Raw genomic sequence first — 71,034 nt, 5'->3', positions numbered from 1 at the left:
TGAGTATATTACACCCCCCTCCCCCACCAAAATCATGGTTCTTTTCTAATCAGCTCTCCCAGACATGTTTCTGGATATTTGTATTCCATCACCTGCGATCAGTATAAAATTTGCCTGTCAAAAAACTACAGGAAATATTCAGCTTTATAGATGAGAAAAAAATGTTTGTCACTTGTGTGATCTAACCTGAAAGAAAGGATTTTGCCCTGAAGAAATTTTGCTTAAAATTCTGTCAAAATATTTTAATGGTATTAGTGGGGACCTTATCCCAGGGCTGCCTCAGCCTTTACAGTGGGAGAAACAGGTTGCTCCTTGAATACCCCTGGACAGAGAGCTCTGGATTGAGGAATGGAGGCTTTGTGCTTTCCTCATTTTAGTTGTGCTCACAATTCACCTCTCTGCTAGGAGTTGTTCAATGCACCAAGGTGCAGGAGGGCTCTGAGGTTTTGAAGGTTCAGGCAATTCCCTGTGGTTCATCAGCCAAGAAAATGGGGATGGGGAGAAGCTCTCCCCAGCCACAGGGAGCAGCAGCTCCTCTGATCTCAGCTGAAAAGTGACACCCAACTCGCCCTCCATGGCCACTCATATGTTCAGCTTACAGAATCACAGAACCTTAAAGGTTGGAAAAGCCCTCTAATATCATGAGTCCAACCATTAACCAGCACTGCCAAGGCCACCCCTAAACCATGTCCCCAAGTGCCATTTTTACATAGTTTCTGAACATTTCCATGGACAGTGATTCTACCACTTCCCTGGTCAGCGTTTTCCAATGCTTGACCACTCTCTCCAAGGAGAAATTTTCCCTAATACTCAATCTAAATGTCCCCTGGTGCAACTTAAATCCATTTTATCTTGTCCTATCTCTCATTACATGGGAGAAGAACCCAATCCCCACCTGGCTACAACCTCCTGTCAAGGAGTTGTAGAGACCAGAAAGGTCCCCCCTGAGCCTCCTTTTGTCCAGGGTTGAACCCCCCCAGTTCCCTCAGCTGCTCCTCATCAGACTTGTGCTCCAGCCCCTTTCCCATTGCCCAGCTCTGGACACACTCCCATTCCTATTGCTACGTGTGGCTTCTTCATATGGAAAGCCTGGAATTTAACCCCACAGCCTGGACAAGACAGTCATTAATCTGCAGGCACATTTGGGCTTTCCTTCTTGCCTCATGTTTTCCTTTGATGATTGTTTTAAATGCGTCTGTGTTTGCTTTAGGACTCAGACCAGAGCAATGCACTCTTCAGCAGACACTGGGGCTTATCCTGAGGTCTTCCATGTGTTGTTTTCATTAGAATCCTGGTTGCATCCTGGTTGCAGAAAAAAAATTCAGTATTGGAAATACCATTTGGCCAACAGGATCCCACATTTGTATTATACAACCCAGCAGTGGGATTCCCTTTTTCTGGGAATTCTTTGTTCTGGAGAAGGAGTGCCAAGGCAGTGAGGTTGATTTATGTCACCAATAGAAACCAACACTCATCACAACATTTTACAAACAGCAAACAGCTCCAAGGGCCTTGGTATGGAGGTGACTAATGCTGCTGTCCCTGAGCCCCACAGCTCCCTTCCTCTGCAGCCAAACACAGGGAACAAAGCCTGGGCAGGCCGTGCTGCCCTGCAGGGGGGTAGGTGCCAGCTGGGCAGCTCATCCCACCTGCAAATCTTCCCTTTGAGTGTGCTGGTGAATGAAATTGCCCAAGATATTTTTAGGTAGCAGAAGAACACAACGGTTTAAAGGATGTAGGGTTTTAAAATAAATCAGTTTTAAAAAACCCTGCCTATAACTTGGGAAAGTAAACTGAGGGCACACACTCACCTTGTTCCTGCAGTCAGGTCTGTGGTTCTTAGCCATGGTGTTGGCTGCAGGTGACCACAGGCTCCCAGGTAAACACTCAGTGCTGCACCGTAGCCTTTCTTACATTTTTACATTATTCCATCTGTTTTACTGCCAGGATGAAATACATTTTCCCCATTCTGATTTTCCTTATCATGGCTGTTCCACCCTCAGACCGTTTTAATCCCCCTCTTAGTGCCTATGTTCCTTATCTATATGATGGGACTCATGCAAGGCTTTTAGTGTTATTGCCTCCTACCATCTATCCCAATCCTCCAGCCTGGGACAAGCCCTCTGCAAGTGCAGTGTGTCTGGACATGCATTGCAGCACCAGAGAGGATCAGATCAAAGTGCACATCCCAGGCTCCCTCCCAGCGTGTGGGAGTGAATTCACTGTGAATCCACACACCATGTACAGACACTGAGCTCTACCCAACTTGCTCAAGATGTGGTGGCTGCATCCTGCACCTCTGAGAGCACCACATGTGTTCCTTGTATTTAATACAGTCACATCTTAACTTGTAATATTAGGGGTCAGGATATTTTAGGTGGCCCCGGAGCAGCACGAGGAAGCTGTTTACTCCTGGGTTTCCTTTCCCTCTGTTGCAGTGTCTGTAGTGGGGCCAGGCCTGACAGAGCCCTGCATCCACAGATGGAGGGGGCGGGCATCGGCCGGATCAAAGCACATCTGCTGGGGGCCAGCACATCCCTCCTCCTCCAGCCACTGGGGCTGCCTGCCCTCAGCCACCACGGAAGGCAACCACAGCCCAGCTGCACATCTCAGGAGCCAGGAAGCTGTTCTTGGGATGGACAGCATAAGGATTTAAGTAACAGGTGTTGACTGGGGAAGCATTTTACAGGCAAAGTTTCGGAGCACAGAGAAGCACCTTTCCTCTGTTGGTCCTTATCTTTTGAGATCTGAGATTGCTGCAAGGTTTTCTACTTGAAACACAAAAAGGTAGAACAGCACCTAAACAATCATTTTGTTTGCTTTGCTTGTGCAGATGCAGAGGTCAAGGAAGTGCCATGACGTGACCGAATTCACTGGCTGGCGTGCCTTCCACAGCTATAATAAATACCACAGAATGCCAGAAGTGGATGTAAGCTATTAACCACACTGAGGTAGGAAATCCAGGGATCAGGAGTTAAGAGACTATATTAAACATTTTATTTGAGATTCAGATGTCTCATGGAAGAACACAGCCTTGAAATGAGATCCAGACCAGCTGATGGCTTGGATGGGGCCATGTTGGATGGAGCTGTGGGCAATCTGATCTAGTGGGAAGGAGGTTTGATCTCTGAGGTCCCTTCCAACCCAAACTGCTCTGTGGTTCTGTGAAGACACCAGTTTTCTCATCACTGGAACCACTCTGATTGCTCCAACAGGGAATGTAGCACTTACAGGTGTGGTTGCAGGAAAGGAAAGTAAGTGTTTCAAGAGATGCATATCCAGCATTTTTGATCAGAACAGAGTGAAAACAACAGATCTCCTCTAACACACCAGCCTGAAGGGAGCTAAGTGTCTTTTGCACAATGTTCACCACAAAGTCTGTGGAGAGAAATCCAGCTCAAGAGAAATTCCACAGAAGACAATGATGTCCTAGTAAAGGCAAAAGGATAGTTAAAGGAAGGTGTGTTTGAGCACTGTTGATACATAATGGGACTGACAGTGTTGCACACTCATGTGCCAGAGGCTTTTCCTCCCTACTGAGGCAGCAAAAGTATAGTTTTAGCATATTCTGACATTAATTGAAAATGCATTAGTGGCTGAGAGCAAACATTAGCTCTTGGTCTTGAGAAATTTCCTTTGTCCCAAGCATAATTGTAATAAAAACTGAAACACCAAAATAAATGTTAGAACATTTAAAAATCATAAAGCCTTCCCTATTTCCACTTTTCTGCTGCAATAAATTAAAAGCATGAGAAACTTCCCCTGCAGACACAAACATTAAGAAATCATTCGGCAAATGACTTTTTTCAAGCCTGGCATCTCTACCCTGGGGAGAGCTTTGGAAAGGTCACGAGAATTTGTCCCAGGAACAGCCTCTCTTCAAGCCTGGGGGCTGAATCTGTGGATCTGGGGCACTGTGATGTTGGTCTGGCAAGGACAAGAGGGCAGATTGTGGGAATGCTGCCTGTTCTTTGCCAGGTGACTTGTGCCACCTCCTTGCTTTATCATGTGCATAGATAGCTTTGCTCCAGGAGGCCCCTGAGCCTGTTTGAATCTCTTTTCAGAGGGATGTAAGCCCTTTCCTAGAGATCTTTCCTGAACAGCAGCCAGGAGCGATGACATAAGTTGTTGTGCTGCCTTGGGCAGAGACAGGAGCACCCTGTGAGTGCCAGGATGCCTGACACTGCCAGCAAGTCTGGAGCCACAGGCACCTGTGCCCTGAGGATGGACAGACTCTGCCCAGCAGGTCAGGAGGAGGCAGCAGGTTTCACAAGCTGCCCTCTCAGCACACAACCCACAGGTCATAGCATCAGCCTTGGCACATTCCCCTTCACCAGGAAAAAATGGGAAATGCAGGACCAACAACAAGGAAGACATTCAAATTATCTGCAGGCACGCTACCTGCAGATCATGGCTCTCATCTTCAGGTGCCTGAGTTTAAAAACCCAGTCTCTCTGTGTGTTCAGTAATTTCTTCTGACAATAGAATCCCCTCTGTCTCAGTCTATGTGCTCTGTGTCAGAGGGACCAATAAATATGGGGATGTGCAGGCACATTTTTATCTTTAGTTCTTATGGGTGCTAAGCTAAGGACCCAACAGTGCTGTTTCATGCAAGATCAAGTGTTGCAGTGTGAGAAACAAAATACCCAGCCCTAAGACACTGCTCATTGCACCCTTCTTGTGGTTGGCTCTTTGTTATTGCTTCCAGACTATAAAATCCTGCTGTGTTTCTACACTTTTCAGGATTGGCATCCCTCAGAGTCCTAAAGGCAAGTGGAGTTCCCTCTGCAAAGTGAATTTTTTATGGGGAAAGTGTTAAGAAGAATTATTATGTGTATAGTCACCAGAAAGAATATTCTATGTCCAGAATGAAAAAGAAGGGCAGTTTCAAAGGGATAATTACCAAACTTTATATCATCCATAAACCCACACATTCTCCATGGCATGTGGGTAGAACTGTAATCCCCCTGAGAGCGACAAGTGTGGCTTTCCCTTAGCCAGCAAACATGGGTCCAGGTTCCCTAAAAGTCATCTGGTTTACCATTTATGATGTAGTGTGAGCTAGAAAAACTGTTGCAACAAGCTCTTTTCATTCCTGGGGACAATGCCCTGTGGTTAGGGAGGGTGGCCCCTGTCAGGCTGAGAGCTGGGGGGTGGCATCACAGCTTCCAGACATGGTCACCAAGCAAATTTCTTCCCATAACCCTCAAGTTTTGGGATTCTTTCCCATTTACCTGCCAGGCAGCAGCTGTAATTTCAGCATCTCACTCTGGGGTAACATATGGAACTCTCCTCCCCAGCCAGTGAGCTCCAGGGTGATTCAGTCCAGGTGTGATGTGGACTTTGAAGACTCCTGGCTTAGGAGCACATCCCTTCTTGCCTAGACAGAAGAACAAAATGAAGCAAAACTAAAAAAAATCACCAATCTACACAGCAGGAAGAAGGGAAGTGTCACAGACCCATAAGACATTGCAAAAAATGGGTAAATAAATAAAAGGTCCAAAGGTGTCTTTTATTTTATGGTGGAGCATGACAGAATCAAATGTCTCTGTAACCAGAGTGAAATGGCCTTTGAGCAAAAGCTAGTTTTATATCCACTGATGCTAAAGAAAGGATTTAAGTTCAGCCAAGGTCTTCTTCTGGCTCTCTTAACAGTGCTGACTTTCACTCAGGGAGAACAAATACGTCTTTGCTCATGTAACAATAAGAATATCTTGGTCTTTTCCTGAGTGACTTCGCTGCAAATTTGCCAGGAGAGAGCTAAAGCTTATGATAGAAATAACTCTCATCAGGAACAAGTGCCCAAGGGGCTTAGAAATGTGATTTTATTAACTTTCTGTCAGTTTTCAGTGCAGGATAAACATCCACTTAAGAACATTAGCATTGCATTCCCTCAGAAGAGACATTTGCAGGACCTTGTTCTTCCCAAGCTACTCAGCTTGCTTTGAAAGGGTGAAAGAACAAGCAGCTGGAAGGGCTGGAAGGATGGAAGTGGAGGCAACCTGCACCAGACCTGTCCAAGGCTGCATTTCAGTTCTGTTGGCACCAAGTCCTCAGCTGCTGATGCTTGGAGCAGTAGTTAGGGAAAGGAGGGGCTGTGAGAAGTCCCAGTGATAACCAGGTACTCACTTGGCAGTTCCAGCTGTTTGTCTGAGAAGGAAGCAGGAGCCTTGTTTGCACATGGGGGATGCAGCATCTCACAAACAGGAGTGCAGGCTTTGGCACTGCAAAGACAGAGGGGGCTCCCACCTGCAGCAGCAAGAGGCAGGTGTGATGAAGGAAAGTTTTAACAGGCTAAGCTTAACACTGCTGAGTTAGAGCATGTGACAGAGCTCACTGAGAGCCTGAACAATGGCAAAGAGTCTGTTCATTTATTATGCACTTAATTGATTTGTTTCCTGGCTGAAGATAGAAGGAAATGGGACCTGAACCTCACTTGGGGCTTCTGTGTGCAGGGACTGACCTCAACATTCAGGACTATCAGATCGTAAATTGAGGCATCTGTCTGTAAAATTTACATTTAATTAAGCTTAACTCTCCCCAGTTTGGCCAGCCAAAATGATTGGTTGATGCCCCAGGAGCAAGGGTAAAACATTTCCTCACAGCATCTTTGGAAACAGGATCTGGGAGAAAATGTCAATGCACCTGATGCCTCCTGTCCCACAGTCAGGAGATCTTCTGTGGCACTGGCTCCATCCAGTCTCAACAGCAGGGGTTTGTATTCTCCAATTCCCATCTAGGAAACCTATCTTTAAGTTTTCAGAGTATCCATCAGACAACAAGGAATATCTCTGGTTCCTAATGCCAGAGCACAGAGAAATATGGGACAGTGCTGTGCCAAGCCATGAAATCTGTTAAGTGCCCTCCAGAGATTTCAAAATATAGCAGAAGTGAACGTCCATGAGCTCACTGTGATGGGAGCACCAGGGCTCTGGGGAGTGCATAATCCCTGACACAGAGATCACTGAGGGGAGGGAGAGCTGAAACATCCCAAATTCCCTTCTCCCCAGTAAAACATCATGGTTTTGAAATACTCTTCTGACATTCAAACCCCTTCATCTGTTTGTTTTTAACAGCTAACATTTTCTGAACTTAAATGTCATCTCAGCTGTATTCCCAGAGCTTAAATCATTCTGGTCCTATAACCATTCTTTTATGCTTATAGCATATATTTTGAATTAGTTAAATTAGATTTCAGTCTGTTGTCAGTGACTTTCAGTTGTGATGCTTTTGACTTTCAGTTGCAAAATGCGTGGAAGTTCAAGAGGCAGCAGAGTAAGCAGATATACAAAGCATGAATTAGACTTTTAATAGACAAAAAAAAAAAGCTAGGAAGATGGAACTCATAAATTACTTTAGATATGCAGCCATAATTATTACATACATTTGATTTCTGTATACATATATAGGGATTTTTAGGAGGCCTAGTTGCTATGGTAACTTCCTTACTGCATGGTCCATATGTTGCTTCTGAAATTCTTTTTCCTCAGTGGAAAATTACACCCATGGACATGGATGGCATTTGTAAATCTCCTAAAAAAGTGGTAATTTTCCTTTTCTTCCTAAATGTCATCGACTGTGTAATGGAAGTCTTTGAAGTTCAATTCTCCTCGTTGTCAGTTCACCAAGCAAGAGACGTGAACTGCATCCAAACCTTCCCTCTCTGCCTCCAAACTTTTGCATTACCTTGCTGGAAGATTGATAGCAAATGCCCTGACTTTGTCATGGGTGAGTGTGAACTCACTTCTGTGGATATGAATGGTTTTGTCTGCTCTGGAGACAGGCAGGGAAAGCTCAGTCTGGAGCAGAGAAGGCTCCAGGGAGACCTGAGAGCCCCTTCCAGTGCCTAAAGGGGCCCCAAGAGTGCTGGAGAGGGACTTTGGACAAGGGCCTGGAGAGAGAGGACAAGGGGGAATGGCTTCAAACAGACAGCAGGCAGGGTTAGATGGGGTATCAGGAAGAACTTCTTCCATGTGAGAGTGGTGAAGCACTGGGATGGGGCTGTCCAGAGAAGCTGTGGTGTCCCATCCCTGCAAGTGTTCCAGGCCAGGTTGGATGGGCCTCTGAGAAACCTGGGATAGCGGAAGGTGCCCCTGCTCATGGTGGGGAGGCTGGAACAAGATGATTTTTAAGGTTATACCCAAACCATTCTGTGAGTCTATGGAGGAAATGAGTATTTCTGGCTGCAAAATGAAAACTGGTTCTAGAACTTGTTGTAGAGCAGAATTATTGTCTCCCATGAGGCTCAGGATGTCACTGTTGCACAAAGCCAAAGAGCTGGAGATCAGGATCAGCTCAGCTCCAGGTGTGTGCACAGCTGGGAACACCAAATGGCTTTGGAAGATGCACTGTGCTCTGCTCTCAGAGTGGACAGAGCAGCAAATCAGAGCCATCCATAGGCATACCAGCACTTTTTGGTGTGTTTTTTGTTGGCTCTTAACCTTCAAACTGTTCTTCTAAGGTTGTGGAATTTCTCTATTCATCTGCTGGGATTAAGGGAAAAAAAACCCACAAACCCAAATACCTGTACTGTTGCAATCATTGCTTTGTCTGCTCTATTTTTTTAATTTAAATCAAGGGATTAGGAATCCACAATAGGAAAGTCCAGTAATAAGGCTGATGGAGCAATTCCCTGAGCCAAGAGCCAGATTGGTTTGTCTGATGTGTCCACACTCAGGCTGTGCCTCAGCATGTCATTGCTGCCATCAGCCAGGAACACAAGCACATCTGTAAAATATGGATTTCAGTGAGATTGGATTAGGCATGGATTTAACTTTGTGTATCTGAAGTTTACCAAAAACCCAGAGATGTTTAAATGTATTTTTAACCTTATTTTTTGCAGCAATTCTGATTAACGACTTTGGTTTGGAAGCCACCACCCTTGTACACCTAAAGAGTCTGTGAATGTTGGCTTTGCAGAAACCTTTCTTGGTGCCTTTCACAGCTGCACTTCTGTTTTACATTGGAAAGGTTTGACACCTCAGCAGTATAAAGTTATAGGTTTTATCCCTAAAACTTCCCAAATGCAATTTCCATTATTAACACAATTGTGACAGCTATAGTTTGTTTATATTGCTTCACCTGGGGCACATAAACTTAAAGGACTGAAAATACCTCCATGCAATAAAAGAATTTTATATAATTGCTACCTCTTGCTGTAAGGGACAGCTGGCCTTTGAAAGTTGGGAACTCATTTACGTCATTGAAGTAAAATGTAAGCCTGGGGTTTAAATGACTGTAATTTATGTTTCTGAAGCTCAAAACAAAAATTTAACTGTCTAAAGGGCAAATACCTTTCCAAACAAACTAATACTCATAATTCATCTTGGAGAGTGTATGTCTACAATCTCCTTCTAGAAGGCTTTCGATGGCAGTTGTTTTCTTTTGATACTTATTCTCTATTACCTCTGCTTTGCTATCCTGAATGTTAAAATGTCTCTTGACACTTTCCTAATTCAGCTGTTTTTAATGTTTCCTAATGTGCTGTGCAAGGCTGTACAGTCACCAGGGACACATCCCAAAGCTGTCACAGGGGGCTCTGACCAATGCAGCCCAAGGTAGGTGTGGAAGAGGCTGGGTCACCAAAGCCTCTTGAAAGCACTGAAAATTATTTATTTCATATGGCTGGACAAAAAAAAAAAAAAGTGCCCTGTGAGCAAAGTAGTTATAAATGTCCCTGCAGTTCTTGTGCTGAGAATTTTCTTGTCACTGTCTCTCAGCTTGTGTCTGAACATCATTTACATATTTTGGGTTTAGGGCCCCATTCCAAACAGCTGTTGCTTGTTTAGCTTTTTAAATTTTTTTCCCCCCTTGTTTTTAATTTATAATACTGAAAATCTCTCTGGCATGGGTTGACACCAAAAATGTTTGTTCTAGTCCTTGGATGAAAGCACCCACCCATGGCCCCTGCTTTTATGATTTACAAACTCACCAACATTTATTACGGCATTGCAAAACAACAGCGACAATAAGGAATTCAACCACAGCTCCCTCACAGCAAATTCCAGGCCCAGAGCTCCTCTGCAATCTTGGCCATCAGCAATGGGGATCCTGCATCCATTTAGATGGTTTATTTCCAAATCTCATTTGGGGTGTGATCATGCTCTGCCTTGGCTCTGTCCCACATTTGTCATTTGCTTTTAATATATGTTCAGATATAACCATGACTTAAAAAGGATTAATCTCATTTTCATACTTCTAAAGAGTTTGGTTGGGCTGCCCAGTATAGCTCAGCAGAGAAGAGCAAATGGCAGATTCAGTCAGTCTTGGGTTGTATTAGTGTGAATTGAAATTGGATTTCTAGAGCAAGAAGACCATGACAGGTGAATCCAAATTTCACCTGAGCATTGTGTGGGTGATCTTGATGCCTTCCTTAAAAACACCTTTTTGGGGAAAAGTGAATATGACTGCAGGCAAAGTATATCCTGCTGAAAGGAGGCTGGATATCCAGGTCCTGCTCTACCTGCCCTGATGACATGAGGGGTGTGACCATGAACCTGCTGAGAAGGAGAGGGCACAGCCAGTGATGTCCAGCTGATCCACCATTTACACCTGGTGTGGGCTGTGACCATGGCCAGGCTGCTCCTGGCAGCATCCTCCTTGCTCGTCCTGGAGCTTTATTTAGTGTGCTAGCCAGGTGTTTGGGAATGCTGTGGCTCACTGGGGACCCTCTGTTAGCTGCTGGGGGACAAAATTCCCATTTTCCACGGAGGTTTTCCCCTGGCATGGGGAGATGTGGGTGCACACACACAAGTGAGACAGCTGGGATCCTGGCCGTGACACAGGCGCTCAGCAGCTTGCAGGCTGACCCTTGATGATGGATTATTTTCCCTTCAGAATCACAGTACAAGTATTGAGGTGGGAGTTTGGAAAAACACAGAAGTAGCTTTAGAAACTGTGCTCAAACCCTGCTCCCAAGTGAGAAGGGGAGCCTGAATGCAAGCCCAGTCCTTCCCTCCCAGCACAAGTGCAGCCCCTGGGCCCCTGGGATGTGCTGTCATGTCCCGGGAATGTGTTTCCTGGACAGGCTGTGTCCATCTCCCTCAGCTCCCTGTCCTGGTTCTGCCAGGACCATCCTTCCTCGCTCTGCTGGCTGAGCCTGCTCTGAAGGGACACCTTGTGCTGGGGACGGGGGAATTGCAGAAGGACCAGGACTCAGTTTTTGGAGAAGCACAGCTGCCTGCAGCTGCTGTGGTAAATAGTGAGTGGTAAATAGTGAGTGTGGATAGGCCACCCGAGTCAAAACCCAGAGCCTGACTGGCCTGAGACTGCCCCAAGGGCAGGAGTGGACCCAATTCCCATCTGCACCATCCAAACTTTGCCAGAGGAAAAGAAGTGAAGCTGGACTCAACCTGAATTGCTGCTGTACCCATGGGTTGTTGACTGAGAGGAAACAGTCCTAGATGCCAAATCACAGAATCCCAGAAGGGTTTGGGTTGGACGGAAGTTTAAAGCTCACCTTGTTCCAACCCTCCTGCCATGGCCATGGACCCCTTCCACTGGGCCAGCTTGCTCAGTGAAGAATATATTCCTAAAAGAAATTTAATAATTTTAATAATTTTAAGTCAACAGAACCATCAAGTCTGAGCCACTGGTCACCACCACATGTGCACGGAGGTGGTGATGGAGCTGGCAACCCAAAGAGCAATTTCCTTTCTTACTCCCCTTCTAGGGCTGGATGTCACAGGATGCAGAGGAAGGTCAATGCTTCTAAGAGGACACCACAATGAGGAGGTTTGCTGCCAAGCAGGAGTTTGTCCCTTTGCAGGAACTCACTGATGGAGGTGATTGCCATGATCAGGGACTGCTGTTCGGGTCCACACAACTTTTTCCAGTCCTCCCTCTGTGTCACTGGTACCTTTTCTTTACCTGCTCAGAAACAGCTGCAGATGCTGAGAATTTAAAGCACAGCCCTTAAGATCTAATGTAGTTGAAATGTCTATAAACACCTTGAGTCTCTTTAGAGAGCTCTGTGCCTGCCAAACTGTGCAGCTTAGTAGGATGTCTCATTATTCACAGTGCTTCCCCCTCCTGCAGTCCATGATTATGTGAGAACTGAAGGAAAAGTACCTTTAAAGACTTCAGTACATCCTCAATGCCTGAACTGAAAAAGTAGTCAAGGAAACTAACTTAATTAAAAAGTTGAAAACTTTTAATATTATTTAAGATGACCTCAAGACTTGGAGCATGTCTGCAGCTTTTTTTCCCAGCATTGGCAGGTAACAATAGTGAAATATTATCAGACTATTTTTTTCCTTATTTCTTTGTATTAATAACCCAAGAGCACAGATGAGATCTGTTGAACATTGATCACCAGGTTCTGTTTTATGGCTGAAATAAATCTGACTAGAGAACAGAAAAAAACATCCAGTAAAACCAGTGGCATGATTCATCATGATGGACATTCACTGATGGGAGCAGGTTGCTTATAGAAGTAAAATTTTGGTTTTGAGTAGAGATATGTATTGCACAGCTGACCAGGGATCAACTAAAATGGGTCCATGCTATTAATCAGCAGTTATCTTCCCTGCATATGTGTATGTTGGGAGAATGACAAGATAATTGATCTAGAAGAGCTCCAAGGATATACAAGAGGTAATATTTTCTTGGACATTGATTAAGACAGAAATTTCATTTTCTCTTCCTTCTCAGGGCTGGGTTTCCCACAGTATGGTTTGGAGGCTGCAGAGCTGTGGAGCATCATCCATCACAGGAATGTCCCTCTAACAGGCAGGTGCTGACCCAGGTATATTGATGTAAGGTTTGGCATTAGGATCAGAATCTGGAAGCAAATCTCCCAGCCATCTCCACTCTGGGCAATTTGGTTTGTGCCATGGTGTGAAGCTGCAGCACATGAACTGGATGGGTCACTAAAACCCCTCAGCACTGGGACCAACCCCCTGAAACGCCCAGCAGGGGCACTGGGGAGAGCAATGCTGCTGTAACCACCAGCCCCCCTGTGCCACAAAGGTGTCAGGCAGCACAGCCATCCCCCAGCTCCTGAGTGAGCTTATTGCTGTCAATTCCAAATGAGATTGTAGGGACTTTCCACCATTTATTTGCTCATTGCCTCTCTCCTCCCCACAGGTGCAAAGAGTCACTTTTCTCCAGGGGAAGAACCTGTTTTCCTGCTGGACAGGAATGATGACCCGCTTGCCTTCTGCTTCACGCATCCATCAAACCCAGCCTCTGTGTCCCCTGGAGTCTTAATTTTCCTCTTGACAGCAAAGACAAATTACTCCCCCAGGGCTGTTTGCTCATGTCTGCTCAAGGTTTCTGTGACATTTCTTGAAGATGACCTGTTTTTTAAACACACAATGAGTTTTCTTTCCACTTCCACCTACCACTGTGAAGGTAGAGATAGATTAGCTTTAAAAAAACTTAATGGTGTCAATCTCTGACACATCCTCCCTCTCTGCTTTCTGCTTTAGGCTTCTTCTGGTTCCCAGATGTTGCCAGATGTAATTTTTTTCCCGTATTTGCGGTTGTCCTGCACAGATAAAGCAATATTTCATCATTGAGGTGCACCAACCAAAAGAAAATATATTTTAATTCTTTTTTTCAATCCAAGTTTTCCCAAACTCACCCTGAAATCTGCCTTTTGTGTCCCCCACCATACCCCCAGCTCCTAAATGGTGGGAAGTATTCCTGGGGGGAATATTGTCCTGTCTCTAGGATTATCCCACTCTCTCTGACCTCTTCTGGGTACACAGCACCAGAAGCTGGGAGCTGTTGTTCAAGCCATCAAACCAAAGGAAAGGGGTATTTGGTGTTCAGGACAATGGTTCACCTGGGGTGTTCCAGGAGATGCAAGCAAACATTACACCAGGAACATTTGCTGTTAGACAGCACATAGGAATCACCAACTTTGTCAAAAGACAGTTGGATGGTTAATCTCCCTCATATGTATTACTTTAAGGCTTTTAATAGATTTTAAGACTTTTTTTTTGGTTCCTTATTTATCAGATATTTCTGGAAATGACAGCCATATTTGTAAGTGTCCCAAAGGCAATTTCTTTCCCAGTAATATCCCCTGGGACCAGAGTAAAGGAGTGGCCAGCCACCTGCCAGCCCCTCACCTGCTCACAGGTAACCTGTTCTCTGCAAAGCTGAACACAGCTCTTCTCTCCAGCCACACGGAAGGAACCTGACCTCTGCATGCCACCTGGGGGAGGCAAGCAGGCAGTACAAGGAGTCAGGATCTGGTTTTGTTACTGATATTTTCATGATGAGGCATGCGGAGAAATAGGGGATAAAGCACCTTCAATTACTCCATTTTCTCATTTTGGAGAGCTTGTCCTTGCAATATAGCTCTTTAATGTCATCCTCAGTAAAAAAGTCTTTAACTTCTCTCTTCCCAGAAAAATTGCCCTGCAGTATCATACATGGGATAGCCAGGTCTTGCACTGGAAATACCAAACACCCGGGTTGCAAGGAACACTGCCAGCCCTGGCTATGATTAAACCACATAAAAATGAAGGGACCCTTTGGCCAGATCCATCCAGTTGTTGAAAGAGAGAGGAATGTGACTGCCACTTCCCAGTTTCCCTTGGCACAAGGATTTTCCAGCCACCCAGCACATCTGAGGATGGGAAATGCTGCCGGACCACCTGCATGCTGGCTGTGCTCAGCAGCCAGCACATCCCTCCAAGTGTCAGCATTTCCAAACACAGCCTGAGCTTACATAAAGTCTTTCTGGTCCCACCTCAGTGACCCCGAGCCTACAAATGCTGCTGTGGGACTTTCCTCACGTTGGAAGGAGCTCCTTGTTCCCATAAATTATAGAATCATAGAATAGTTTGGGTTGGAAGGGACCTTTAGAGGTCATCTAATCCAACCCCCAAATGGAAATATTGCAATTTGGGCACTCTACCATGCAAACTCTCCTTGGCTGTTGAATGCAATAATCACACTCTGGATAGCTCTGAGTTACTGTGCAAAGGGAAAAGGCCTCTCTCAAACCTCCTGCTTTGTCCTTTTACCATTTGTCTATGTGGCTGCTTAATATATACTGAATAATTTAAACAATCCACATGCCATAACATGCTCCCAAATGTTTAGTTGAGTGTCCCCAGATTTGTTTTGCATGTTTATCCTTCCATTCGTTAGGAACGTAAATGTTCTTTGACTTCACCCTGTGCCTTTCAGCATTATTTTATGGAAATTCCGATTTCCTGCACTGAAAGAAACGCTGATGATAATGAGAGGCTTGAAGCGTTTCAAACAAAGAAAAAGCAGATTGAGTCAATTCTTCATTTTGTTCTTAATCAAAACTAGTTGTGTGCATTTGCATTGACAATGAGCTCAGCACACAATGCTCCATATGGGATTGGCTGCTGGCACCCAGTGAATGGCAGGAGCCACCGAAAAACTCCCTGCTTTTCAAAGATTTAGGGATGACCTTGCTAAAGTGTCATTTGTCACTGCCTTCCTTGTCCAGAATCACTAGGAAAATCCCTGGGAACAGGCTATGGAATTGCAGAGCCCAGTTCACACAGGCCAAAGCAGCACAGCAGCACTTGCCTGCCGGGAAACAGTGGGAAATGAGAAACTGGAAGCTTTTAATGGAGGCCCCAAATATTCCTTTTTATGATTCTTTATCTGGATATTGGTCTTCTACTTCAAATGTTACTCATATTTCAACTACACTACTATACCAAGTCTACAATAAATATGAATGCAAACAAGCTATGGTTCATTAATTTGGACACTTATTTGCAATTCCAACGTGTCTAAAACACTTGGAAACAAACCACAAACTTTTACTGTTCCCCAGTTCAGACCTGATCTCCCAGAACTGCCTTCATCCTAATTCCAGTCCAGTCACACCCAGGAGGTATCCACATTTTAGGATCATGTCCTCCTTTTTGAGCACATTAACAGCCCCCAGCAGGGCTGTGGTGCACAGACTTCACAAGTCTGTTCTGCAGAGCATGAACAATTAGAGGAGGGAGGGATGGAGAGTCACACAGGCATCCCTGTTTTTGCTGTAGTGAGTGGCTGGACAAGTTCTCCTCAGGAAGGATTTATTTAGACTCATTTTGGTTTGTGGCTGTGAGAGGCTTGCAAAACTTTTCACCTTCTTTCCCTGGAGTCATGTATATTTTATGAGAAATTTAAGAATTACCTCTTATTAAAATGGGGATAGTGTAATTACCAATAAAAAGCAGATGTTATGGCATGACTAATGCTTGAAAATGTGTATGTAGCAAGTACAACATACGAGCACATCCAGACTTTTCACCGAGATAATAAAAATTGTCTTCATTGAAACAAACTGGCCAAGTCACAGAGGTCTGAAGTCACAGGGAAATCATTACAGAAAACACTGAAAGGTTCCACGAAAGAGCAGCTTTGTTCCCACTGATCTCAGCAGCAAAATGTAAAGCAGGAGGTTGAGAACTCCCATCACTGTTCAGCTTGGCCGTGTCAGGAGGTGTTTGGAAAGGTGTCCCGTTAAAGCACCAAAACTCACCGTGCTGGGAACATCCTTCCCCTCCAAGCTATAATGAGCCCTAATTAGTGAGCTCCCTGCCACCTCCAGCACCTCTCAAGGGTCCACAACCCACCTGCAACAGTCAAGATCATTCCCTTGGATCGTTCCCAAGTATTTTGGCAAGGCGTATCAGGAGCAATCCGCGTAGGCTGACTTTTGAAACAGGAATGTGCAAATAGCATGTAAATGGAGTTGTTCAACAAATCTGTTCAGGCAGTCCCAGGGTCCAGGAATTTCGGCTGAGCTCAAAACTTCCTCTCCCTTCCTTTCCTGAGAATTGCATTTATTGCTCTCTACAGATACCTGAAGGGAGGTTGTGGCAAGATGAGGGTTGCCTCTTCTTCCAGGGAACTAGAGATAAGACAAGGGGAAATGCCCTCAAGTTGCACCAGGGGAGGTTCACATTGGATAGCATGAAAAATTCATTCACTGAAAGAGCAGTTAAACATCAGAAGAGGCTACCCAGGGAAAGGGAGGAGTCATCATCCCTGGAAGTGTTAAAAAATGAGTAAACACGGCACTCACAGCACGGTTTTGTGGTTATTCAGTCAGAGGTTGGACTTTATGATCTTGAAGGTCCTTTCCAATATTAATGATTCAATAATTCTATTACTTTTTGCCATGATGCACTCATTTTGTGAAATAGCCTTTGCAGCTCAGGCCATGTGTGGATGTCAGCCTGTGGGTATAAATCTGGGGGCAGGAAGATCTGTGCCTTGGCCAGGGAAGGCTGCAAGGGCTGTGGGAGCTGGAGGTGGGAGCTCAGCACCAGCCTGAAATCACCACAGCAGCATGGGCTGGTGCTCACCCCTGACCACTCATCTCCAGATCCCAAGCCTGAGTCTTTGAGCTGTTCTCTGTCCCACAGCACAGTGATTCGGGGTACACTGGAGGCAGCAGAGATCTCCCCACTTTCCCCCTAAGTCCCTCCCATATTCAGTCATTATTTCCTTTGCACACAAATTCCATACTTCAGTTTCAGGGGAAAAAAGCACATCCAAATCTTCAGAGTATTCTTGGTCCTGCCAGAATGTTAACTCAGTGGAGGAGCCTCCAGCACTGTGCTGGGGTGTGCTGCAGGCTGGAGGGGCTTGTTCCTGTTTGTTTGTACCAGCACTGGCTCTGTCATTCTGTGAAATGAAGCTAAGACATGTATAAGCAGCCTTGACAGCAATTAGTTCTGGCAGAACCTTTGTGGTAATGAATTTCAATGACTGTGGAGTTTTGGGTAGCTGAACACTTCATTAGCTGCCGGTATATCAGACTGCTGCAGCTGAGAAATCACATTATAATAAACCACTTTTTACTGCAGGCAGCAACCAGGATAATATATGGGATGAATAATAATAGTCCATTCAAAATTGTTCCTGTGCTTTAGAGCTTTGGATTTACAGTAAATAGATCAAATACTATGCAGAAATGAATATTATTCAGAATTTCTCCATTATCCAGCTATTTATGAGCATTTTTTTGTATTGTCAGAAAAGTTGCTCCACTCTATTACACTTGCCAGCTAAACTCTGAAACACATATATGTTGATGCAGTAATAAGAAAATAATCTCTAATGTAGCAAAATGTATTTTAAGTTTAAATGGAGGAAAATACATGATAATTATTTCAGTGTGAAATATCATCAAGACTGTCTCTTTTTATTTACAACATAATTTATTTTTTAAAGTATGGAAATACATGACTTATTGAGGCAATTCTCATGCTTTCTTCTATGTTTATAAACTGAAAATGCATTATTATAAGGACAGATATTGGGAGAGCAGCTTTGTGCAAGGGCCAATAGTGATAGGACAAGGTGGAAAGATTTTAACTAAAAAAGGAGTGATTTAGGTTAGAAGTTAGGAAAAAGTTCTGTACTCAGAGGGTGGTGAGGCCCCAGCAGAGACTGCCCAGAGAATCTGTGACTGCCTTATCCCTGGGAGTGTTCCGAGCCAGTTTGGATGGGGCTTGGAGCAACCTGGGATAGTGGAAGGTGTCTCTGCCCATGGCAGGGGGTTGGAACGAGATGAGATTTAAGGTTCCTGAAAACCAAAACCACTCTGTGATTCTGTGATTATGTTGCAATAAAATGGAATGTTACTTATCACTGTCTTTGCAATAATTAGCATGAAAATGAAAAACCCCACGTTAGTCTGAAGCTATTTCTATGAGAATTTGTCCTTTTAATGTGTCACTTTGGCTGCTGGTCACATGGTTGGAAGCCCATCAAACATTCTCTCCTACACTGGAGAAGGAGGAGGTGAAGGAAGGTGATGTCTGGTTTATCAGGGCATGTCTCAGCAGCTCATTACCTCACTGGCAGAGATAAAAGCAACTGATGCTTCTTTAGAAAGTAGTTAGCCCATCTGCCAGCATCCCAGAAAAGCCAGGATGTCCACAAGACTGTACTGGGGAGGAGGAAAGGGACAGCTCTGCCAGCAGGGCACTGGGGTGGGTGGGGTGTTCCCCCTCTGTGATGCTCCCCTGGAACCCCATCACCATGGCAGCCAGCGATGCAGGATGGTGATTCTTTCCCCTTCCAGGATTCTTCTTGAGTACATGGTAACTATAAAAACATCCTTTGTCTCACCCTGGTGAGACAACCAGGTGATTGGCAGTACATTACCCAATAGGTAGGTTCAGGCCCATTTGAATAAGATATTTGTAAGGTATCCTTAAAGTGCAAAAACCCCTGGAGACAGTCAATGTGGATGGGGAAATAACACCAGAGTAGCAAATAGCCAAGAAGCAGATAAACTTTGTAGTGCAAAATTATTTGTGTGTGCTTACCTGTAACAGCAAGATGACCTTTTTTCCCCAGTAAAATATTGTCTTATATAGCAATGATCTGTTAAATTAGCTTTCCAAATAAAGACAGAGATAGAATAATTGATTTGGAACTTCAAATTCTTTTAAAGATATGAATTGCATATGCCCATTTTGGTTGTACAGAAAACTCCAAAAGAATATCTCTGGAGGAGAGAAGGATTCTACAATATTTTTTTTCAGGCTTTACACAAATTTCAATGTTTTTCCATTTTCAGAATGCTCAAAATCACTGCTGATCTGCAAAGATTTTCAGGAGACCATAAATCACCCTAAATAGCCCAAGGCTGTGGGAGTTCTTTTCTTTGGCTTGGAATCTTCCAAGGCAGCTCATGAAATCTGATGTAAGTTTAACCTCAAACGAGGTAAAAACACTCTCTGCCATACAGTGCTGAACAGTAACCTGTGAAAAATCAGGCAGTGAGACTGGAGGATGCTTTTTGTTATTGCTGTTCTTAATCAATAAGGAGAAAACACCTAATCATGTATTTTTCCTGTGTTTACTAAAGACTGCTTGAGAGTATAGGAACTTGGTATTTAAATGTAATTGAAAACCCTACATAAGGAAATATTTCAAGCCTCAAGAAGAAAGAGCTGAAAGACAATGTGAAATCCTTATGATCCTCATTCTTTAACTGGCCTGATTCTCTCTCAGCAGTGGCTGAGGTGCCATGGCCAGGGAGTAGAGCAGGACAGATCAACACTGGGGACTGACTTTGCTTGTGGCCCTTGCCCATAATTTTATCATGATTGATCAAATACAAATTTATTTCAGGATGTGGAGACAGAACAACACCACAGCCCCATCATTCTGCCCAGGAGGCTTGGGAAACATCCCGCTGACCAGAGACAGTCTTGAAGAGCTGAATCCCAACCTCCTGCTTTGCAATGAGCAGCCTGGCCCAGATTCCCATCTGCTGGACCTCGAGTACCTGCCCTACTACAGAACATCCCATATCTGCCCAGCATCTCACATCTTCACTGAAAGAGAAAAAAGCTCCAGTGAAGGCAAGGCTAACACTAAGCAGGATGAGAAAGTGAGTTATTCAGCCACTCCACAGGATATATTCCACACTGTGGGACATCTGAAGAGCTTCTTGGCCAACCACTTGCTTACAGATTATATATATGGTTAAATTGGGTTAAATACGTGCAAATCAGATTCAGGTGAACTCACCTTGAATGTTTCTAAAAGGGCTAAGGGCTGGGAAGGGAAGAAGAGAGGCAGGCCCATCTCACATCAAACTGTTACTCAGAATTAGGCCCTTGAAATGCTGACTTGTGCTCTGAAAACACAATGCAGGAGCAGAGCTATCTGCAAGGATGAGATACCTGGGGCAGACCTTGCAAGGTCCCCTGACAAGACCCCTGTGCTGCCCTGTGGGGCACTGCTGGCTCTGGGGGGACCTGTCCCACTGCTGTGGGGGCCTGCTGTGCTCCCAGGGCCTGCGTTGCTCCCGACGTCCCATCACCCGACACCTTGCTCCTGCTCGTGTTCTTTTCAGACCATCCTGCCAAGTTTGGGGCTGAGCAAGAGGACAATTTCTGCTATGAGCAAGGAGGAGCCCCTCGCCCAGGAGCTGCTGGGATCCAGCAGCTCTGCACTCTGCCTGCCCACGGCCTCCTGTCCCAGCGGGCTCCCGCGCCTCAACCAGCCCCCGTCCTGCACAGGCTACTTCCCTTACTACAGGACAGAGGGAGGGATTTGCAGTGGCCCACTCCAAAGAAAAGGGTCCTTCACTAGGATAGAAGATCTGGAGACCAAAGATGGAGGACAAAGGGGAGGATGGAGTATTTGGAATCTCCATGGCAGCTGCCTGGTGTCCTGAGAAGAGCGAAGGGAGTTTGTGAGTGCAGATGTGAAGTAGAAACTCTTGAAACCTATGGCAACATGAAAAATCTGCATGAATTTGAATGAAATGAAAATATTCCTTCTCTCCAAAAAAAAAAAAAAACCCCAAAGTGATATCCCAGACTGTATAATGTAAGCAGAAAGAAGCAGAGCAGGAGTTTGGGAAATCCAATAAAATTTCTCTGGATGTGAGGAAGAGAACTGTGCTTCTCTGTAGTTTATCCCAAAGGTGAGATGCTCACTCAAGAGATGTGCAGCTATGGGAAATGACCAATGGGAAAAAAAAAAAAAAAAGAATTATTTATATCTAAGTTGCTTGGAGGAATTAAAAAAGAGACATAATTTCCAGTTGGGATTGGGAAATACATTTCCTTTCCCCCTCACTACAATCCTTCCATTGTATTACTGGCATCTGTTAGATGTGTGCACAACAGCCATACACAGGAGGAAAAGAAAACCATTTTTATTTAAATTCTTTGTCAATATGATTTTTTGAACACATTTCCATTATGTCTGTCTTCATTTCACTTGCACAGTCAGTAATGAAAATACTCTTGATTACTTTAATATGTGCAACTAGGAGCTTCTATAAACATCAGTTTTGATGCTGGAAAACTGGAAACAGCATCCAGGAACATTTTGGCAACGGTGAATCTTGATTTACACCAGATGCGGATCTAACCAAAAAAGGTCAGCTCAGTATTTTCTTTGCAGTTGTGAAATCTTGCAACATCCTCTCCTTACTGCCAACTATGTCACCTCCTCGAGACACCACACCAGTTGATGAAACATGGCCCTTTCCCATCCCTGCACTGTGCACAGACAATTTCTGTTCAAAATAGATGAGTTTATTCCAACAAGTTAGTAAATAATGATTACACACTGGTGTGACAGTGTACTGACAAGCTGTGTCTAAAGGTATCAATGTTACCTATTTTAAGGATCAAGGAAGAAAAACACATCACATTTCACTATTTCACATCTCCATAGATAGACCAGTTTTCCCTGTGGTAAGTGTGACACTGAGACCAGGAATCCTACAGCCATACAAGGTACATGATGGTTTTAATAATAATTTCTGCTTACACTGCACTTCAGTGGTTTTTGATCAGTTGGGAAGGGATTTTGGTTAGATTCAGGAAATCAGCAGAGCTCCCAGACAGGAGCTTTGATTTCTGTCTTTTTTCTAGTCACTGCTCAGGATGAAGTGGTGCCTCACCCCCAGGATTTAAAAAATGGTAAAGAACCTGGGGTCAGCCAGACTGGTGAAAATTCATCCCAATGTCCTCACACAGCTGCTCCAGCTGGAATCAGGAATGCAGCTAGAGCACCAACCATGCCTTCTGCATCCCTGCATTCCCAGTACTGCATCCCTGTATTCCTCAGTACCTTCCTGCCACCTTCCTGCTGAAAAACAAGATAAATCAGATTCCAGATGAACTAAGTCAGACTGTATGAAACAGCTTCTGGTTTTAAGCACAAAGAAGGCTGACATGTTGGGTACGTTGAAAGAAAGCCATGCAAAATAGAGTGAGATTATCCAGCTCAAGGGATCAGGCAGAGGAGGGAAGGAATTCTGTCTGAAAAGCAGGTGTGGATTGTTCTGAGAATATTAAATTCAGCATTTCCATAAATTTGGCATATTAAAATACATTGAATGATGTAGTATCAAATCCACAAATCTGCCTGATTTTTGCTAGATAGACATTAACTGCTTTCTAATGGCTGTATTTAATTTATGGGAACAGTGAACACCAGAAAGCAAGGATCTGGGAGATGAGAATATTACAAGCTTTATGCTCATGGATCAGAGAAGCCTAATTTTAATCAAAAGCTGGCAAATATATAATATCATATCATCATATCATATCATATCATATCATATCATATCATATCTCATATTGTATCATATATTGTATCAGTCATATCATATGCTGCCATCTTGAAATCAGAGCTGAGCAAAACTCATGATTCTAATGTATTTTCCATACAGCCTTGCTCAGAGGTAAAAAGGAAAGGATGGAGGACAGTGTTGGAAGCTTTGTGTTTCTTTCTAAGGTTTATGCTACTTTATTACTTTTCCACATAGTTAACATCCTGTACACAGGCAGAAAATGATTTTTCTCAAGCTGTTCCACGGATCAGATTCCTGCCTTAGTGAGGACATCATGTGCCTTCACCCCAAGAGTGGTACTAGGCACACAGTTTGGTTCCTCCTTGTGTACTGATAATGTATTTCCTTTCATCTCTCTACTTGAAAAATTCATAATTACTGCCCTAAACCTTCAGTTCTTCAACACCAGCAGTCCTCTGGAGTTTGAAATACAATCTGCAATTACTTTGATGCATGCTGTGCAGTCCTCATTGATCTCGTTTAAGCTTTTAATCTCGTGAATTCACAAAGTTAATTCATAAAACAAACCAAACAAACCATGGCAAAGTATGTCCTTTAATAACAAAAGTGGTGATGATCATAGATGTCTTTGGGGATTTCTGATAATGCAGGTTCTTCTTTCTCAACAGTTGATGTCAGATTTCATTTTGAAAGGGGGGACAAAGCTCTAGCGACAATATTTGTTAGTGTGTGTACCTCTTGGGAAAAACCTACTTCAAAGTTAATGAAAGGACTCACAGAGACATGGCAGGGCATGGAATTTGTCTCTGAAGTCAGGTACAAGAGAGTTGTTTTAGCAAAACACTGCAGGCCTTAAGATCTAGACCCAAAGATGAATTAAATCAATGAGAGAACTCCATCAGCCTCAACAAGGTGAGGTTGGGCCTCCAGTCTCCCCATGTGGAAGAGAACAGCACATTCCTTATATAAATGTGAACCCAAATAAACACAGAAAGTTAGCTCCCCAAAATTTAAATGTATTGGTGTGCACCCTGCCCCAAGGACTGATGTTAGAGGGCTCTCCTTTCTCTCCCAAATCTGGATTGTATCAATGTATCCAACTAAATAATTTTATTTTGAACTCTGCTAGAAGGGAAGCTTTTGGCAAGTAGCATTTATCACAGAAGAGCAGAACTCAGCATGAAACAAAGACACTTAAATAGGTCCCTGCCCAGCAACATGATGGGAAGGAATGGAAGTGAGTCATTAATAGGAAACAACTTGGCTTCCTTTCAGGACTGTATTTATGGTGAGTGACTAGAGAATACCTTGAATATACACCTCCATGCAAATACCAGAACGTGCACATTACTGGGTAAGCCCAGGGATGGGGAACAACACAGCTCTCTGCTGGGACAGCCTAATCCAGGACTGGGTGTTTTGCCAATGCAGTTTAGGAACCACGTCAGAGAGGAGGAGCTGTGTTCTGCAGAGCTGGGGTGGGTTGAAGGCAGTGCCTGAGGGCTGTGCTGAATGCAGAGCAGCAGCAGGAACACGTGGAAATACAAAGGAATGAAGAAGCAAGGTCTGGTTATCCACAGGGAAGCTGATGCAACAGGAGGGGAAGCAGCTGTGCTTCTGTCACACCTGGACCCTGGAATGGGTTCCATTAGTCTGTCCTGACACACAGACATGTTCCTGTATCTACCTAGAGCTATATCCTAAATCTCACAAGATCGAACGTGTCTGGACCCAAGTGAGGTACCTGCCCAAATATACCTGTTCCCCAAAATATGAAAAGATGGGCTGGGGTGAAGGCACAGGCTGGCCCAGTCTGCAACCCTTTCTCAGTTAATGGTGCAAGTGGGAAGGGATGGTGAAAAAGCAAAGAGCCTGCTGACCTACATAATCCCCCGTAAATCTATCTGTCCCTACCCCAGTGCTACCAGTTCCCATTAACTCCTCCCAGGCTCCTGGGGGCACTTTTGCCTTTCCCAGGAACATAACTTGATGGGATTTGCAGGTGTGGGCAAACCAGAAATGCCAGCACCTGATCCATTGTGTACTCCTTGACTTCTGCAGCAATCATTAGAGTTTCACATGTGGAAAAATGCATGTGCTGTGTATTTTAGTTTGCAGCCTTTTGTCAAGGCTGGTGTCCTTGGGCTGATTTCTGCTACTGGTAAATATAAATGGGGAAATGCATCCCCAAGGACAGCTGAACATCAGGATCACCTGAGCCGTGGACTCCTCCAAACTCATGTCTGGAAATAGATCCCCTGTGCAGGGGAATGGCTGTGCTCTGCTTTTCTGAGCACCTACCTCTGTGCATGAGGATGAACTTCTGTACTGGGAGGGTGACTGAGCACTGGGACAGAGAGGCTTTGGAGCCCCCTTCCCTGGAGATATCCAAAGCCACCTGGACACAGTATTCCTGAGTAATGTGGTCATGGGGATCCTGCTTGAGCGGGGAGGTTGGACTAGGTGAGTTCCAGTGGACTCTTGCAGTGTGAGCCATTCCCTGACTCCTGTGCATCATGCATGGGGCACAGCCACCTGCCTGGCCATAGCCTGCAGTCCAGGGGGAGACTGGACCTTCTCATGATTCTAGCTGGGAAAAAATAATGCCAAAGCCTAGAGGTGGTACAGAGATGCTTCTGTTGCAATTACACCAAAGAGTAAGCACACCCCATGGTGGCTTGTACTGAGCAAAATTATGAAAGGCAAAAAATTGAAAATTCTTGCAAGAAACTGGCAATGCAAGCAATGCAAAGGGACCATGGTGGAGAATGAGGAGTTAAGCTTGCCTGGCTGACCAGAGCTGTGAAAATAGACACCAACCTGCCTGGGAGGAGGCAGTAAACTCTTTCCCACTCCAAAGCTCTGCAATGGCTGAGACATCAAAACCCCAACACAATATAAACCTAACAATAGGGTCTGACAGCTGCACAGTGTTTGAACAACGCCTCAAATGGGGAAGCTTGTGAAATTCTCTATATCCCACCGGAGCATGGGAGCTGCAGCTTTTCCTGATTTCTCTGGCTGTATTTTCCCTTAAACCAGAGATTGTGCCCCTGGTCCCACCACATCCTTTCAGGGACCCAGTTCACACCCACAGCCACCAAACTTTGGATTTACTCCCTGAACACATTTCCTCTGGCAGCAGAGTGCTGATCCCTTCCTTTGAAGAGCTCATTCTCTTAGGCATCCTCATGAATGGTGCTCTGGGTAAACGTGAGGGGGTCTCACTCCAAGCAGCTGCCCCGTTAGCACCTGATGATGGCTAATAATAATGATAAATGAATCTTAATCTTCCTGCCACAATTCTCTTTCATTAATATTTATATCTGGCAGATGTACCCCCAAGGGATAACTTGAGCTGCTAAGTATTAGTCTGCTATGTACAGCTGGTATTTTCTCCAGAAACTCTGAGGACATTATTTGAAAGAGCATAATATGTGCAATTTCATTTTTGATTGTTAATGCTGTCATGTGTCAGCATAGAGAAGAATGTTTATTTTAGGCCTCCTCATCTAATGAAGTAAAAAAACTCCCTTAGATCCCAACATTTCATGCAAAAAGGGATCTGGTGTAAAGGAGTGATTACACACCTAAACAACTGGCATTATCACAGAGGTCAAGCTCGGCTATGGATACACCACTAGGCCTCCTAATTACAACAGGGTGTAATTGAAGGCATCTTTAGCTCTCAGTGATTTAAACGTGTGCCATTTTCCAGTTAGATGTATGTGTTCAGCTGCTAAAAAAAAGGCTTGTGAAGGCATTTTTGGAAGCATAAACATTCAATTAAATTATTTATTTGAGTCCTCATAATTGGGCTGAAGTCTGTTTATAACTAATTGATGACACAACATAATTAGCCAAATGATTAACTGGTAATTACTCCATGAAAACACATTAATCATTGTGTTTCTTAAATCAAGATCCTCTCTCTACACCATTGCAAACCATTTGGCTCTGGTCTGTGACTGTCTTGATTTATTTCTAGATATCTATCTATGTCCTGGCTATGAAATTTGGAGGAATCTCCTCCCGGCTCTCAGCAATGCACTGACAGCTGTAGCAACAGGCAGCATCAAAAACATTTTCCATTCTTTCAGTATTTTATTACCCTCCCCAGACATGCCTGAACCGTGGCTGGCTGGATATCGCTTCTTTGATGGTGCTCTCACTTGAAAGTAGAAAGGAAAATCTTGCAATTATGTTGATATGAATACTAAGAAAATGAGCAGATGAGGATGTGAAATACAGTCAGCCTTTGTGTCTGAAACACTCCTCACCCTGCAGGGGCTTCAGCCTTATGGTTTCCAAAATGAATTGTTAAACCATGCTGGCACAGGGAAAGCACCAACAGGTTGTATATAAAAACAAAGCTGCTTGCACAGTTGTGAGTTTTCTCCAGAACTGCTGGGAATGCTCTAGCCTTTGGGAAATGTGGCTCACCACGGCCAGCACAGGGAAGGACAACTGAGCTCACCCATCTGAGGGGTCAGGGGACAGCAATGGGCACGGAAGGAGCTTCACAGTCGAAACAGCCTCAAAACAGAGTCACAGACCAATTTAGGTCAGCAAAGCCCTCTGAGATCATCAAGTCCAACCATTAATCCAGCACTGCCAAGTCCCCCACTAGCCCACGTCTCTAAGTGCCACATCCCTGTCTTCTAATCCCTGCAGGGATGATGACTCCATCACTTCCTAGGAAGCCTATTCCAATACTTGACAACCCTTCTGGTGAAGAAATTTTCCTTAACAGTCAACCTAAACCTCCCCTGTGCAACCTGAGGCTGTTTCCTCTTCTCCTAGATTACAGAAATGGAAAAATAAATCTTCTAGTGGCTGATAAACACTTTTATCTTTGCTTGTTCTCAGAAGGAGAAGGAAAATCTGAAATGCTTTAAGAGAAAGTAGACTGGCAGAAAGGGGAGGTGAGCTCTCAGGGAATGTGCTGGTCATCTGGAGGAGAAAAGAGACCACACATCAGCAAGGAGCACAAAAATCCTGAAACTCACCTAAATTGAAAGTTGTTCAGAATTTCCTTTGGAAAGGTTTCAAGGGGCATGCTTAAACAAGCAGGGCAGGTAGATGTGGTATAAAACCACCCATGGGAGATGGTTGGGTCTCCTGACTCGAGTGTGATGGAGATGTATCCTACTGGTCCCACACCGAGCTGGCAGCCCTTGCAGAGCACTGTGTTGATTTCAGCTGATTTCTTCCAGGATTAACCACAAAGGTCCCTGCTGTCTGATGGGCCATTTGCCAAATAGTCCCTGAGTAACCAAAATCAGATCTACCTGAAGCCTCTTGAAAACAAGTCAGATTTCCAGTCTCAGTTTGTTCCAGCTTTTGAGAAACTGTGGAGCGAAGCTGATTTCTGTAGCAGCCAGAAACTGGGTATGGTGGTGACTCTGGGTGGTGACTCCATGACAGCACTCCACAAAGTAATTTTTATTTAAAAGGAAACTGACATTGCTAGGTGGCACAGAAGACATCAGCTTCTTCATGCTCTAGGTATGATTCATAGCAGTTTTAGTATTTTAACAGGGTAAGTAGCTTCAGTGACGTGCTGGAAATGAGGGTTGAGCCTGTTTTTCAGCTCGGGTGCCCTAGGGACCCTGTGCTGACTGCCAGATTGCTTCCTGGATGAGAGCATAACTCAGCCATCAAACATTTTTTTACCCCTTGCATTCAGCTTTATGTACCCAAAGCTGCTCCTAATGGGGTGCAGATGTTTCTCAGACTGAGTTGTCACACAGAATGGGCAGGGGAAGGAACTACTGAAAACTTCAGCAGAAGCGAAGGGAAATCATGGCACTCGTGAATCACTAGTAATGAAAGAGTTGGGCAGAAAAAACATAAACAATCTTTTTTGTTTTTTCACCAATCATTGCTGCTGTCCCATGAGGGAAAGATGGGAGAGGGGCATGGACAATTGGAACTCTGAAAGTTAAAACATGAGAACTCACAGAAGGAAAAAATAAAGGACGCTGTGAGTCTGTGTTGGGGTGAGCTGCAGTGAGAGCAGCAGCTCGGGCAGCTCCATCCTGGCCCCAGCACTGCTAATTGCATTAATTGCACTAACTGAGAGACTTTGGGGATAGCAGCAAACAGCCTCAGCACTACCTGCCTGTACCCTCTGGGCTCCCTGGGATCTGCTGATGAGGAACAGGATACCTGAGAAGGGACAGGGATGAAGCTGCAGCACATCCAGGCGTGATGTCTACAGCTTTGAGATTTGGGTCACACCAACCAAAGAAAACTCCATGCAGCAGCAAGCAGCTGTGGGATAATAAAACAAGCTGAAAGTTTCTGCTTGTCCTCATGTACAGCAGGTCTGGGCAAGTTTTATTTATATGACTTTTCCCACTGAGCAGCAGCAGCAATGGATGGAACGGAATGATCTTGGGATAATTTGAGAACAAGTTTTCTGACACTTCTTCTAAGTCCCTCACTGAGAACATTTTTCTCCCTTCTGTCTTTTTTTTCTGTATTTTTACAAGCAAAATGGTTTGAGAGGCAGGGCTGATGGGCTGGATACCACATGCCCTGTTGAGGGGGATGCTGAGGCTGGAAACAGGAGCTTTCTGCTTCCTCCCTGCACAGTCCCAGCTGCCCTTGGGAGGACCCTCAGTCTCTGCCTATTCCTCACCACAAGCTCACACAGCAGTAGTAACAAAAATTCAATCAGCTTTGGATTGACTCCTCTGACATTACTCCTGATAGTGATAGGCAGAAAGCTGGAAAAATGATGGTGAAACTATTATTAAAAAAGAAAAAAAATCACAAATAAAAATGAACCCAGAAAACCTGACCAGGTAAAAAATATTCCACCTGTGAAAATGTGACAGCCACAACTCAAAAGGTCACTGTTACCCCTGGCCCATTCAGACCACTCTGTTGGCTGCATCTGTTAGCTGGCACCAGTGTGTACCCTCTGAATGAAAATAATTGCATAGGTGATGAGCCAAATGCTGAAAATCACGGTCTTCAAGGTGGTCTGGAGGAGTGGGAGAGCTGCAGCTGCCTTTGCTAGGACAGGCAGGATTAGAGGAAAGCCAGTAGCAGCCAGGAGCAAAACCATGGCAAAGATTTTAAGGGAAGAAAACAGCTTTCTAAACCATTGGGTAGTTGATGATGAGGAAGGCAAATGCATTTAATGCTGGAATGAAATGGATTTAAAAGCCATCATGAAAAAATGATCTCAGCTGCTAAGCCTGTAAAAGCTCCTCAGGATGTCCCATGGTTGGAGAGGGCTCGTGGTCCCCACCATCATCTGCCACCTGCATCTGTGTCCTCATCCCTGCCCCATCCTGGTGTCCCCTGCAAGCACACAGTGAAACCTGTGACATGCTCCTCTGAAACGGGGAAAATCAAAAGAAAGTGCAGAAAGCAGCATTTGGTAGTAGGAGCACAGCCTGGCTTTATCATTTTTTAGGACAAGAAGCTGCCTTTGAAAACAGAAGATGAAGTTTTGAATCATACCAAAGGAGTGAATTACTGACTCCTGACACGTGATGCTGCAGGAGAGCTCCAGCTCTCAGCCCCGAGGGCAGGACTGACAGCCTAGCTGTGCCTGGACCATTCCTCAGGAACAAATGGCACATTTTCAGGCTGGTAAAACAAATAACAGCTCGTGCCAAATGCTGGGAAGAGACAAAGACCCTTAAGACTGTGATAAAAGACTATTTTTATACTTCATCAGTGCAGGGTGGACAAGTTGTGGTTTCCTCATCATCAGATTAAAAAGAAATAGGGGTATAAATCCTTCCCCCACAGCAAGGAAAACACAGCTTGTGCAAAGCTCACTGATCCTTCCTGCCCTGCCCCAGGTGATTAGCCTGTTCTCACTGAACCCCCTTTTCTGGCTTTTCCCCCCACAAACACACCAGTGTGGGGACACCCAGGGTGTGCTGAGACCCAGCAAGAGCTGCAAGATCCTGCCATGCCATGGATCCAAGCACTGTTTTATCCAAGGTACCAAATCAAGGCCCCTGGCTGGGAGGTGCTTTTCTCTCTCATATTCAATGGAAGTGTTCAGCTCTGTGCAGAGCCTGAGCTGACATCCCAACAGGAAAATCCTTTAACATTCCCCTGAATGCCAGCAGTCTGTCCTGCTGTGCAGGGTCCATCTCAGCACTGGTGTGTGCAGGTGAACAGCACCCTCTGCAGCCACCCCAGCTGCCAGAGCTGGGAAAAACATTTTAATCCATCTTCCTCCGTAAATGGAGACCACGAATTCTCGTTAAATTAAGATAAACTTGCAGTTGTGATACCGGCTTAATGCAAAGCCCATCAGATAGATTTGCTAAAGTAAGCAAAGTCAGCTACAGCAATGGATGCTTTAAAGATCTGGGCAAACTCTAATATTTGTAATTTATTGTCATAGTGCCTGCTTGGACACAAATGATAAAATGATTCCAGTTAACCACAAGCAAAATGATATTTTGCAGGATATGGGGAATATGTTTTCCAAAACAAAGAATAAAATTTCTCCATGTGCTGCAATTTAGCAGTCAAGCAATTTTATATGGTTTTATGGAGCTGGAAATATCTTTAGCGGCTAAACAGTGTCTCTCCCGGCTAAATCAATAATTTCTCTTCCTCGGTGCCTCAGGAGGGCTGTGAGTGTTTCTCACAGAGACAGATGTACGGAGGAAGGGGTAAAGCAGAGGTCTGGAGGGAAGGCAGTTGGGGAAACTGCACCAAAAACACTGTCAGGAGTTATTTCTGGGATGGGGAGTTTATCCCATTTCCTTTTGGTGGCACTGTCGGCCCAAATATTATCAAACATCAGGTCCAGGTCCTTGGGGGTCTGGCGTTCTCAAGGTACCAAAATCTGACTCTTGATGATATGGGAAGTACATTGCAGCAATTAATTTCTGTTGCTTTCATAGATTTGGAGGAAAAGTGTTGATATATGCAACAAGGTAATTACTCAGCGTTGCATCTGTGACAAATATCCAGGATGGACCTGAAGATTTTGTGCTAAGTTCCTTCTGGTAGTGGTCACACTGATGGCTTCTCTGGGATGACAGCAAGGATGCACAGGAATGAGCCACTGGCAAAATAATACATTTTGCAGAATGAACATTTCTTTGAACTTTGGACAGACACCACAAGAGCACAACTCAGACCAGATCTGGGCTCTGATCCACAGACTTCCAGAGTGAAAAGCTCTGGAATTTGCAGGCAAGGACCCAGCTCCAGCTGTAAAGCCCAGCAGCCTGAGCTATGTGGAGCCTAGCGTGGGGACACGGGTGCTGAGACACCCCCTGTCCCATGGCAGCACCAAAACCAGGAGGAGATGTTGTCATGCAGGGAGGTGACCCTTCACAGCACCCAGGCTGTGAGACCCAGCTGCCTGGATTGGAACAGGACCATGTGTGATTAGCAACTGCTTTTGACAGATTTTCACCGACTGGGTTTTTTGAACTTTGCAATGCTTGTCACAGCCTCCCTCTGCTAAAGCCCAGCAGAAGGCCTGGCCCTTTGCTCCAGAGTATTTGCCTTCCCTGTTTGTCCAGGAGACAGGCAACTCTTAACCACACAAAGCCTCAGTGAACTCCAGGGCAGCTCCCACACGTGTCCCAGGGAAAGGAGCCACAAGCACACCTTTGTTCTTGAGGCATTCCTCATCTTCAGCAGCTCCTGGAGCCAAAATGCACAAGGACACATCCAGCCCCAGCTGAAGGTGCAGCACTCTTCCCTGTCCTCCTGGACTTTGAGGAGCCCCCAGAGGGACCTTCCTGGAGTCCTGTTTATAATTGATAACAGATAATTGCCATCGAGAGATTTGCAAAGGGTGAACAGGATTTCTCCAGCAGACCCAAAGCTCTGCTCCCCATTTTCCCATCTTCACTCTGCTGATTTTTCCTACCCAAGCCCTTCTCAGCTTGATGCTCTCTTGATTTTTCCTTTCACTACAGTGATGCTGCAAGACCTTCCAGAAAGGATGAACACAAATTATTCCTGTAGACTCCACAGTGAATTAATGGGGCTTAAATAGGACATTTTGAGCAGGGAATCAGTGAGACTGAATAGAAACAAAGAATGCTTCTCCATTAACACAGATGAGAAACTGTCTTACTGTGCCTGTTCAATCAAAGCATTGCCCACAAAGCACTGCTGTTTGCTTCTCTCATGTAAACTTCCCTGCAGTTTTCAAGTACCATGATTGGTATCTGCAACTTTCAAATCTCCAGTTAATGGTGCTGTTTGCAATTCCTCTTCCTGGTGCTACTGATTGCAGAGAAGTTTCCAAGCAAATAGGGTGTTCAACCTGTAAAGTTAGCCTGCTCCTCTTCCCCCCATGATGAGTTTCCACCCCAGCCCAGGTAGGCCTGGAAACCTACACAAAATCCCATTCCTGTAAAGGAAATAGTAAAAAAGGTGGAAGAATGTTTGGAGGGGTAAACACAGAGGAAACTTTTTGACTGAAGACAATCATAAACACACACACACACACACATACCCTTCACACCATTTAAATTTAATTAATTAATTGAGAGCTGCTCATGGAATGTCTGCCCTGACTGTTGGTTGGTGCTCAGCCAGGCTGGGATCTGGGGGATATGTTACATATGTTAGGTATGTTAGATAGGTTAGATAGGTTAGATGTGTTAGATACCTGGTGCTGGAGGCTGAGGGCAGCTGGTCCCAGGTCTGTGCAGAACCATGGAACTACATCAGCTGGGTCTTGCCTGTAGATCTGCAGAGGGATCTTCTCATGGGATACCAGCTACTTCAGGCATTCATCAGAAGAGTTCCCTAAAAAAAAATGGATAGAGAGATGATATGATATGATCTATGATATGGATTATATAGATACAGATGATGAAAAGACCAGAGGATTCCTTTCACTGCCAAGTTCTTCCTGGAATGCTTTTCCTCCAGTAAAACCTACCCAGGTCCTGGGCAAGTAAGGTCAGAGAAGAGTTTTTCAGCTGTGCACAGTAGGACCCTCCATGCCTCTTTCTGGTGTGTTTGTAGCCTCTAATTCATCTGCCATGAACATTCTTTCAGAGCAAGCTCTCATGTTCTGCTGCCTACAGAAACAGGCTTGTTTGGTAGCTCCTGGAGGGAAAAACTATTTCTGCTATGTGCCCCCTAACATGTCTTCCCACAGCCTGCATCTGTCTGGTTGCTCTAGCCATAAAGTTGTCCTCCTATCACCACTTACACATTGCTTCAGACTGTTTGTACACTGCTTTTTAATTTACTGGGCTCTGCTCATGCAACTCAGCCCCTCAACGAGACACCAAGCATTATAAATCTGGTACCAGTGACTCTGGCTGCAGTAGTGAGGTTTAATGTCATTTTACTTGTACCTTGTCCAGCAGCTTAAGCCATTATTTGTTACTGTCAGGTTAATATTTTAAAGGAATTTAAAGGGAATATTTAAAGGTAATTTGAAAATGAATTTACAGCTAAATGCATCCTAGCCCAGAAATCGTTTACAGATGGATACAAAATTAATAACTCCTTTCTATCTCTAACATACTCTGTCCCTGCTGAGTTGATTCTTGAATTCCCAGAGCAGTTAACTGTGAATATACCACAAGTTCCTGAGTCTGTCCCAGTTCTTTCACTGCAATGTTCTCCCAGAGAAAATACACAGCTCCAGGTAAGACATGGGAAATTCCTTCCTTTATATTGGTAGCATTATAAACCTGGTGTGGAAACTATGTAAGCTGGTCAAAAGAGAGTGGTACTGTAAAAAAAAAAAAGGGGATTGTGGTTGAGAAGGAGGCAGAATCCAGAGTGTTCAGGATGACACAATCTCCCTGTTCCCCCTCTTGGCAGGGGGAAGAGAGTTCCTCATCCCTAATCAAAACCACACTTAATCCCCCTCTGACCAGCACTTGAGAGTGGCTACAAGCCCAGGCTGGGACTCAGAGCAGCAGAAAGGGTGGATCCCTTCCCAGTTTTCCATAGGTCTCTGCTGCCTGTAACCAGTACCAGGAGATGTCCTGCCAGCTGGGAGATGGGGGTGTGTGTCTCAACAAACAGAGCTGTATTTGACAGCAGCAGGTGGAGAGAAGAGCCCCGAGCCTCTCAGCCCACGGGCAGGATGTGGCAGCATGCTGGAAGGTACTTCTGTGAGCAAAGATGCTCCTGCCAGTGCCACTGCCCAAAAGCAGCTTTGCTTTTCTGGTACCAGCTCAGTCCAGTTTGGTAAAAATCACAGAATCATAGAATCCTGGAACAGCTTGGGTTGGATGGAACATTAAAACTCATCCAGTTCCAGCCTGCCTGCCGTGGGCAGGGACATGTTCCACAAGGCCAGGCTGCTTAAAGCAGCAGCAGAAGCTGCAGCACAGTTCACCAGTGACAACCAGAGAGGTGCCTCAGCCTGGAGTGGCTCCCCTGTTCCCAGTCCATAGCTGGCACTAAGGATGAACCCTTTCTGAGTGGCAGCCACTGTGCTTCAGGGACAAACAACCCCTCACAAACCATCGAGGAGCAGGGCATTGAGGGGCTGAGCAAACACTGGCTGTCCAGGCTTGCACACAGCTCCCAGCCCACACTGGGTGTGAGGGCACTGCTGTCAGCAGGAGCCTCCAGCGTCCTGCACCCCTGGGACAGCTGCAAGGGCATCTCCACTCACTCTGTCCCAGCCTCCCTCCTCTAGGCCAGGGGTTGTTTGAACTCTCCATAACGTGGTTTCAGCTCCAGGTTCAGTGTTGCACAAAGACCATGTCCAGTATTCTCCCTGAGTTAGCAGATGTTCTGAATCTGGCATGGAAATATGTTGCTCCCAGTTAAAGAGAATTCATATGATTAATGATTAATGCTGCTATCTGAATAATTACCTCATTCAGCTTTTCTTCTGGTTTTGCAAGAAAGCCTGCATGAAAAATGAGGACAAAACCCTTTTTCTGTGTTAGTGTATATGTGGAATAATGTTTCTTCTAAAAAGAAAGTTTGAGAAGTTTCCAAAGTTTGAGAAAACAAATAACTGACAAGTTTCCACAGTACTTGTGCACACATGTTCTCTCCAACATTTATCCAGGACCACAGTCCCCCTCAAAATCCATTAGAGACCTAGTGCTTGAGGAAAACCTTCCTCATGAAGAATGAGCATTGTTACATGCATTGAAAAAATCTAAAGTTTCAGGTGTAGATTATCTGAGCTGATAACCATGAGCACAATATTAAATTTCTATAAGCAATTTCTAGACAAAAGCCCTCTTCAGCCAACTCGGTGATAAGGTTTCCTCTGTATATGTGCATGCACATAAGGGAACATTGTTTTAAGGCCTTTTTGTGGGATATATTAATTTAGCAATGGAAATACTAACTTTTTAAGGGAAAATTTAAATATTTATATTTTCAGCCAGTATTTTGGCATTCAGGATTTCTTGCTCATGAGCTACCAACATTTTCTGTAGTTACCAGAACATGTAGACAGAATACATTTCAAGAAAATCCAATCTTGCATTTAAGGAAGGCAATGTAGCAAACCTAATGCCAGTCTTGTCAGAAAGCCTCCAAAACTGACCCAAGGAACTGCCACCTACAGAAATCTAGCCTAGACAGAATAAAATTTGCTTTGGAAATAGAATAAACCTCAGCCAGATGTATGTGTGCAGTGGCCAATGGCCAAGACATCTTTTTCAGAGCAATCATGCCCCTGAAGTGCAAGAGGACATTTCTGATGGAGCTGGTGAGTACAAGGAGAGTTGGTTGAGGATCGTGAGGGGGTCCTGCATTGAGTAGCCAGGTGCTGTTCAGGTGTAAGACTTTAGATTTATTATTTGAAAGTGCCACAGAGGAGACACAACAGCCAGGTTGGGCTCAAGTTCAGGTATTCATATTTCAAGAGAGAGAGCCCAGCCTTCAGCCCCAATCAGCAAGGCATGTTAGGAATTCCCAGAAAAGGGATTGAGATCAAAACAGAAAATACCTTTATTCTGCTGAGTGGTTCTTTCCTATCACTTGTGGTTCTGGCTGCACAGTTGAAAGACTTTAAACAAAAATGATTGAGGAGGGTGAAAAGGAACATCTTGCATGAAAACAGAATAAACCAGATCTGGAATCTTGACCCTGGAAAAGACAGGACAGAGGGAGAAGCATGTAACAGATGTATAAGAAAATTGTTGGTTCAGGGGGGCAACTGCTCATTGCTTCCTAAAATACAGAAATTGGGGTTATCTTCTGGAAAGATTATACAGAAATTGGGGTTATCTCCTGGAAAGATTATACAGAAATTGGAGTTATCTCCTGGAAAGATTATACAGAAATTTGGAGTGTCTCCTCAAACGACGACGCAGTCATTTCAATGTGGCAAAGGAGTGGAGGTATTTTTCAACTCATTAAGGGTGTAATCGTTATCTCTGTACTTACATCTTCAATTCGCACATGATCTTCCCCACATGCCTGTATTTTCCCCCCGCTGACGCTGATGCCCGTCCTCCGCTGCCTGCCCAAGGAGCGATGCTGTTGCTGCCGCTGCTCGGTGCCGCAGCCCGGGGGTGATGCTCAGCCCCGGGATGATGCACAGCCCCGGGATGATGCACAGCCCCGGGATGATGCACAGCCCCGGGATGATGCACAGCCCCGGGATGATGCACAGCCCCGGGATGATGCTCAGCCCCGGGGTGATGCTCAGCCCCGGGATAATGCTCAGCCCCGGGGTGATGCACAGCCCCGGGGTGATGCTCAGCCCCGGGACGATGCTCAGCCCCGGGACGATGCTCAGCCCCGGGACGATGCACAGCCCCGGGATGATCCGCAGCCCCGGGATGATGCTCAGCCCCGGGGTGATGCTCAGCCCGGGGATGATGCACAGCCCCGGGACGATGCACACCCCCGGGATGATGCTCAGCCCCGGGGTGATCTGCAGCCCCGGGATGATCCGCAGCCCGGGGGTGATGCTCAGCCCCGGGATGATGCACAGCCCCGGGATGATGCACAGCCCCGGAGTGATGCACAGCCCCGGGATGATCCGCAGCCCCGGGGTGATGCACAGCCCCGGGATGATGCTCAGCCCCGGGGTGATCCGCAGCCCCGGGATGATGCTCAGCCCCGGAATGATGCACAGCCCCGGGACGATGCACACCCCCGGGATGATGCACACCCCCGGGGTGATGCCCAGCCCCGGGATGATGCACAGCCCCGGGATGATGCTCAGCCCCGGGATGATGCTCAGCCCCGGGATGATCCGCAGCCCGGGGGTGATGCTCAGCCCCGGGACGATGCACAGCCCTGGGACGATGCACAGCCCTGGGACGATGCACACCCCCGGGATGATGCTCAGCCCCGGGATGATGCACAGCCCCGGGACGATGCACAGCCCTGGGACGATGCTCAGCCCCGGGGTGATGCTCAGCCCCGGGGTGATGCTCAGCCCCGGGGTGATGCTCAGCCCCGGGATGATGCTCAGCCCCGGGATGATCCGCAGCCCAGGGGTGATGCACAGCCCCCCGTGGCCGCTCCCCGCCCCGCCGGGCGGTGTCTCCGCTCCCCGCGGTGCCTTTAAGCTGCGGTGTGTGATGTCACAGCGCTTGGAAGCCGCGGGCCGGAGCGCACGGAGCCGCGGGGAGCCCCTGCCCGCCGGGGCCCCAGCCCAGCCCCGCGGGACGGGCTCGGTGCCGCACCATGGGAAGCGTTCAGGTGCAGGACTTCGTGGCGGGCTTGGTGGGCGGTGAGTGATGCCGTGAGCGCGGGTGGGGAGGCGGCGAAGGGCGCAGGGCGGAGGTGCCCGGGGACAAAACCCCCCCGGGTCACCCACGGTCTGTGCCTCCGCCCGGCGTCTCCCATGGTTTGCTTTGCTTTGGTTCGCAAGCGCGGTTTAATTTCCATGGGCGGAATAGTTACATTTCAAGTTTAGAACAACTTCCAGCCCGCACGCCACCAGCTCCCGCCGGCTCTCCCATCCTTGTCCCCGTGGCTGGAAGCACCACCGGGCTAGGAGAGGGGCTGGCAGCTGGGAGCTGTCCCCATGTCCCCATCCCCGGGGAGACACTGCCGGGCTCCCGCCGCCGCCAGGGCAGGGATTGATCCTGTCTGCTGGGAATTCCGCTGGCAAACACCGGGAAACGGGTAACAGAAAGAAAAGGAAGCCAAAAGACACACAGAGGCGTCAATAACGGCACAGGGTTTACAGAAGTGAGAGATGCCCACTGGGTTTGCCAGCTGAGAGGGTGAGCAGCTCTGCTGCCCCAGGGCTGCAGCAGGACAGAGGGGACACTGTGGCACCACGAGAGCAAACCTCTGCTCAGGTGACCCTTCAGACCCAGCACAGGAGCTGGCTGTGAGGTGGCTCACAGGTGTCTGCCAGATGCGGTTAGTAAGTTAGCAGACCAAAAAACCCAAAACCTCTGCCAAAAGTTTGCTTGAGGAACAGATTTTTGGATCTCTGTAGGCGGTGGTTGCTCTCTCTGCCCCACCACCCTGTGCTGTTGCTGCACACCCCTGGCAATGTGGATGGGATGTCCTGGGAGGTGAACAGCCAGCAGCATTCAGCAGCAGGGGCAGCTGAGAGCTTTCATGCACACACTAGACCATGGGTGGTCCCGGATCCCGGAGGAGAGGGGACATTTTACAACACACTTTTAGAAAAGTCATAATATGTTGACCAAGGACATGATGCTCTTTCAGTACAAAGAGTACTGAAAATACTATTTCTCACTATGAGTGAGAAATTTAGTCCCCAAAGCACCTGTGGGCACTGGTTTGCACAGAGATTTGCTGGTGAGGGAGCATCCAAATTTACCCACTCCCAACAAACCCCAAAACCTGCCAGTGTTGTTTGCAACAAACACACAAAACCATATCCTGGCCATGGCACACAGGTGTTCTATTCTCCTGGATAAGAAGGAAACCAAACTGTGCTCTGTATGCCATGAGAGCTCCTGGCAGTGAGCAGTGTGAGTAGGTGGGTGAATGGTAAGAGAATGCAGGCCAATTTCTCCCCATAAAACCGTGGAGATGAAGGCAGGATGGCACTGGAGAGATCTATACAGAGCAGGATCCTCTGTATCTGAATCCTCTCTGACAGGTACCTCTATAAACTGCTCTCAGAACAGCAAAGGATGAGGAGTTTGCAGGTCCCATTAGCAGTCAGCTAGGACATCACTCTGAGCCAGGAGAAAACATTGCCACGTGTTGAACAGGAATCTCACCATCCCAAGGCTAAAAATTTGTGTGAGATTACAGGAGTGCAAAAGGGGTTGGTCCTGGACAGGATATACAAACATGACATCTCTATCTCTGGTGCCTTTGAGATATAAAGCTGAAGGAGGCCAGGAGAGTGTACACAGAAAAGTGTTTAAGCTCAGCTTTTATCTGTTGTCAGGCACAGGGCATCATGCTGATCATCGCTCTGGCTAGGCCCCTTACAACTGTTCCTATGGAAATCTCTTCTCTCCTCTAAACCCATTGCATCCTGCCCTGCTACAAAAGCTTCAGTGTTTTGCATAATACTTTGCTTTCATCCCCAGGAATTGCCAGTGTGGTTGCGGGCCATCCCCTGGACACGGTCAAGGTAAAACACTTTGAACTGTGCTCATATGTCACCACCCAAACCTCCACCAGTTCAGACCTTCCCTCTAGCTGATGCCTCAAAGGACCTTATCCCAAAGTGGAATCTGGAATGTTTTCACAGACTTTCTTCCTCTCTAATGCTCATTTTGAATGAGAAACTGAAAGAACTGACTGATACATGCCAGTTCCTCTGTGGAGAATTAATGCTGAAAATTAACCTGGCCTTACTTAATGTGTGGTTCGCTGAACAATTCTGCCAATGTTTTATTGAACTTTGCTACAGACTAGTATTCAAAGGGCAATGAGGGAACAGTATTTGTTTTGCTGCAGGCACATTTTTATGTTTTCCTAGTGCTGGTAACGTTGGAAGGGCAGAGTGCTGAAATTGTTATCCCAGGGCTGTGGCACACAGAGTTTATGATTCCCACCTGATAATTATTCCTCCCAACGGAAGGATTTAGAGAAGCAAGAAGGTATTTGTCAGCATGATGCAGACAAGCCCATGCACACACCAGTGCATCCTGACTCAACCAAACTGACCACCCCTAATGATGCAGAGACAGAGAGGAGGATCCTATTCCTCTTTTTGCCCAGGCATTTCTGGGCAGCTTTCATCACTTTAGCTTCTCTGCCCTTGTTGGGATTGTTCAGCCTGAATAATAGAAGGCTCCAAAGAAATCTTATTTTAGCTTTCCTGTACTTGAAGGGGGCCTAAAATAAAGACATAATTTTTAGCAGGACCCATTGTGATAGGACAAGGGGTTCTGGTTTTAAACAGAAAGAGAGCGGGGTTAGATTAGATACAAGGAAGTCCTGTACAAAAAACGTGGTACAAAAAACACAGGCACAGACTGCTCAGATATATGTGGTGATGCCCATCATCTCTGGAAACATTCAAAGGCAGGATGGATGGGGCTCTGAGCAACCTGGTCTAGTTGGAGATGTCCCTGCTCACTGCAGGGAGGCTGAACTAAATGACCTTAAAAGACCCCTGCCAACTCGAGCCGTTCTCCAATTCTGTGACTCTGTTCCTGCTCTGGTTCAAGCCTGGCTTTGGCACCAGTCAGGGCTGCCAGTTGTGGCAAACCCAAAAGCCACTGGTGATGTTGGCACCTTCAAGACCTTTGGAGGGTGATGCCAAGGATGCAGGGCCCAGCATGGCTCACACCACATCCCTTCCCCAAACATCACAGCCATCCCCTTGCAGATACCAGGCTCTCTTGGCATCAGGAGATGCCTGGCCAGCCCTATTCCTTCTGAGCTGCTAAAGTGATGCCAGTTCCAAGGGCATCCCTGTGCAAAGGTGGGTGCAGACCCCACATGGGAGGAGCACAAGGCTGCCCACACCACCCAGCCATGGGCAGAACACAGGCAGCAAAGGCAGGCTCTGCCCAGTGCTGCCGAGGCAATCCCTGTCTCAGGCTGGTGGTCATGGCACCACTGCCTGGTTTGGGGGAGTTTGGCTATGAGAATCCTGCTTGGAAACATCGAGTTTCTGGGTGCCAAGAAAGAGCAAGCCCATCCTTCACTGGTTATAATGACAACTGTCAGGCTGCCCCCTCTGCTGCTCTTGGCTTTGGGCAAGATTTTGCCTTGGGAATACCAAGTAGGCAGACTTGTTATGTTCCAGATTCAGGAACAGGAAAGTGGAAAAGAGCTTTTGCACGGCACTAGGCCAGCAAAGGGGCTGCTCAGAAGTGTTTGCAGCCTCCAGGGGATCAGGGGGCTTTCCCCATCTGGGGGAGGAGGCAGAACTGAGTATAAGGCTCTGTGAGGTAAGTGGCATCTACAGCACAGATCCCATCAGGCCAGCCCCCTTCAGCCATCTCTTTCCATTGCTGCAGCTTCCATCAAACTCCAGCAGCTGTTTTTTCCTACCTCCTGGCAAAACTCTAAAAGTTGTGCCTTTACTTACTTTTCATCCTACCCATTGCATTCATTTCCCCAGAACTTTCTTCAGCATCTGGGTGTCACCCAAGAGTGCTATCTAATCAAGACATAACAAAAAGGAGAACTTTCCAGAGGTATATCCATACTGGTAGTAGCTGACTTTGTCACAGATGCCAGCAGGGATTTCGGTGCCAGGTGTTAACAGATTAGCTAAGGGACATGTGTGTGACAACCAGATTGTGAGGACACTCAGCTGCCCCCAGTTACTCAAAAAATATATTAACTTGAATCTCTAAATACCTGGTTACTGGGTAAAAGAAAAAAAACAACAAACAAACAAGCCTATGAAGTCAAAGTGGAAATGTCTGGGCTAAACTGAAGCCAGGAGGGAACTCAGGGCTGGGCACTGAGGTCACCTTGTCCTGGGTCACTCGGGGTCCAGCCACCTTCCCCTGTCCCGTTATCCCCAGTGTGAGTCACAGTGTGCCCAGTCTGCACCCATGGCCTGGGCCTGCCCACATTGCACAACATGTGCTGTGTGAGCCATGGCAGCATCTTCATGTACCAGCTTGTTCTGAGTGCTCAGTAAATATTCTGCTTTTGCTGCTGCCTCTCTGTGGCCTCTGGCCAGGCCTGGAGAGGAGCAGGGATACTCCATGTGTGCATATAGCTGCATGGAGCCATTCTGGGGTGAGGGGTGAGCTGAGGGGTGAACACAGACTTTGGTCCCTCCTGCTCCTGCCAGGGTCCCACAGCAGCACTGACAGCCTGTTGCAGAGCTCTGGACCAAATGATTGTGCCATCCAACCTGCTGTTTGCCATCCAAAAGCTCCCACCAGTCGTGAACTCTGGCAGACACGCATTTCTTTGGGCTTTAAATTCCCAAATAATTTCCTGCTTCACCCTGGCATAAATCAGAGCTGAGCCAGCAGAGGGGATTGGACACCAGCCCTCCAGTGCAGGTTGGCTGTGTCCCTTCAGTCTTCATTGATAAATGATGCTGATAGTGCTGATAAATATAGTCAGAATTGTTTTCCCCATTTCCTAAAAATATTCCTGATGGAACATGTTTGTCTTTCTATTAAAAATGAGCTCTGGCCTCAGCCAAGATGAAGCCTGAGGTGCTGTGAAGTGAACAGTGTTTCCATTTCCTTGCACACCTCTAAGCCCAAAAAGTTCATCCGTTGTTAGGATGTTTCTAGTGCAAACTTGTGAGCAGCTTGAATGAAAGATGATCTAAATATATACAAATGAGAAGCAGAAATGCTTAATCCTGTAGGCTTTGTTGTGACTCACATGCCATTTCTTACATCTGTTAGAAGGTGTATAACCAATTTACTTTCCAGAAATAAGATGTCTTTTTTTGAAATTATATGAAACTGTGCTTTTGAGTGAAGCATGGAGAATTTCTGAGATAGTGCTGAATTATTTTAGCTCCAATTAGTATCTCTTAAAATCCACTGTGGAGCAGAAGGGCCCCAGAAGTCTCCCAGGGGAGCTCACCTCTCCTTTCTCTGCAACACATCCCAGCCTTCCCTGAGAGTCTCCAAATGGAGAAGACCACACAACTCTCCAATTTCCACATAAATCAGGCCCTTGCCAATGACAGCACTGCACACCAGCAGCCTGCTGTGCCGGGTCAGGGTGGCTGGTCCAGAATGGAGAGCAATTTGACAGTCATTGATTCCAGATGTTGCAGAGAGGTTCAGGCTGTGAGATCTTGCCTAGCCTTGCTTCTGGCAAAGTTCAAGAGGGTGGATGCATGTATATCTTATTTTATTGCTCAGTTCTCTTTACGACTAGGGAAGGACTTGCTCTCAAAGCAAAGTACACATTGTTTACATAGCATGAGCCTCCACTGGGCTGCAAGCATAGGATTTTAATCACATTTTACAAATGTCTTTTGCAGACTCGTTTGCAAGCTGGACAAGGATATGGAAATACAATCAAGTGTGTTCTCACTGTGTACAGAAATGAGTCTGTAAGTACTTCATTGTACTTTAAATGTGCTGGTAGAAAGTGCAAGTCAATAAATAGATAAATACATAATGCAATTGTACAAAATGCTGTTGACACCAGCAGTTATATAAAGACCAATAAAGTTTATGCAATTGAGCCTGCAAATCAAAAGCCTTCTCTTGCTTAACTCTAAGGTAACCCACTTGGTGACTCATGTAGGGAAAAGAGAGATCTCTGGCATGGAATTATCATTGTCTCCACATGGGTTGCATCCACAGTGACTCTTTTGCCTGACCCCACTGGCAAAGGTCTCCCAGAGGGATTTTGCTGACTTTGGTGAAGCCAGAACAAACGCTGTATGAGGCAATTTTACTTGGGTTCCCGCGCTTTCAACCATATCCTGTATTCTGCACAGTCTTTATAAGCCTTTAGCAGCATGAACCAATTTCCTTTGCTCAGCATGTGCAAACAGTTGGATCCAGAAGACATCTGCTACTTGGATTTGCATTTCATCCCTGACTATGGCAGGGGATTGGAATGAGATGACTTTCAAAGTCCTTTCCAACCCAAACCATTGTGTCATTGTGTGATTTCTAACCTGATAGACAAGCTGGGGTTTACACTGCTCAGTCCTGCTCAGTCTTCTAAGCCCTGCTCCCTTTCCTGGGTAGCTGACCGGCTTCTTCAAGGGCATGTCGTTCCCACTGGCCAGCATTGGCATCTACAGCTCGGTGGTGTTCGGTGTCTTCAGCAACACGCAGCGGTTCCTCAGCCAGCTCCGCCACGGGGACCCGGCCGCCGCGCCGTCGCTCGCCGACATGACTCTGGCCAGCATCGTGGCAGGGGTCATCTCTGTGGGCATTGGCACTCCCGTGGAACTGGTCAAGATAAGGCTACAGATGCAAACACAGCCATACAACAAAGGTAGGAAGCAAGAGGTTTTTCTTCCTGTCTCTGCCAGTCCTTGATACATACGCAGAGCTTTACAATAACTTTGTTCAAGGCCGGGCTTTCTGCTATCTTGTGCTGCTGTAGTTGGGCTAAAAATTCCCCCTTTTGCCTGAGGTTGGACCCTATCCTGTTCAGCTTAAGGGTAGGGTTTTTATCAATGGCTTTATCAATTTCCAGCCAGTCAGAATCTGAAGGAACATGAGGCAGGTCTGATCAAGACCAGAAGCTCTAGAAACTGTGAGTCCCTGGGCTGTGGGGTCCCCTGGAGATCCCAGCAGCAGCACCATGGCTGCCAGCAGCAATGCCAGCTCCCCATCTCCCTCTGCATGCTCTCAGTCCCACATGTATTTGGCCATAAACCTGCGTTATTTCTCCCTCCTTTGTTCAAAACCAGAAGTTTCCCATTTACATTTAAAGACCACTGAGTTATTTCACACAGGGTGCCAGATAGCCCAGGTGTGAGCAGGATGGGTCAGGGAGGGACACGAGATGATGGCAGTGGGTGGCTGCTCCCTGTGCACAAGCTGCAGGCAGAAGGGGCTCTAGACAGCAGCAGAATTCCATTGCAGGCTGCCAGCATGGAGTGAACCCCACCAGAGCACATGTACAGACTAAAGAAGACAAGGAGCAGCTTCAGAGCTGAACCACTTGGATTTCAGCATTTCACCTTTCTCACAATTACAGTAATGGCGTTTAACTGTGAAATGCTGTCATTTTTCTGTTGCTTTGATAAAATATTATGTCCATTTTTAAAGCCTCCATGCAGCTTAGCAACCTAATGCCTTTTACAAAAACAACCTGGTCTGCATGGGAAGGTCCAGACTCTGGAGTTGTTAAGGCTTTCAAATACATGACTTGACATAAGTTGAAGTTAAAATCCATGAAAATCTGGCACATTGCCTTCAGCTTATTTGGATGTCTCACTGGGCACATACCTCTTGGGAGGTAGGCCATACATCTAAGAAAAGTCTGTCTTGAGGTGTCTAAATATTTTTTGAAAATGAACCTAAATACTCTCTCCTAAAACTTTTTCCCCATACTATCTGTTAACCCTAGAAATTGGATGGCAGTGAGTTCTGATCAATGGCATTGGGCTTTGGAGAGCAGTTCTGTGCCAATATATCTATTCTAACAGTTGTGGTTTGGTTTTCTTTGCAGCAAATGTTAAACTAAATTCCACAACTCCCGGATCTCCTGTGTACCGAGGCCCAATTCACTGCTTAAGGACAATCATACAGAAAGAGGGGATAGCAGGAGTATACCGAGGCAATGTAGCAATGCTCCTGAGGGATGTTCCTGGGTACTGCGCCTATTTCATCCCGTACGCGATGTTCTGTGACTGGATAACTCCTGATGGAAGCATTTCTCCTAATCCCTTCTCTATCTGGGTGGCAGGGGGTGTAGCAGGTAAGCAGCTTTACTTCCTCACAGCATTGGCAAAACAAGAGCAGGAATGTTCTCAGCAGATTACGAGGGTGACTCAAGGGCCACCGCATCCTCCTGAATGCCAGCAGAGGACATGGGACTGAACGACCTTCCTTCCCCAGGGCAGGGTTCCCTGGCACCACAGCTGCACTTTATGACTTGACAAACGTTATGGAAGTCATTCTCAGACCTTCATTGGGCTCATTGTCAGTGAAGAGGAGAACAGACAGTGCTTTCATCTCCCTGGATGCCTCAGGGCAGCCTGCCAATCACATTGCCAGGGATGTGTGGAAGCCAAGGTGCCTCCAGAAGAGGACTTCAACCTGTTGGCTGCCCACCATGAGGGTGTGCACCTACCCACACCTAGCAGAAGGCCAGTTGACTGTTACTGATCTTTTTCCATGTGTACACTTGCCAGTAAAACTGGCATGTGCATCCCCCACCATGTGAAAGGTCACCCCTACTCCCACTCCCCACTTTTTGGCCATTTCTAAATTGCAGATCCATAAAGGCAAGTCAATCCTTAGCTCAGGTAATACTAACAAAATGCCTTCTCCATTTCTCCTCAAATAAAGAGGGCCCTGGTGCCTCTGGATAGCTTTTCTAGTGTGTCCCAACACCCACATAGGTTCAGACAAACTCTTGTCTGTCCAGCTGGCCCATGGATTGCAGTGATGTACTGATCTTTCCAGAGGCAAACCATCCCACTCAGCTCAGATCAGAGGAAATAGGCATTTCTTTAGAGGAATGACAGGGTATCTCACTGTGTGGAGCCTCATCCTGGCAGCCTGAGATGTACCTACCTGTTATTTGTATCCTCAGCTCAAACTTTGCTTTACAATGGAATTATCAGAAGACTCCATTTTTAGTGATATCATCCCAAGTGGCAGCTCAGGCTCTTCCCATGGCATGTCCATGTCCCACCAGAAGCAGAGCAGATTTTCACCTGGAGAAGCCCTTCTTGGGTTGCCTGCATCTGATCAGGAGCAAAACCTCCAAAATCTGAACACTTCTTCCAGAAACAGGGAACTTTCTCCCAGAAATGCTGTTTCTGTGGCCGAGCGGTGTGAATGTCCTGACATGAAAATCACACGAATATGTGATAGATGTGAATTTCTGAGTTCACTGACCTGCGGGCAAGGAAGTATAGAGAAGGAATTATTCAAATACTTCTGCATTTTTCCAGGAGCTGTTTCCTGGGCAGTATGTACTCCAATGGATGTTGTGAAAAGTCGACTTCAGGCAGATGGAGTTTACTTAAACCAGTACAAAGGGACCCTTGACTGCATGTTGCAGAGCTACCAGAACGAGGGCTTAAAAGTAAGTGATATTTGAAGTTAAATCTGGTTATTAGGTATTTAATTGTCAATTGGAAAATACAGTGTCTGTTAAAAACCTATCTGCTGTGTTGAGAGACAGCTAAAGCCAGTTACTGCTGAATTACTGTAATGGTAGTTGGTAGTTATAGTGTAGATTCCTTCTAAATCAAAATAGTGAGAGTAATAATGCATGTTACATAATGAAGAAATGAATGACTGGGAGTCACACTCTGCTAGTGTAATTAACTTCAAACAACATTCCATGTTAGTGCACTTAATCATGGATATAATTTGACTTATCATAAATCAGAGGTAGAAAGTCTTTCCTCTGTGATTCTTCTGCAAAATGCAGAGGTCAAATATTCCCCATTGACTTTGGTGTCAATGAACTGATTCCAAGGGGACTGTCCTGGCACTCTGAGTGTGCCTGGTCACCTTGGGCAATGCTTTGGTGGAACTAATGCTGCTTTTGCACTCCTCGTCCTCATTCTGCACCAAGATAGAGTTGATTGTCAGCGTTCTTAAATCAGAATTGCTTTAGTTTCGAACACGAAAGGCTGCATGCCAAACAACTTATCTCCTTTTTCTGACTTTGTCTGTTAAGAGCAATAAAAGATATTTGTTCTACCTGCAAACTTTGCCTCAGTTAAATATGAATGGCAGAGAATAAGGGTTTGCAGCTTTATTGTGTTGCCAAGGCATGGTTGTGGAAGTAACGTCTTCTGATATTGAAATACATCTGTATTTATCATCGGAACAGCACGTTGTGTCTTAGCTCCAAAGTGCTAATTTTCACATTCTGAGAGAAATGTAACAAGTTACAAACAGGAAAATAACCTGCAAAATCACAAGTCAGTGTGATTCCAGTATTTGTTCAACATGCCACTATGTTATGCCAGCTGTCACAGGAGCCTGTGGTCTGGTTCAGCTTTTCAACTGACTGAAGAAAGTGTCACATTCACATTCATGTGAAGCATAAGCACATGGAGAGATGCTCAGGAATGTGCTTGGACAATCAGATGGGGGACAGGGTGCCAAGGCTTTATGGTACATGCCTTGTGCATTCCACTTGCTGCTCACTTTCACAGCAGGGTGGCTGAAACAGGAATTTCCATGGGTTTTCCCTTCTCTCTCCATCCTCATCCTCATCCTTATCCTCATCCTCTGCCCTCCTTGTCCTCCCTGAATTAACAGTTAAAAGAGTTTTCTGGTAGAGTTCTATACTTCTTGTAGTTTTCCTGCTGTCACATCTGGCACCTGCCCCAAAGCCATCAGTAGGATTGAGTAACTAGTTGATAGCAAGACTGGATCCTGCTCTTGTAGGGAAAATATTTTTAAATGTTGAGAGACTCACAACTGACAAATGGCAAATCCAGGGCTGGATGTTTTCATTCTGGGACAAAGGAACAGCATTCTCAGTGTTGGAAATAGCTGCCTGATATACACAAAGAAATACAACAATGCCCTTGTCTTTCTCCATTGCCAGGTGCGTTCATTCTGATAAGAAAAAATTATGTCTCTGGACTTTTCATCCTGATACTTTATTATTTAACTTGTGTCTCTTGTGTTACATTATAGATAATGCAAAAACATTGAATTCCCTCTCAAAAACTTCTCTTTCCTAAGAAAATAAAATATCCCCAAAAATCAAATAATATTCTAAATGTCCCAACACTGCAATTTCACATTGCAAGCTTTATCTAAACTATGTGAACATATTTTGATTCTGTCTGAAAACAAGTCAGCACTACACTTAGGATTTATTGGACACAAGATATGATGATGTTTAGTACAGTTCAGTAATTTCAGGGGAAAAATTGGTTATGTGCTTAAATATAAGGGCTTCTGATCTCAGGGCCAAGATTTTTCATCGTTTTTACAGTAGCTGTGGGAACTTTCCTGTTATAAAGCCTGGAAAGGGGTTTGATTGCTGATGCTCCTTTTCACATCTGTTGTGAACTTGTGGTATTTAGATTAGTGACTTGTGGTGATGAGCCTTGGTGGTTAATGGAGCAATTTTGTGAGAAACAGGCCAGCAGAGATACCCCCTGGAACCATCATATTGTGAGCAGACTCACCCCAAAGTGAGCAGTTTGTGCACATCTTTGCACACACCAGGGTGAGGTGCTGGTGGCAAAGGGGGTTCAAAGGGAAACAAGTCAAGGCCAGGAATCAGGAGTGACAAGACTTTTTCAAAAGCACTTTACTGTTCAAGCATTTGAAAGCCACATAATCATTCGCTCTTGTATAAGCCAGCATCTTTTAAAAAGAAATATATTGACCAGAAAAAGGAAACCTTGAAGCTGGTATTTATTATCTTTTTTAAAGAAAGTTCTGAGTTACATATGGGCACTGAAGTTTGACCTTAGGAAGACTCATGGGAAAATATGAGCATCTATCAAATATTTTTCCCAAAGGCAGTAGTGAGAGAGTTCTCAGCAAGGTACAGAGGAGGCCTGGTTTTCAGTTGTTTGAGAAATTCCTTCTACACTCAAAGGTGAAACCTGAAAAACTGTCCCCACACGGCTGGGCTGGCTCACAGCCACACCGCTCCCTCCCCACTTGCCAGCATCTTCTGTGCCCACAGACCCAGCCCTGGGGGTCAAAACATTTCCTGCATGAAAACTCCTTCTTGTACCCCGGGATTTGTATGATTCCCACATGTTTATGCATGCCAAAGGAAGGAAGGTCAGGCTGGACAAGGTCTGGAGCAATGTGGTCTAGGGAAGGTGTTCCTGTCCATGGCAGGGCCCACAACAAAGCGCGCTTGAAGGTCCCTTCCGACCCAGAGCACTCCGTGGTCCTGTCACCCTATGACTGTAGCTAGGTAGGACAACACAGGAAGACATTTTAGATTTCTTACTTTCTGTTTTATACCAGTTCCATGAGCCCAGTTTTTACCCTTTACCTCTTTACCTCTGGCTGGTATCTACAGATGGGGGTCTATAGGGAGTGCAGAGCACAGTGATGCCAAACCAGTGACTTCTGATGTGTTCCCCTTCCCCAGTGCAGACCTCAGCTAAGACCAGCAGTGGGAGCGTGTCTTCCAGGCAAACCCAAAAGGTTTGGTTCTTCAGAATCCCATCATGACTTCATTCAACTTTTTCTTCCTCCTCTTAAAAAAATCAGTGTATTCCTATGCTCTAACCTTGCTCCATTCCCAACAGGTCTTTTGTAGGGGCCTCATGGTCAATACACTGCGAGGATTCCCATCAAGTGCAGCCATGTTTCTTGGCTATGAACTTTCTCTCAAAGCAATGAAAAGATGCCAAACTGAGACCAATCCCTAACTTCCAGGTCAGCACATAAAGACCCTCTAGCTTTATTCAAATTACAGAATTAATCTTTGAATCAAATAGAGTTGCAATTGTATAGATCCTCTGAAAGTCATATGACTTCCATGGGTACCTACACCTGAATAGCAAACACACTTTAGGTCTGTGGGATTCAGAGCAGACTGCAAATGTGCCAATGGATTTTACTTTCAGTCCACATCTCCTGGAGCTTCACTGTAATCTGTTCTCATTGTTATGATTATTTTAATTAATATCAATCAGAAATAAAAATTTGAAAGGAGATTATTCTCTAATGTTTTATAATTTTTGAAATATCATTTTTATATAGTCCCTGCACAGTACTCTTTCCTCAATTTTTGCACCCCGAAAGATATGAAATTAAGCTCTTTCAGGGTGTCTTGACTATCAAGCCACTGTTTCACTCTTTCCCTCATTAACTTTGAGTTGTATAAAGGAAAAGCATTAAAAATATATGATTAAAGAAACTTTTTTAGCAGCTAGATACTCAATATTTTTCTTGCCGTCTTTGCTGTTTTCTGCAGTACTTCATAAATCTCCTTCTTTCTTATTTCAAAAGTGTTGCCAAGAAGACCAGAAAGTCGCCTACTTTCCTGAGCCAGATCAGCAGTGTGGTGCTGGTGAGGGCTCAGCTGCTCTGACCAAAGACTCCCATCCTTCACCTACAGCAACTGCTGTGGGCACGTGGTCCATGGAGGACTCTGAAAATCACACCAGCTCAATCAGATCCAAAGACTATTTTATTATCAAATCTTTCACTGTTGACTAAGAACACCTTGGTAATTCTGATGGTGGTGGTGTGCTTCTTCACCAGTGACATTTTTCCTGTTGAACCAGGGAGACAACTTGCTTCCTTTCCCTAGGGATGTACCCAAACCCAGCTCACCTCAAATCACCAAGGGAGCGTCTTTTGTACAACATGGTGCTATAACACTCAGCTTCTTTGGTGAACAAAGAAAGGAGGAAATGTGGTGGGTACACAGGTGCTTTTTCTGTGGGAAGGTCTGGATTCCCACCAAATCCCAGCTTGCTTTCAGGTCAAAAAAGTGTGTGACTCTTCCCATACAAATATTTGTGTTCTACAACAGTTTGGCACAATTTAACACATTATCATGAAAAATGTAAAGGTTTCAACCACTTCAGTCTGCTATCCAAGGTATAAATTAAATTGGAAAACAGGAGGATGTTAAATTCAGAGACTAAGCTGCTTTTTTAATATAGAAAACAATAAAATAAGTCTGCATTTCATACAGAAGGCTGCCTATTAATTTACACAGCTTGCCTGGTGCAGCCCTCCAGGGACCAGCTTGAAGTATCTCATCAGACCTTCTGAGCTCCCTGACATGATCTGCCAGCTGCCAAAACCTGCAGACATCACTTTGTAGCGGTGAGCAGACCATCACCAAAGGAAGTCTCTAGGACACAGTACACTTCAGACCTCCAGCTCTTTGCTGGAATCACAGAGACCACTGGGGCAGGCCCAGTCTCTCTTTGGTCTACCTCAGCCTCTCAATTATTCCAAGATCTTTTACATCATGATTATTTCTCTTTATGCTGTTTAATATCCTTATGATTTATTTTCTAAGCATGGAGTTTTTGATGTCAAATCCCAAGAAGAACCAGCCTTGCTGTGACAAGAGGACTTCGGTGGCACTGGCAGGGGAGGCCAAGGGGGCTCCCATACAGAGGGACACATGACATGGGGAATAATCTAGGACAACACTTCATCTGGGAAATGTTCTAGAGGAGCAGCTCTTCCTCTGGAGAAGAGCTCTGGGGGAAAAGCCCAGTGATTGCAGTTTCAGCAGATGCCTTCAAAAAGAGGTTTTCTGAAGACAATGTGGAGCAGCTGTTGTCCAGCCTTCCTCCAAAAAATGCGAAGGAAACAGAAACTCCTACATCCTCCTCCCTGGATGAATGGGGAAATTGGTCACAACACTTGAAGATCTCAGCAGAAAGTGCCTAAAACTTTGGGTCTGGAGCAGACTTGGAAATGGGGTCATGTTCTTTGGTCTCCTCATCACTGGGGCCCAGATTGAAAACAGAAGTGAGGGTGTTTCCAGAACTTAAAATGGAGAAGGATCAGCTTGTATTGCTTCATCTCAAGACTTCACTGTGAGAAAGCTCACAGTGCCTTTGACCTTCTTTAGGACACATGGAACTGTTTTTGATAAACAATATGGAAAAAATTGATGAACCTTCACACAAGTATTTGTTGCTGGCTACATTTAAGGTTTCATCATTGCCACGCTGCCTATTTTTTATGCATGTATGTAAAACATGTTTTTTAGATGGATAATATCATGCATCTCCAGAGATAATACTTGGGCAGACTGTTTTTTTAATATAAATAAATGGTGTGTTATCTGCCTGCATAATGTAAAATGGACCATGAATTAATTAAACTGATGAATTCACAACAAGCTGTGTATCTGCATGATCCTGCCCTCATGGTGCCCAAGTTTGATCCATTCAGTGCTCTCTGGGTATAGAGCCCTGAGAGCCACATTGGAGTTGCATGGTGATATTTCATCATATTATTCATCCAATTAAACCAATTTTGAAATTGGAGCCCAGGATTTGCCTGGACAAAACTCTCGTGTAGCACACACCCACCAGAAGGAGCTGTCAGGGAGAGCCATGGGCAACTTGGTGTGGAAAGGGAGCAGAGGACAGAACGCTACTCAAAATTATAGAAATATATATAACATAAATATAAAAGCACAAAAATCAAGTGGGAAGTGAATATAAAGCTTTGGCCACTTGATGGCATCCTCATCCCTGGCAGGGCATGTCCTGCTCGCTGGAGCTGCCAAGCAACCCCTCTGTGTCCTGTCCATTCTACCCCAAGCCCAAGTCTGCTGCCCAACCAGCACACATTCCCTTCCCCATGGGCAGCCCCACACTGGACAGCCTCTAGATGATTTTGGGGTGGCCCTGCCCTGCCAAAGGCTGCCCTGGTCTGGCAGCACTGGAGGCAAGCCCTGGACACACTGGTTAATCAGTGCATCACCCCTTTAGCATTCACAGATAAACCACAAAAGAGGCAAAGCAGCTGCAGGGGTTTCAAGGATAACAGCAGCACAGGCCACTGTGAAGGAGATTTGGCTGCCTCTGGGCCACTGCTGGTCACCAAGGACACCTAAGGGTTGGGACAAGCAGCTTTTGAGGCACAGCACTCTGTGAAACCCCTCGCTGTGACTGATCACACCCCTGGGAAGTGCTCAAGCCCAGGTTGGACAGGGCCCTGCTTTAGTGGAAGGTGTCCCTGCCCACGTTAAATGGGTTGGAAGGAGATGAGATTTAAGGTCCTTTCCAACCCAAAGCCTCCTATGGTTCTATGATCCCTGCACATGGAGACTGATAGTTTGGTCTTGCTTTTGCAGTAGTGTGTGGCTGTGTCAGCAGAGAAAGGGGTCCTGTGGACACCACCGGGGGACAGCCCCATGTCCCAAAGATGAGGGATGGCAATTAAAATTTATACACACAGAGATGTGACAAGTCTGTGTCTTGTGAATAATCTCCTGTATGACATATCAAACACATTAATTTTTAGAAATAATATCAGTATCATTATCCATGGATAGAAATTACAATCTCCAAAGAAATTTTCAGGGACCCGGTGATGAGAGTTTAAAACTGCCTTTCCTGGGAGGCAGACAGACAGACACACAGCTGATTCAGTGGGGCACTGGTTACATATGTTGATGATTTTTTCTCTGAATTACAAAAAAAATGGTGCCAACAGAATTCAGAATACGGACCCAGCTCATTTGTAAGTGCTCTGTCTGTACTGCTGTGCCATCAGTGGCATGTTCCACACACAGGCTGGTGTGGTAGAAGCCATCTGCTTGGTAGGTTGTTCAAGGTATTTACAGAGCCCCTCATTTCTAAAATAAATGTAGTAAATCTGAAATTGTCAAAAAATGAGAAGATAGACTAGAAGAACCAGGGATAGAAGAACTAGAATACATACTTTTATGTGTTTGTTGCCTGGATTATGAAAGCATATTCAGACCTGTCATCCCTCAAGTAAGTCTGTAATTACCCAGCTTTCATGTCTCTGGTGTCATTCCAGCTCTTACAACAGCTTGTATTACTTAATGAGAGGCTGGCTGTTTTTCACACTTTATAAACTATTAAGTGCTATGAAAGGAAAAAGTGGTAACAGCAGCTTATTTCCTTAATTGAAAAAGCCCAATCAAATAAGAACCAATTTCCCAGTGAAGATCTATTTTTCTATAAAACAGCCCTGACTTGGATGAAGGTCTTTGGGGCTGGGAGAATCTTTGTGATGCCTATGGTGCATGGAGTGGGAAGAGGCTGTCACTGCCCAGCAGTTTAGCACCTACTGAAACCCTGCCTGTAAAGGTCTTTTCCAACCTAAATGATTTTATGATGGCTCTAGGCCAGGCTGAGATTTCCTCACACCTTGGAGTCCCTGTCTGGTGCTTCCCCACCACAGGGGAAGGCAAGATGACAGTCCACATCTCAGTTTCTCCTTTTCTGAGACAGAGTTTTTGCAAGCATTAAGATGTATCTCTGGTTTATCTGAAGTTCTTTGTTTTGTCATAGAGGTTGTTATAGTAGAGATTCTTCTCCTAGGTGTGGCATTCATATCAGCCAGGAAGGCCAATGCCTGTCTTGTACTTGGAAAGAAAAAATTAAAGTGCAGAGCCAGAAAAATGATGAGATCCAAGGAGACAAGTGGGAAGAAGTTCAAGTGCTAAATTGAATTTAAACTGCACAAGAACAGCTTCCTCTCTCTACAACCACCTTCTTCCTATATATGCTCCTTGAGTAATGCAGAGACTGATCACTGCCAGCCTAGATAAGCAGTATGCAGAGTGGCCTTCCAGAGACAGGCTCCAAAACAAATGAAGCCATAAAGTGAAGGGAAATTGAAGCAGTCACACCAATTTTCAATCAGGCAGTTTTCCTAAACTATAGATCCTGTGACAGCTCCAGAATCAGACAGACACAAGTGGAACAACCAACCTGTTAAGAGCCACTCATGCAGCAGAAGTGTATTTTTAAAGGGATTTTAGAGGTCCCATGTGCAGTTTTGCTGTAAGATATAAAGTGCTGGATACGTCAAGAAATCTCTGCTTAATCAGGGTGAAATTCTAAGGCTACTGGGCTGTACTACACCCAGTCTTTGAAGAAAATACAAAGGTCCTCTTTGAGTGATGGAGAAAGTAATGAATAATCTTGAGTCACAAAGAGAAAGATTTGGAGATACCAGAACCTTGCAAGTGGGGAAAACCACGTTGAGACTGCCCTGCCACCAACACCTGCTACATCAAACTGGGTCCTGCATGGCCTCACCTCTGAAAGCACCAACACTTAGCTCATCTTCATGGACTCCTCTACTCTCCCATGTTTCAAAACATTTTAGCACTATTGTAGCCTGCTTCACACACAGTCTAGAAACACATGGTATAGAAATCCTGCCAATTCTCATGGATAAGGGCCAGCTTGTTCTTACTTATGCAACCAGGTGGGAACCAATATCTGTCCCTGCTTCGCTGTTAAATTACTATTGCTGTGTTTCCATCAAGGAGCCTGCAGGTGGATTTTCAACACTTCCAGCATGAAAAGTGAGCTGTGATGTGGGGCTGGCTGGTGGAGAGCTCTAACATAGCCATGGAGTGAATGCCTTGTGCTGTCTGTCTGTCCTGCATGTTCAGCCTCCCTCTGCATGCTGTGCTGAGTGGGAAATCCAGCACACAGGGTCATCGCACAGTGGGACAAACGAGGAAGGGTGAGTGGACTTCTGATGTGAGAGCGCTCAATGTTTCTCTTTCCTGGTATGAAAGCGGTTGGGCCATAAAAGAAGACACTGGAAGAAGACAGTAGGAAAAATCTTAAAATACAAGCGAAGTGGTGACCTCTATAGTGAATTCATACTGCCTTCTGCCTGCTTTTAGAGATGGTTGGTTGTGGGAAGCATTTTCAACATGCACGACACAAAGCATGGCTGGCCTGTTGCTTTCAGGGCTTTTTTCTTTTAGATGTCTTGGCTCTTGCTAAATAACATTGCAACATGGAAAGCTTGGTTCAACCCAGGCCAGCCCTGGTGACTGTACCATTGCATGAAACAAGGAGGACTTGCAGCTCTGAAGGTCTCTCTCATGTGCTTTCCCCTCTCAGAGCTCCCGAGTGCCACTAGTGTTTGTTAGTAAGCTTAAATGGTTTCAAATTAATTAAAACTCTTCTGAAAGTAATGAATCTCCATTACCTACAGAAGGTAATGTGAGTCCTGAGGACATCCTGTGGTCCATCTGCTAGGGCAGAGCACAGCAAGTGGATCTCAGGAGGTGCTTAGCCTCTTGGATTGGATTGAATCTGAAATGTTCCCTGACCTGAAATGTTCACCAGGATTTGATGCCCTTCTGTTATAAGTAATCTTGCTCTTACTATGCTATGGTTTACCCTTTCACAAACAGATTAGAATGCCCCTATTTTCCTTGATTTCTACATTAGCATATGTCATCTTTATCTAAGAAAAAGGGAAAAATACTCCAAGCAACCTTATCTCTGGAAAATGAAACTATGAATAGCATCTCTTCATTTGTGGTCTTTGCATCTCTTCTATCTTGATCAGTGCACACAGCAAACGTAAAACAAACTGGTTTGTTATCTGGGTGTTTTTCCTCTGCAGGGAATTGGTTTTTTCTACATTAGAAAACCCAAAATGTGTAGAGATTCTTAGAAACTCCACACTGGGATGAAAATTCTCTCATGAGAACTCAAACTCTGGAGGTTTATGCAAACCAGGTTAAAACATTGATCTGGAAATTTGATGTTTTGTGCAGCATTTTTGATCATTCAACCTAGCATCAAAGCAAAGGCACTATAAGAAAATATATACCCCAAAGTATTTACCCATAAACCAAAAATGTGCAGGACATTAGAGTCTCCAAAGGAGCAAGAATAAATGGCCTGTGAGGGACCATAGAAATATATTTTACATTTTACAATTTTATATATTCTTTTTCCAAAGGACTTGGAAATTCCTTTTCCAAATAATCTGTTCAGGGTTGGAATTTTCATATCCCACCACTAGAAAGCTGATGGGCTGCCCTGGTGCTGGTAGTACCAATAGTGATGGAGCTCTCTACCCCCTCCTGGCTCTGCTCCTGCACTTCACCCTGCCCACTGCATCCCTCAGTGTGTAGGGAGTGGCAGGACATGGGGACACTCCACCTGCTGCTGTGTGGCTCTGCCCCAGGCTGACCACAGAGATTTTCCCTGCTCAGGTGTCCTCATGGCAACACAGGGGATGTTCCTATGGGACACTCTTCCCAGTACCTTTAATGCTGGTGATCTTTATTTCATTTTTTTTTGAGCAATGGATGAAAAACTTTTATTTCCTCTCCATATTTTGGTCTGTGTTGCTGAAAGAGGGATTAAAGGAGAAGAGTGGATGATCAGCTATATGAAGACAAAAAATTAACTGGCAAATTACAACCTATTTGTGAAAATATGTTGCTGTAGCTTGTCATCATAATGAATGTTTCTGAAACATCAAAGCTAAATGTTTGAAGATTCTATTAAAAAGTTAGTATTTTTGCTGGGATGGCATCAGATATTAATTTCTATAGCCTTGGATCAGCCTCTAAATGCCAAAGAAGAACCTCAGCTCTCTAAAGAGAAGCTTCAACTGGTGCCACTTGTTCCTGTGCCTCATCCACCTCAGCTCTAAGCAGTACATGGAAAGATCTTTCAGTGCCAGTTTGACTTCTGGTGATTTCTCTTTCGCCGTAAATTCAATGCAGCTTCTCTGACAACTCACTTACCCTGGAGCAACAACAGTGTGAGACATATCTCACTAAGCAATCAAACAGAAATGCGAAGATGTAGAGATAGTGCTGGCACTGCTGGCAGAGAGTGACCGTGGGCAAGGAGGAACCACGGGCGTGGGAGCAGCTCAGAAGCAGCTCTGGAAGCTCTTCCATTCTGATCTGCACTTAGGAACAAAAATAAGGACCCTGCCTTTTGGGCTATAGGCCTGGGAAGAAGTTACCTGATCTGCTCACCACTCAATGTCCATAATTTTATCTCATATATTGAAAGGTCCTAATTATTTCTTTTGCATATGATTTATACCAACATTGCCTTAGTTTACAGAGCATGGCAGCTGCACTGAGATGTCATTCCTTAGGTGATGAGGCCCTAGAGAACCTGCTAAGTACATCACATTTGGGAAAACCCTTGCAAAGACAGCACAGCAGTTGCTGGGAAAATGGGATTTCTAATGAACATATTTGCCTGAAAATCAGACACAGTAGAACTTTCTGGTAGTCACAAAGAGCCCCTTGTCCCTCTCTTCCATGACTTGTTACCATTTTCTTTGCACAACCTTGGCTAAATCAAATATACTTTAGAACTCTTTCATTTAAAGAATATAAAATCGTATTTTCAACCATCTGAGAAACCAAGTACCTCACAAATGTTACACACAATTTATTTCCCTCAGGGATTAATGCTTTAAACTAACTGGGGCTTTACTGGCTGAACAGTGACAGAGCAGCATGCCCACTGCTTTGCTTGGGCAAAGAGCAGCTTCCTCCATGGTGATGTACCTGTAACAGAAGTCTCTTTATTGTTTTTAGGGACTCACAGGTTCTCAATCACAAATCAATGATTTTATTCCTTCTCTGACTGTCCAGTACTCTGGAAGATGCCAGTGCCTGGGTGTCAGATGCCAGCCATGCCCAGGGTATGTTTGTGTACCTGTTGATCACTACACAGCCTGCTGTCAGCTTTAGCTTGCCACGGGAGGGTCTCTGGCTTTTGCTGGGTGTTTCCTGGGGCCTGTGTGCAAGCTGGACCCGCCTCATGGGCTCTGTACACCTTCCACACTGAATCACCTAAGAAAAAATTTCAGTGGAAAGGCAGGAAGCATCCAGCCCAGCCCAGAGGGGATGCTGGTGTGCAGGCTGGGAGGCAGGGGAAGGAGCAGCAGGCAGCTCTGCTCATCTGCAGAGCCACACTCAGCCAGGTGAACCCATTGCTGAGTGGCAAATGCCAGAGAAAAAAATGCTAATTGCAGCTCAGTGTTTTCTCTTTCCAGGACAGTTTTCAGAGGGATCACACTTATGCTTCAGCCAGACTGACCTGAAGAAGTCTCAAGTTTTGGAGGAGACCTTTAAGGCATAATGGGACTTATGGCAAACAGAAGGGATGCTTAGAACCAAGCCTGGGGATTGAAAAGAAATCTGAAGAGCTACCACTTGCTCTGCCAAGGTGTGCAACTTGCAAAAAGGAAACTTCTCTGGCCAGGGAGGGCTCTCACCAGCACTCAGCTCTATTTGGAGAGGCCACCTGAGAGAATTTTCAAACTAATACCATGTGGGTTTGCTAGGACTACTTTTGCATCCAGTCCTTTCAGCTCCAAAGGCAATGGGTGGGATGAAGTGTTGGCACTCTGAGGGCCCCTGCTCACACACTGTTGTACGTGCACTCAGCAGAGGTGAGATCATGGTCAAGGACTATGGCATTGCTCTCTGGATGCAGCAGCTGTAATTCAGCGTGACAGCTTGTCCAGCCACTGCTCCACGGCTTCATCCATCTGTCTGTCTGCTCCACAGACCCCTGCAGTGTCACCAGCTTTCTTTGAGCAAGGTCCTGCTCTGAATCTGGGGAGATGCTACTCTGCAGCACATCAGTTTGCTTTCTCAGGAACTTTGGCAGTGCTGAAACATTACCATCTCTTTGATTTCATGTAACTATTATTTACATAAGTACAGGAGGCAAACCCCACATCTGAAAAAAAAAAAAAAGCTTTTGTAGATTTTTTAACCATTGTTTCCTGCTGGGGTATATGATATCATAATGTTCAAATTAATCACTTCTGAGGAGCATTTGTGAATTTCCACAGTACTAAAGTTACTGGACTAGGTGACTCAATTCCACATTTGATTTCTTTAAAATTCTGTCCAAGCTATGGGAAAAAATAGTGGGCACCTGGTATCGGTTTTATAATTGGGTTTTTCCATATAAGAATGGGAATTTTGTTAAGACTCAATTAAAAGGAGTGTCCTCCTGTTCTTCTGTCACCATCAGACTGAGTTGACATGAATGCCAGCATGCTGTCACACATACTCTTCTCTTGTCTGCTGCTCTCTGTGCAAGCAGAGTATTGTGGTGTCCGGGAAATTATCCGCTATGTACAGCACCTGCTTGTAAGTGGCTGTTTAGCACCTTAATTCTGAAAAAATGCATGCTTGTGCAGGAGATGAGAGTAAATCCTGACTTCTCACTTGCTCTTCTTCCAGGGTGATAGTTCTGTGAGTTGTCCATGTAGGCAGACAGCGGTCAGTGTGAGTACATGGCTTTTGAGAGTATGAGACTAAAAAACTCTGTACTTGTACATTGGATGCTGGATGTTAACACTCACACTTTTTGTTTTCAGTCATGCTCGTGTCTCCCAATTCCAGAGGTAAGTATATTTCTTTTTAGCTCCTGTAGATGCTAAAGAAGTTTGGTAATAGCTGAGTTAAACTTTGTTCACTTTTCTCCTTATGTAACTTTTGGTTTCAATTGTAAGGAAGATTTTAATGCACTAATAGCAGCAAAACTGAGTTTGATGAATAGTGGTGGGGAGAGAAGCACAAGCCTTCCCACCACAGAGCAATCAGAACCCAGCCCAGATTCAGGCAAAAGTCCTCTGTAGGCTTGACTTGCATATCAGGAGATACAGGCTCTTGCTTTGAAAATCTCTGCAAGGCTTTGTTTTATGGCTGGGTGCCTAAAGACAAAGTGAACCTGGGCTAGAGATGTCAGGCCTCAGACTTAGCTCCAGATGTATCCAGCATTATTTCATTGTTTTAAGCTTCCTCAGATGTGGCAAAGCCCCAGCATTAGCTGAAACTATGCATCAAAGAGGTAACTTTTATAGTTTGAGGTTTTCTGAGAAATGGGACAATTGTTTCTTATGGCATACATGAGAATTCAGTGTTTTACAGTCCCCCCAGAGGTCTTTTACCAGTTTTCAATACATTGCAAAATACATTGCATTTGGCTGTGTCATGCTGCCACATTTAGGAACACAGATTTCTTCTTTCTGTGGATAAACACAAAATGCATTCTAGGTTTTTCTAATGCCTTCTGTGTCGAACAGCATGGCCACGAACTTGCATGCTTTGTGGATGGAACCAAACACCTGATGGAAAACAACAAATCTTCCAATCAAGTAATTACAAGGCTTTACTGGACCTTCCAGGCTCTACTGGATAGAAACCTCTGTAAAGTAAGACTTTCTTACTTTTCTACAGATCTTTTTCTATCTTTTACAAAAGAAAGGATTTTTTTTTATATATAATTTAAGCATTTGTAGATAAGTGTTTCATTCATTTCAGATGAAATTAATGGAAGGGGGATGGGCTCTGCCCCACTTTGCCCTTTCTCTTCTCCAAACCCTTTGAACACAGATCTCTGGGAGAGGAGTTTTATTTAAATTGCTTTTCCATTCTCCTTTCTCAGAATGTGTTTTGGCATTAAGTAATAATGACTTAACACTGGGGAATGGATGTGCAGGAGTTGCATGGCTGGAGCCAGGTAGACAGAGCATCCTTCTCCTCTGCAGCTTCAGCTCTACCTAAGCAGCAGTGTCTTCACTGATTCTTGGCTGTGAAATACAACCATGACCTGCAGCATCTTGCAACTTGTGATGATGCTCAGGAAGGCTCTTGGGTCCTCCCTCAGGTGCCTTTTCTGAGGCAGTGAAACATCCTTTATTCACATGCTGAGCAAAGCTCTTGTGGGATTCAATGAGACACCAAAGATGCTGACAGTGCAGTGTCTCCAGCTCCTTTAAGCTGCCTTCAAACTTGCAAGGAGGAATAGTTAGGGTGGCCTTGGGACACTGACCCCTTGTCCCAGTGTTACCCAGCTCCTCGTGGTATCTGCACAGTTTTCTGGGTTGAAACAGCCTAGTTTAAATGACTTCTGCTACAACTGAATATATGAACTGAATATATAGAATTCTATGACAATCCACCTGCGACCTTCTTAGTCACCAAGAAAAGTTACTCTTACACTCAGTGCTCAAGGAACAATTCCATAGGAAATTATTTTGAAATCCTTGTGTAGCTCCAAATAATGTATATTTTCACTGGCTCATCTAAATTCTTTATTTTATTTTTAAATCTTTGCTAACCCAATCTTTTTTTTTTTCTTTCACAGAGACTAGCACACGGTGATCAATGCCAGTATGAGACCAAGGGAAATGTGGAGGAATTTCTGAAAAAAATCCTGACAACCTATCAAGAAATTGATAAATTCAATGTTTAATGGGGTTTTTAAAAAGATTTTTAAGAATCCAAAGTCTTAGAAAAGAACAGGGAACAGAAGAGTTATTTATTGTATTTATTGTCCACCTGAAATATAAAAAGTAGAAATAACCATTAATAAACCAATAAAATTATAATTTACTTGAACACAAAATGTATTTGAGTCTTCATTTCATGTTCTGTACTTGGTGAAAAGTTTGAACATCCTGTTATCCTAGGTGTCAAAATGCTTCCACAAAACTCAAGTCCAACAATTTCACCAATATGAGATGCTCCAGCAAAATTCACTCTGCCCACTGTGTAGCATAAGAAATATTTCTGGACTTGAGATGGAAACAAAAAATCTGTGTTTTTCTTTCTGCATCACTTATTTTTTGACAATACCTACACACCATGAACAAATCACTTAGCTTCTTCCTTGCAAGGCTGCAGGTTTTCCTGTGTATAGTCACATTTTTTCTTCTAAATATTCAGTAGTAGACAGCTCATTAACATCTTAACTTACAAAAACAAGACTGAACCCAGTGTTAACTACACGTTTTTAATGGGGTTGTACATTTGGAATGTGTTGAGGACAACTGTTTCTTTCTCAGTATTTAATGCTGGCTTTATTTCTGTAGTGCTGTGAGCTCAGAAATGCTTCTCTCTCACTTCTCAGCTCAACAGAAGAATCAAAACCAGAGCTTTGTTACAAAAAGAAAGCAAACAGTGTGTAAGAGAAGATGCTTATCTCAGCCACCTATTCCAGCCTTACCAACATCTTACTTAGATCTCTCCACAGTAGGGAAAATCCCAAATCCCAGATATCATCTCTGCTGTGGCTCAGAAAGGAACAAAAGCATTATAACAGGGTCTTTAAGATGGAATATCTTAAATATTTCCAAGGACTCATATCTTCACCACCTCCAATGGAGTGGGGTGGATTTTTCAGAACTTCCAGAGACAAGCACATAATTTCCTTTATGTTATTGATGACATAGACATGTTTCTGGGATCAAGAGCATGATGGAAATGTTCATCTACACTGTTGCTCTTAAGCTTCCCATTTGTGTGGGCTCGGGGAAAAAAGCAGAACTGGGTTACAGAAAATGTATCTGATACAACTATATAAAAGGAGTTAAACTTAGGTAACATATCAGAAGCAATTTCTCATGTGTTTCTGCCACACACCTGTTTAAAACATGATAAAGAAATAACAAATATTAAAATAGAAAATACTATTATCTGTTAACACCTATAAAGATGAAACCAAGACATAAAACAACTATTACATCTTTCTCACATTTTCATATCTTCCAACATTTTCTATACCATTCAGCTTAGATAGCTCTCCTCTAAGTAACCATTTGGTTTTTTGCATTCTAGTACAAATAAAAATCCTCCACATCTCTGAAAAGTTAGCACAATGCTTATGAATGCTCCTGGCCCTAAGCAGAAGAAAAAAAGTTCATTAAAAATCATATTGAATCTATGATGCTAGATCTCAAAATTCTAAGTTTCATCCCCAGCAAACTGATATTCAGTCTTGTTAATATTTTTCAAGTGCAAATCCAAACTATTCCAGTCTTCCTGTGATGTTTTCCATTGTGTGTGCAGCTCACCAGCACTGTGTCTAGACATATTATGAAGCAACAGGAAAATCTGATCCATTTTCATAGATGAGCAAAAGACTTCTCAAGTCATAGGACTGTAGACAGCAAGGAAAAATAAAATTCTTTGTCTAATATTTTTTATTTCCAAAATTACTTCATTAAATTTATGAAATACAGGAATGGTGAAATTGTGACAAAAGCAAAAGATACATAATAAATTCAGATTTGTCCAGCATAAGCTGGCAAGAGTGGAATATAGTCTGTCAACTTCCAGTCAAGACACAATAATAGGAAACTCTTGCACAGAATTTGAAAGAAAAAAACCAACTTATAAACTGCAGAAGATGCATCTGCAAAATATCTATTATCTGATGCCTCAATTAGCACCTGCGTGAGAAAAATGATCACTGTGTGCTTAAACCATTGAGTGCAAGATTATGCAACCTGAAATAAGAGTTCTGCTGCAGACCACCACTGAACCCCTGTGAGCCGGTGCAAAGTGTCTGCTTGCACTGGTGACCACCCCAAGCTCCTGTGAGTCCAGGAATGGGGCAGTCCTTCATCCTCAATATTTTCATCCTCTGCCTCCCCACAGGAATATTCAGATGTTCTCCCTCAGTCTCAGGACTCTTACACCCTGCAAGATTTCACAAGCCCCAGGGCAGTCTGTGGGCACGGCTGGATGTCTCTTGGCAGGCCAGAACATCCCTTCAGCCGACCCTGGGCCAGCTCCTGAAGGATTTGGGACCCAGTAGATGCTCATGGCCCTCTTCTCTCCCTCTCTTGTGTTTGGCTCTCAATAGGATTGGAAACTGCCAGATGAAAACAAAAGGCAACTAATCCATTGAGTTACTTAATTACCGTAACAAGTACCTTATTCTGTTATCTCCATGATCTTTCTGTTGCAGCTCTCTAGCGGGATGTGTCATATCATGCTCTGATAGGGAGGATGTGGCCTAGGGCAGGGGAGACAGGGGAGGTGAAGAAGGTCAGACATTCTGTATGCAGGATAACTTGTCTGCACAAGTCATTTATATTCTGGAATAGATTGACAATTATTAATTGATAATCAACAGTGACTTTGGGAAAGAGCCCTTCTTCCAGCAATTCAAACCTGCCCAGGAGCCCATGGCGGGGTGCGTGCTTGTTTTCAAGTATGCACAGTTCCACACTTGCCTTGCTCCTACACCTCACATCGGGTACAAGAAACTCGGAGACAAGGTGGACAATTTGCTTTATGATTTCAGAGACAGGAACACTAGGTAACTGAGGTTGCAGGGTAGGAGAGGCTACTTTTTGCAAACTGAAAAGTAACTCTATTATCTGTGTACAGTGCACCTCTTTCCTCAGGAATGCCTGTTCAGGAGAGTTCAGGGTACGACATATGCAGAGCAGTTCTGTATCAGGCACCACCACAACTGTAGTATTTTGCTCATTAGCATGAAGTAATGCAAAATTGTACGCTATGAATGACCCAAAGAGCTACTTTGCTCTTCAGCAAAGAGGAAATCTCCCAATCCTGCTACAGCAGCCAGCATGCAACTCTTTCTTTGAAGGGTTTTTCTGCTGTCAACAGTCAGCCAGAAACACATTCACAAAATCTGCAGTTCCACAGTAGAATTTTCTTAGTTCAGGCATCCACATAGCATGGAAATTGCAAAACTTGCAGTGTTGTCTTCAGAAACCTGGCTAGGACAGCTTTATGTGTTGGAGTTTCTGCTAGGACACTTAGGAGGGCATAAGTACAGCAGGAGAGCTAAGGCTCTTGTGCTCCAGCCTGTTATCCCTGATTTTACCTAACTCTATGACCTGCTGCAGGACAAGCCCAAGCCCCAAGCAGTGCCAATGGTCTAATAAGAATCTGTCTTCAATGACAAATAAATGAAAACTGATTTTAAAGATATTCCTGGAGGCACTAGAACTGCCCCAGTGCATCTGGCATGTTGTTGTTCTTCCCTTAATCTCTTGCACCCCTGTAAGAACAAGTCTAGTATATGCCACGCTATGGGAAGGAGAGGCACAGGCTGCTGTTCAAATGCTTCCCAGCCATAAATCACACTTGGTATATAAAAGCAGCTTTGCATACCTGTAAAAGAAAGCTGATCTTATCTGGGCTATCCTCACAACACCCTCCTGAGGCATGTGGACAAGCCTCATTCTTCTAGTTTTACAGAAAAGTAAAGAAATGAGTTTGTTAAGATGGAGAATTCATTTACCTGCATTTTACAATTTTCTGAAGACTGGTAGTGTTTGCTTTTAAAGCTCAGCACACACCAGGGTTTAATATTGCCAAGACTCAATAATATCACATAAGTTATACCATATTAATGATATCAGGTGGTGCTACTGGGAAAACTAAAACCAAAGGAACTACAGTTCCCAGTCCCAGATAAGCCTCTACCTGCCCATAGGTGGTTGCAGATCCTTTCCCATCTTCTCTATTGGTCTCCCACTTTTGATTCAATGAACTGAAAAATCTCCAAAAGTGAGAAGTAAAGACTCTTCAGGACCTCTAGGTGCATCTGTCATGGAAGCAACCACAGTGATCTATAAATTGCAGCATCTTCATGGACACACTTCATAGCACAAGTTGCACACGTTCAAAGAATAAATCTTTTGTCATGTTCCATGAACTTCTGCAAATAATCCTGAATTTTTGCACCACTGTTAAGGCATACAAGAGAAGGAGTGAAAGAGCTGGAAAGAAGGCAAAAAGTTTCAGTGACACAATGTCATGACTGCAATTTTTTTTTGTGAATCACATATATATTATGAATGAGCAATGTGTCTTAATTGCTTTTGTTATCTTAAATCTAGTAGTGAAAGAACACATGATACAATCCTAAACTTGTATCAGGTTATAATCTAGAAATCAATAATCTAGAAAAAATATCACTAAGTATGAAACTACCTTACAGATAATTTTCTGTGTCTAATACCAGTGATACTTCATTTTACGCATGTTAGAAACAGCATCATCAAGAGACTTAACAAGAAAACAGATGCCCCTGATTTTTTCATTGTGTTCATATTGCTAATTTTTAATTTGATAAATTTCAGACTAAATAAGTATTTCCCAATAAGTCAACAAAAAGCCCAGGAGTAAGGGGAGTTCCCCCTGACTCCCCACAAACTGGAATTGTAAAAGAGCAAAAGGAGAGGGAAATCATGACTTAAGAGATGAAGATAGTGATCAGCCTAGTTGCAAGCAGCCTGTGGGAGAGAAGAGACATATTTTGTCTGATATTGACTGCAGGCAGGATATAAATCAGTCATTGAGATATAAGATTATTCCACAGTGGCACAAAGTTTCTCACTCTCATTTTGCCATACTTCCATATGCTTGACAGCACGCAATTAAACAAAATGGAATAGAAAGGACAGCATGAACTGAAGATCCCTATTGACCACGAGGGATTTTCAGTAATATAGTGAACTTAGAAAAGAGGCTGTGGCATTCAAAGAGAAGGAAAAGTGCAAGCATGCATTTAATTGTTGCCACCTACTCAGAAGCAAGTACCCTGTAGACCATCTGCTTTAGCATATCTCACAAGGGTTTAAGAGAACAGGCATTTAGGGCCCAATGAACCCTTCACTGATGGCTGACTGAGGCAGCAAAAGTTGTACAACAGTTTTGAGCAGAAGGAAAGAGAAATTTATGACTTTTAAAGTACAGTCTCCCCTAGTTCCTCACATACTCTGTGATACTGAGGGCAAGATGTGCAAGTGAAGGATAATTTAATTCAGCTTTCAACATTCCAGTAACCCTCTTACTGATCTTTGTGGAATTAAGAAGAGGTCTGAGCACAGCACATATTCTGTGTATTTCAATATAATGCCCTCATTAACACAGAGTACAGAGATGAGGAAAAAAAAGGAGTGGCAAGAGTCAGAGAATCATAGAACTGTTTGGGTTGGTAGGGACCTAGAGCTCATCTTGTTCCAACCCCCTGCCATGGGCTGAGACACCTTCCATGTGTCCAAGTTGGTCTGGTCCCTGTTCAACCTGGCCCTGAACACCTCCAGGGGTGAATCAAACAGACTTCCTGGGATAAGTGGGAGCTGCCATTCCATGCTGCTGTTGGAATATTGCTGCTTTTGCCACTCTGACCCAGCTTAGCTCTGCTCTGGGACAGACTGGAAGGCCAGCACATACCAATGACTGCTGAAAACTTTGTTACTTGCTAATTACCTCCTACAGAAGTCCAGTAGGTAGAGAAGGCTTGGGCTCTGGAACAAACTGATTATGGGGATCCAGAGATCCCCAGGCTCTGAGCATTTCCCTTGCATGAAAGGAAACCACAAGGGAAGTGGAGCAGTGTGGATGAAGCAGAAGCAAGAGGTGCAGGAATGCTCTGCTGCCAACCCCATGACTGTTGACAGCAAGGCAATACCAGCTACAGAAATGAACGGAGAATACTATACTACTCTCATTTTATACTTATTTAACATAAGGAAGAAGGACTAAAGTTCACGAGGAAAACTTCTGCCTGGGTGTATGGATGAGATGAATCAGGCAGTAGCCAGTGGAGGCATGCAGAAGCCTAGTTTGGTACTGGTTTGATACAAGAGATACATATCAAATGATATGGCCTAGGAATGGTCCTGCTCTTGAATACAAATACCTTATGGAGTAATTTAGAATGTACTCAGTCAAAATACAGACAGAATTCCTGCTATAAACAAAGTATCTGAAGTTATTGGCAAGTAGGTTGACTATAATATCAAACCAGAAGCTCCAAAAATTTTCCAGGGAAGCAGTGATTAGAGGATACTGACCACCAAGTGACACCTTTGCTACTAGTGATCCCAGGAGGTGATGGGCTGAGTACAAAATTCCTGGGACTTTGGAACAAGGTGGCTGTACCTAAACAGTTTTGTATGCAGGAAATGTGGCTGTGTGGGATGGAAAACTGTCCCACATAAAAACAATCATTCATTTTCTATCCAACTCCTCACACAAGAGGGAGAGGGCAAAGAAGAACAAGACTGCACCCTCTCTGGGTGCCCTCAGCTAATTAAGTGTATTTTGAAATTAGATTAGGCAAATCATTAAATTATACTTGGACAAGTTGTCAGTTTTTCTGTTTACAAAGGCCAACTCCAAGTACATTCACTAAAGGTATCTTTTCAATCAACACCCGGGTTAGTACTTGTGGCAGCAAGTTTTATCCATTCAGATTTATCAGTAATGAAAGGAAACCTGGCAGAATTATCACTCCTTAAAAGTCTTGTCTGACACAGTAAACATAATGGATGGATCTATGATGAATTCTTTAATCCTAAATGTCTGTGCCTCAAAACAAAACTATTTTCAAGCAACATGTATCTGTTCTAACTGGAAAACGATAGTCCCACTGGAAAACTTTGAGAAACATTGTTCTTTTTCAGCAACTGAGAATTAAGAAAAAACTCCTGTTTTTCAATGAGGTGTTCTGAGAAAACCTTAGGATAATTAATAATGAAGAGTACGTGCTTTTTGTTCCCATTCAATTTTTCCTCAAAGTGTCTTAGAATCAAGCGAACCTGTCACATGGTTCTACATCTGGCATTCCTCTGGCTCCATTTTGAAATGAAACACAGTTACTGTTGTACTTTGGTTCTATTTCACAGTTTGGTCACTACAAATTTGCAGTCATTCCTACCAAAATTCCTGATCAAGCTGGAAAACCAGTTATTGGAGATTAATCCACAAGGATTAGATTAGCTAGAGCCCAGACTCAAGAATAACACACACTCTTTTCCAAGGAGGATCATCCAGGCTTGTAATTTGACTGTATA

The 71,034-nt window shown here is 44.7% G+C and overlaps 2 protein-coding genes and 1 long non-coding RNA gene across 12 annotated transcripts; all 3 read left to right on the top strand.

Annotated features, from left to right (window-relative positions):
• Positions 1-18,973: 18,973 nt before the first annotated feature.
• Positions 18,974-21,366, top strand: LOC147650360 (uncharacterized). The gene is made up of 4 exons (XR_015276636.1): positions 18,974-19,120; positions 19,532-19,657; positions 20,089-20,350; positions 20,819-21,366. It is a non-coding gene; the product is annotated as an uncharacterized LOC147650360 (long non-coding RNA).
• Positions 21,367-38,496: 17,130 nt separating this feature from the next.
• Positions 38,497-53,785, top strand: SLC25A48 (solute carrier family 25 member 48). Of its 9 annotated transcripts, none has more exons than XM_086851475.1 (8): positions 38,497-38,632; positions 40,462-40,505; positions 44,304-44,375; positions 45,025-45,277; positions 46,463-46,711; positions 47,916-48,049; positions 51,216-51,345; positions 51,922-53,785. In XM_086851475.1, exons 1-7 carry the CDS (start codon positions 38,512-38,514, stop codon positions 51,336-51,338), a joined length of 996 nt encoding a protein of 331 aa, XP_086707601.1. In that variant the 5' UTR covers positions 38,497-38,511; the 3' UTR covers positions 51,339-51,345; positions 51,922-53,785. The 9 variants fall into 9 exon arrangements, with proteins under 9 accessions (XP_086707601.1, XP_086707602.1, XP_086707603.1 ...); XM_086851476.1 differs by having other exon boundaries at positions 52,640-52,723; XM_086851477.1 differs by lacking the exon at positions 51,922-53,785 and adding an exon at positions 51,887-51,910.
• A 2,195-nt stretch (positions 53,786-55,980) lies between these two features.
• Positions 55,981-65,338, top strand: LOC147650359 (interleukin-9-like). 2 transcript variants are annotated; one of them, XM_086851439.1, is made up of 8 exons: positions 55,981-57,126; positions 59,981-60,087; positions 60,442-60,614; positions 61,434-61,552; positions 61,646-61,690; positions 61,783-61,809; positions 62,491-62,619; positions 63,555-65,338. In XM_086851439.1, exons 4-8 carry the CDS (start codon positions 61,445-61,447, stop codon positions 63,660-63,662), a joined length of 417 nt encoding a protein of 138 aa, XP_086707565.1. In that variant the 5' UTR covers positions 55,981-57,126; positions 59,981-60,087; positions 60,442-60,614; positions 61,434-61,444; the 3' UTR covers positions 63,663-65,338. The 2 variants fall into 2 exon arrangements, with proteins under 2 accessions (XP_086707565.1, XP_086707566.1); XM_086851440.1 differs by lacking the exons at positions 55,981-57,126; positions 59,981-60,087; positions 60,442-60,614 and having other exon boundaries at positions 61,376-61,552.
• Positions 65,339-71,034: the final 5,696 nt, after the last annotated feature.

This window comes from Cyanistes caeruleus, chromosome 15 (assembly GCF_971803275.1).
Source record: "Cyanistes caeruleus chromosome 15, bCyaCae1.hap1.1, whole genome shotgun sequence".
In the NCBI taxonomy this organism is placed as follows: Eukaryota; Metazoa; Chordata; class Aves; order Passeriformes; family Paridae; genus Cyanistes; species Cyanistes caeruleus.
The sequence above is the reverse complement of the archived record's forward strand: the minus strand, read 5'-3'. Positions and strand labels throughout refer to the sequence as shown.

Excerpts from the sequence above, each read along its gene's own strand:
- SLC25A48 (XM_086851475.1), top strand. The coding sequence starts at position 38,512 with ATGTCACAGCGCTTGGAAGCCGCGGGCCGGAGCGCACGGAGCCGCGGG. Across the intron at positions 44,376-45,024 it reads CTGTGTACAGAAATGAGTCT|CTGACCGGCTTCTTCAAGGG; the intron begins GTAAGTACTTCA and ends TTTCCTGGGTAG. Across the intron at positions 46,712-47,915 it reads GGTGGCAGGGGGTGTAGCAG|GAGCTGTTTCCTGGGCAGTA; the intron begins GTAAGCAGCTTT and ends GCATTTTTCCAG.
- LOC147650359 (XM_086851439.1), top strand. The coding sequence starts at position 61,445 with ATGAATGCCAGCATGCTGTCACACATACTCTTCTCTTGTCTGCTGCTC. Across the intron at positions 61,691-61,782 it reads GTAGGCAGACAGCGGTCAGT|TCATGCTCGTGTCTCCCAAT; the intron begins GTGAGTACATGG and ends TTTTGTTTTCAG. Across the intron at positions 61,810-62,490 it reads CGTGTCTCCCAATTCCAGAG|CATGGCCACGAACTTGCATG; the intron begins GTAAGTATATTT and ends TGTGTCGAACAG.